Raw genomic sequence first — 71,150 nt, 5'->3', positions numbered from 1 at the left:
TGGTATTGCTTATGAATGTTCATTGCAAATGTTATTCATAACCAACCAATCCAGTGACACATTCTGCACAAAGCTTTTCGGACAAATGTCGGTCTACTGTGGTCAACATAAGCCCACTCACTGAATCCCTTTTGAAATGGCACCATGTTCTGTCCTCTACCTCAGTGTGCTCATCCTAAACCAATCTATTGATTTAATTGCAGAGTATTGAGAATAGGGTGAGCTATTCTAATGTTCAGTATAAACTGCAATAACGTAGCTTAAAAAAAGTCAGTTACATTTATAAAGTGGCTTCAAAACAAGAACACAATTATTTTCCTAAAAGCTTCAGAAGTAAAAACGAAATTGTTGCACATCCTGCAGGTCTACAGATATATCCAGGCAGTAGGACTGAGACCCCAGTCTGTGTGCCCCCCGCTTACTTCCCTTCCTAGTCAAATCTGCAGGGATGGGTAGACATGACCCAAAACACTGGCAACCGTAGTTAACTAATACCAGAGGGGGGCCAGATTAAGTGCCAAATTTAGAAAATTAACCAGGATACCCCACATCTTGGGGACTACTGAGGATATAAACTGAAAACTGTTCTTTACGTATAATGACAAGTAGTAAGAACATTTCCAATCCCCTCGAGAGAATTGTCAGTTTACTTTTGAAGCCCTGTGCGCCTGCATTCATCACTCAGCCAATCAAACATAAAACTAATGACACATTGACATTAAAAATTATATACATACTTACAAAACGGGAACAACAAGTTATATCCTTTCATTCATACAAGACCCGCAGACAGTTTTGTGCACACCAAAAACACCTGGAGAATTAGTTTTCTATAAGGAAAACAGGAAAACTGACTTAGTGAGCAACTTTCTCCATCCAGTGTTCAGTCTCTCCAGTGTGAAGCTGGAAAAGGAAGTAGGGTATGGGGCTGGAAGCTGACAGTGATGTGATGCAGGGTAGACAACTTGGCTGTTCTGGTCACTGTGGGGCTAAGCAGCACCATGTAGTCTACTACAGCATGGTGTGTCCACAGCTCACATCTAGGGCTTTGGTTTCCTTTCAATGCAAACACCAAGATTCTCCTCCCCTAGCAAACAGTCTAACAAAAGCAAACAGCATGGGAAGGGATTCCCACATTAGCTAAAGCAAAGTGATGGGGGGGGGTCATACAGTTGAGGTGGCTTTCATGCCTTCACTCTTGTTTAGAGTCTCATGTTCCCTTGTTCATTTTGGGGAGTGGTCCTGGAGGGGGTTGAAGGGAGAGTTACTGGAGGAAGGAGACTCAGAGATGCCCTCCATCTTAGATGGCGAGCCAGTGGAAGAACCCACACTGCTAAGGCTGCCGTCCAGCACGTCCGGCGGAGAGAGACTGGCGAGAAGAAAATACCCATTTCAGCAAGCACATTGTGATAATGTTCATCATATGGAGGTGCAAGGTCTAGCCTAATGGCAGAGAGGGAACTGAAACTGTTCAACTTGTGAAACAAATAGTCTTGTCGAGAGACAATTGGCAGCCAATTCTAAACAGTTGTAAAAAATGTGTTTGCAGGGGTAACTCACCAGGAGGTGAAGTCTGGCAGTTGGACTTGGGGCACAAGTACATCAGAGGACAGAATTGTGGTGGTCCCCTGGAAGAGCCTCTTTGGCTGGCTTTCAGTCTCCATCATCTCACCTACTGAAGACAAAGACGGTTCTCTATTGATGACCTAACATCCATAGGACATAACACCAACTCACAAAATGCCCACTCAACTTAAGTTCCAAAAGTTAAAGGATGTTGATGTATGCATGTACAGTGCATTCGGAAAGGTATTCAGACCTTGACTTTTTCCACATTTTGTTAAGTTGCAGCCTTATTCTACAATTGATTTAATTGTCCCCCCCAATCTACATACAATACCCCATAATGATAAAGAAAAAACAAATTTAGAAATGGCATCACATTCACATAAGTATTGAGACCCTTTGCTCAGTACTTTGTTGGAAGCGCCTTCGGCAGCAATTACAGCCTCATCTTTTCGGTGTGAAGCTTCAAGCTTGGCAAGCCTGTATTTTTGGACTTCCTCCCATTCTTCTATGCAGATCCTCTCAAGCTCTGTCAGGTTGGCTGGGGAACATCGCTACACAGCTATTTTCAGGTCTCTCCAGAGATGTTCGATCAGGTTCAAGCCCGGTCTCTGGCTGGACCACTCAAGGACAGTCAGACCAGTCCCAAAGCCACTCCTGCGTTACCATGGCTATGTGCTTAGTATCGTTATCCTGTTGGAAGATGAACCGTGAACCAAGTCTTAGGTCTTGACCATGTTTTCGTCAAGGATCTCTGTACTTTGCTCCGTTAATCTTTCCCTCGATCCTGACTAGTCTCCCAGTCCCTGCCGCTGAAAAACATCCACAGCATGAGGCTGCTACCACCATAGGGATGGTGCAAGGTTTCCTCCAGACGTGACGCTTGGCATTCAGGCCAAAGAATTCAATCTTTGTTTCGATCAGACCAGAGAACCATGTTTGGAGAGGTTCTCAGCTCTAGGTAGAGTCTCTGTGGTTCCAAACTTCTTCCATTTAAGAATGATGGAGGCCATTGTGTTCTTGGGGAACTGCAACGCCACGGAGTTGTTTTTTGGTACCCTTCCCCAGATCTGTGACTAGACACAATCCTGTTCTTTCGGAGCTCTAGGGACAGTTCCTTCGACCTCATGGCTTGGTTTGTGCGTTGACATACCTGTCCAAGGTCCCAAAGTTGACAGTGCGTGTGCCTTTCCAAATCATGTCCAATCAATAGAATTTACCACAGGTGGACTCCAATCAAGTTGTAGAAACATCTCAAGGATGATCAATGGAAACAGGATGCACCGGAGCTCAATTTTGAGTCTCATAGCAAAGGGTCTTTTATCGGTCGACCGATTAATCAGAATGGCCGATTAATTAGGGTCGATTTCAAGTTCATAACAATCGAAATTCTTATTTTCAATGACGGCCTAGGAACGATAGGTTAACTGCCTCATTCAGGGGGCAGAACGACATATTGTCAGCTCGGGAGATCCAATCTTGCAACATTACAGTTAACTAGTCCAATGCAATAACGACCTGCCTCTCTCTTTGCACTCCACAAGGAGACTGCCTGTTACGCGAATGCAGTAAGCCAAGGTAAATTGCTAGCTAGCATTAAACTTATCATAATCACAAGTTAACTACACATGGTTGATGATATTACTAGATATTATCTAGCGTGTCCTGAGTTGCATATAATCTGACTGAGCATACAAGTATCTGACTGAGCGGTGGTAGGCAGAAGCAGGCACGTAAACATTCATTCAAACAGCACTTTCGTGCGTTTTGCCAGCCGCTCTTCGTTGTGAGTCAAGCATTGTGCAGTTTATGACTTCAAGCCTATCAACTCCCGAGATGAGGCTGGTGTAACCGAAGTGAAATGGCTAGCTAGTTAGCTCGTGCTAATAGCGTTTCAAAGTCACTCGCTCTGAGCCTTCTAGTAGTTGTTCCCCTTGCTCTGCATGGGTAACGCTGCTTCGATGGTGGCTGTTGTCGTTGTGTTGCTGGTTCGAGCCCAGGGAGGAGCGAGGAGAGGGACGGAAGCTATACTGTTACACTGGCAATACTAAAGTGCCTATAAGAACATCCAATAGTCAAAGGTTAATGAAATACAAATGGTAGAGGGAAATAGTCATATAATAACTACAACCTAAAACTTCTTACCTGGGAATATTGAAGACTCATGTTAAAAGGAACCACCAGCTTTCATATGTTCTGGGCAAGGAACTTAAACATTAGCTTTCTTACATGGCACATATTGCACTTTCACCTCCAACACTTTGTTTTTGCATTATTTAAACCAAATTGAACACGTTTCATTATTTATTTAAGGCTAAATTGATTTTATTGATGTATTATATTAAGTTAAAATAAGTGTTCATTCAGTATTGTTGTAATTGTCATTACATTTTTTTTTAAATAAAAAAAAATAAATGGCTGATTTATTGGAGGACAAAAACAGCCGATTAATCAGTATCGGTGTTGAAAAATCAATCGGTCGACCTCTAGTCTGAATATTCTATTTTTTTAATACATTTGCAAAAAAAATGCTAAACTTGTTTTCAGTTTGTCTTTATGGGGTATTGTGCGTAGATGTAAAACATATTTTAAATCAATTTTGAAGGCCGTAACATCACAATAGGTGGAAAAGGGGAATACTCTCCAAATGCATTGTATGCCTGCATGAGACATACCAAGTATACAAAACATTAAGAATCCCTACCTGATACTGAGTTGGGCGCAATTTCATTGATTGAAGCCACAATATTAAAGCTAGAAAAGGAACAGGTGTTCTTAATGTTTTGTACACTCCATATATGTATGTGGCATTAACAATGCCTTTCGACCTGTGAAAGAATACATAAGGGTTGACCCACCTTTACGTTTGATGGGCCCCAGGATGCTGGGCCTGATGCAGTGAATGGGGCTTTGGCTCCGCCGGCTGGAGACAAGAGAAGACCGCCAACCAGGCAACATTTATAGCAGTGACTCATTAATCAAACTGATGAATAGTGTAATGACAATGTGGGGTATGACTATGAATGGCAGTTGTCAGTGATAAGAGCTAGCCCTCGTCAGAGCACTCACCTGAAGCGTCGCGTTGGGCTAGGTATAGGGCTGGGGGATAGGCCATGGCTGCTCACCAGGATTTGCAATGAAGGGGAGAAGCACTGCTGCTCATTGGAGATGAAAATATTATGATTAGCCAGGACCCTGCCAGAAATACATTTCTGGTTCCATCTGCCAGGCATCAGTACTAGAGCTGCATTGGATGCACATACCTTTTTCCCTATCCCTCTAGTAGGGGATGGGGCAGGGGACACGGGCATAAAGTCGATCCGCTTTGGAGACGACGATGCAGATTTCTCAAAGTCATTGTCGCTCTGTGGGGGGAGGGGTTGCACAAGGAAGATCGAATTGTTACATTTATGCAGATTATATTATATGGTGGTTGGAGGAGTATTATACTACCAACTGATTATGTTCTTCAGAGAACATTGGCTGTAGCATGTTATTGGTCACACCCCCTACAAGGTGGTAAGCTTTCACTGGCCCAGGGCAAGTGGGGAGGTAGCCCATCAAACAAAATGCACAAACAGTACTATTCTTAATTTAGTGCACTACTTTAGTTGACCGGGGCCCATAGGGTTCTGGTCAAAAGTAGTTAACTACGTAGGCAATAGGATGCCATTTGGGATGAAGCCAAATGTATCAAATCAAATGTTATTTGTCACATACACATGGTTAGCAGATGTTAATGAGAGTGTAGCGAAATGCTTGTGCTTCTAGTTCCGACAATGCAGTAATAACCAACGAGTAATCTAGCTAACAATTCCCAAAACTACTACCTTATACACATAAGTGTAAAGGGATAAAGCTTATGTACATAAAGATATATGAATGAGTGATGGTACAGAGCGGCATAGGCAAGATGCAGTAGATGGTATCGAGTACAGTATATACATATGAGATGAGTATGTAAACAGTGGCATAGTTTAAAGTGGCTAGTGATACATGTATTACATAAAGATGCAGTAGATGATATTGAGTACAGTATATACGTATACATATGAGATAAATAATGTAGGGTATGTAAACATTATATTACGTAGCATTGTTTAAAGTGGCTAGTGATATATTTTACATCAATTCCCATTATTAAAGTGGCTGGAGTTGAATCAGTGTGTTGGCAGCAGCCACTCAATGTTAGTGGTGGCTGTAACAGTCTGATGGCCTTGAGACTGTTTTTCAGTCTCTCTGTCCCAGCTTTGATGCACCTGTACTGACCTCGCCTTCTGGACGATAGCGGGGTGAACAGGCAGTGGCTCGGGTGGTTGTTGTCCTTGATGATCTTTATGGCCTTCCTGTGACATCAGGTGGTGTAGGTGTCCTGGAGGGCAGGTAGTTTGCCCCCGGTGATGCGTTGTGCAGACCTCACAACCCTCTGGAGAGCCTTACGGTTGTGGGCGGAACAGTTGCCGTACCAGGCGGTGATACAGCCCGACAGGATGCTCTCGATTGTGCATCTGTAGAAGTTTGTGAGTGCTTTTGGTGACAAGCCGAATTTCTTCAGCCTCCTGAAGAATGCTGTCTGTGTGGGTGGACCAATTCAGTTTGTCTGTGATGTGTACGCCGAGGAACTTAACTTACTACCCTCTCCACTACTGTCCCGTCGATGTGGATAGGGGGGTGTTCCCTCTGCTGTTTCCTGAAGTCCACAATAATCTCCTTTGTTTTGTTGACGTTGAATGTGAGGTTATTTTCCTGACACCACACTCCGAGGGCCCTCACCTCCTTCCTGTAGGCCGTCTCGTCGTTGTTGGTGATCAAGCCTACCACTGTTGTGTCGTCCGCAAACTTGATGATTGAGTTGGAGGCGTGCTTGGCCATGTAGTCGTGGGTGAACAGGGAGTACAGGAGAGGGCTCAGAACGCACCCTTGTGGGGCCCCAGTGTTGAGGATCAGCGGGGTGGAGATGTTGTTGCCTACCCTCACCACCTGGGGGCGGCCCGTCAGGAAGTCCAGTACCCAGTTGCACAGGGCGGGGCTCGAGACCCAGGCTCTCGATCTTGATGACGAGCTTGGAGGGTACTATGGTGTTAAATGCTGAGCTGTAGTCGTTGAACAGCATTCTCACATAGGTATTCCTCTTGTCCAGATGGGTTAGGGCAGTGTGCAGTGTGGTTGAGATTGCGTCGTCTGTGGACCTATTTGGGCGGTAAGCAAATTGGAGTGAGTCTAGAGTGTCAGGTAGGGTGGAGGTGATATAGTCCTTGACTAGTCTCTCAATCATGATGACAGAAGTGAGTGCTACGGGGCGGTAGTCGTTTAACTCAGTTACCTTAGCTTTCTTGGGAACAGGAACAATGGTGGCCCTCTTGAAGCATGTGGGAACAGCAGACTGGGATAGGGATTGATTGAATATGTCCGTAAACACACCAGCCAGGTGGTCTGCGCATGCTCTGAGGGTGCGGCTGGGGATGCCGTCTGGGCCTGCAGCCTTGCCAGGGTTAACACGTTTAAATGTTTTACTTACCTCGGCTGCAGTGAAGGAGAGTCCGCATGTTTTGGTTGCGGGCCGTGTCTGTGGCACTGTATTGTCCTCAAAGCGGGCAACAAAAATTATTTTGTCTCCCTGGGAGCAAGGCATCCTGGTCCGTGACTGGGCTGGTTTTCTTTTTGTAATCCATGATTGACTGTAGATCCTGGCACATACCTTGTGTCTGAGCCGTTGAATTGCGATTCTACTTTGTCTCTATACTGACGCTTAGCTTGTTTGTTTGCCTTGCGGAGGGAATAGCTACACTGTTTGTATTCGATCATGTTTCCGGTCACCTTGCTCTGATTAAAAGCAGTGGTTCGCGCTTTCAGTTTCACGCGAATGCTGCCATCAATCCACGGTTTCTGGTTTGGGAATGTTTTAATCGTTGCTATGGGAACGACATCTTCAACGCACTTTCTAATGAACTCGCTCACCGAATCAGCGTATTCATCAATGTTGTTGTTTGACGCAATACGAAACATATCCCAGTCCACGTGATGGAAGCAGTCTTGGAGCGTGGAATCAGATTGGTCAGACCAGTGTATCTTACATGCTAGTGCTCTGCCTAAATACATGAATGCTGAAGTGGTGAGAGCCTCAAATGGTGGAGTGCATATGCCTACTGTTTGTGGATGAGGAAATCTCCTTGTTACCATGGGAGCATCATCATTTCTCACCAGGCTCAGACTCTCCTCCCAGGACTGGCTCATCTGCATGGCTGCTTGAACCTCCCTATGGTAGACAAGAAATGCATCTAAACAAACCACAACCTTTTTTCCTGAAAGGGTTGAGCCAATGACAATCAACCAGTTATTGACAAAGTATACAATATCATATGACAGATTGGTACATAAATAAATAGCTTAATGTCTTGAAGGCCAATAAACTGAATTCCATCACCAACTAGCTAGCCTCAATGTAGGAATCTTACCGTTCATGGGCAGTCTCTCTGTTCATCAAATCTACACCTTCCTCCTGTAAGAAGCATAGACAGGAGGTTGGCGAGTGATATTATGGTGTCTTACCTACAGTTCTAACAGGCTGACAGACAAGTCCAGTCAACAGTTGTTGGAGATTATTACAAAATCAGACTGCTCTGAGACCATGAGTTCTGAAATAGTGCACTACGTAGGGAATAGGGTGCCATTTAGACATTGAAATGACAAACCAAATCTAAACTATTGAAATGTATTTAGTCTCTTCACTCTTGTCTAGCTTGTCATCAGTCATTAAAAGCATCAAATTCCAAAAACAATGGATAGAAGACCGTTTTGCACATTTTGACAGCGAGGAAATATAACACATTTTAAGTGTAGCCCCTGGCCGCATGTTTTGCAGTCACATACACTCCCTTTGGATAAGGGGCTGACATGCAGAGCAGCTAAAATAATAGCTTGGGCTAATGAGCGTGCAATGCAGTCGTACTTGCCTGTTTGAGCTGATGAAGCCTAGTGCTGGGGACGCGAATGGGCGATGAAGGGACCTGCGAGATGGACTTCAATGAATCACCCAGACTATAAGATATTACTTAGTAAGAGTACAAGCATATTATTTTGATTATACTCTTCATTTCCATACTATATTAGGGCGGTTGACAACAGTGGTGCTGTTTCTCCTGCTGCATAGAATCTCACTCTGGAACACCTGGGAATGTTCACTAGAAAAGGACAGACACATTAACACCACCACGTTGGTGTCCAAAATGGCACCCTATATAGTGCACTACTTTTGACCAAAGTAGTGCAATGTAAGGAATAGGGTGCCATAGGGCTCTGGTCAAAAGTTGAGCACTATATTGGAAATAGGATGCCAATTGGGACATATACATTGACTACAATGCACTGACTGTCAGAGTATTATACTACCAACTCAGTCTGATCTCGAGAGACTGGTGGCCTTGTTAACTCTGCTGGTTTTCTGTTGCATGACTGAATTGTCCACACGCCTCACAGCAGAGAAGGTAGTTGAATGATGACTAGATCGTAAGTCTTAAGGTATGTTACGTGCAGAGTGATACAAGTGAGAAGACATTTTCTAAAAACCTTAGGCCATTTATCATTGGGGCACTGTTGGAACGTCTCAGTTGTCCATCACTCTGAACTAGTGAAGATGGGATTTCGAGGTCCAATTCCATCTTCTCTTGATTGCTCATCCTGGTGTCCTCTTTTAGCTGATTCAAGATGTCTTCAGAAACGCCTGCGACGTTCCAGGCCACCCATGCGAAGCTACATGGTGACGCAAAGCAACGTTCTATGTAGGCAACTACTCCAATGCTGATTGATGGATCTGAAAAACACCGACATGAATAGGGCAAACATAGCCCACCTGTGGAGTTAACCAGCAACAAGTTTCATGTTTGTTTAGGCTTGTGCAATTTTCTATTGGTTTAACTTCCAGCAAGTGACACTCGATAACCGGAAGAATATTCACTTTGGCTAAGGCAACTTCTAGTATTTGTTGCTGCTAGCTAGCAAGCGAATCAGAGCTCACACAGAACCCTGGCCTGTGTTAGTTAGCCTAGCTAACTACAGCTAATGCCAAATTACTTGCTAGCTATAGTACTTGCTAATTAGACTAGCTAGTGAGTTAACCATGCCTTAGCTAACGTTTCCCCATACCGACAGAGTTTGGGAAACCCTCTTCACCGCACTTCGATACAAAGTGATTTTCGTAGCAGGTCAGGAGAGCATTTTCGCTAGATAACCGTTTCTCTAGCGATAATCTCAGTCTCAATCAGTATCAACCTGTTACGGGGGGTACTATTTCGATATCAAAGTGCGTGAAAACAGTGGTTCCCAGTTAACGTTAGCTAGTCTCGAGGAGCAAGTAAGTGAAATGTAGCCAACTGTTTAGAAGGACAGGTTAACGTTAGCCAAATGAATCCATATCGACAATTTAAACGATACAATCCAAAAGGACTATTTAGTTTGTATAACGACGTCTCGTTACCAGCTTGTATATAGAACGGCAAAAGCTATTTAACGTGAGTTAGCGGAAAGATAATGGGATATCAAACCAACTGGCTAACGTTAGTTAACGGTAACGTCGTTAACTAAATCAAATGGTGATGTGATGATGAAGCTATGCTAGTTTGAAAGTTACATTACCATGTTCAGAGGTTCATCAACCTACATAACTTGTATAGTTCTCCCTCAGCCATATATCGAGCATTTCCCTTCACAATACTTTGGAAAAAGTGTCGCTAGCTGCTATAGTCGATGACCAATTTTGTTAATCAATCTGCTACTGGAACAGCCGAGAACGCTCCACCAGTACCAAATTTCCCGCCCCTTTTGGTGCTTTCAGGCTGACCGACTGCAGAATGATCCAATAAAAAGTATTTAATGTGCCCGTTTGAAAAGCAGACAACTGGCCAATGGCTGCAGCGATTGTGAGTTATTTCCTGCAGACGTCATACAGTCCAACAGCCCAATTTTCTATTTATATGAATTTACGGTGTTGCTCAATTGTTATGACGGGTCACCCCTCCAGACACTTGATCTATGTAATGTGTGCCACATTTAGCACGTTTGAAGAAACGTTTGTTACATATTGTTGACGATAGAAGGGCAGCCATGGCCTTACTGCATAATCTTCTGGAAGACTAGGCTTGGGCCTATGTAATAAATATACAGTGGATAAAATTGTACGTAAATGTTCAATCAATTACATTCTAGAAATATGTAATAACTACTACTTGTGAAATGAAAAATCATTATGACAATCTTTATGGAACATAATGCACCCTCCAAGTCCTATTTTGTGAGATAATTTGTTAAATGCTGGGAAATAAAATAAACTCGAATACACTCTTGTGGTGTGTGTGCGTGTGTGTGTGCGTGTGGCTCTAGTAGTCTGAAACATCCTTCTGAACACTTCCTTCTGCAACTGGATCCTGGACTTCCTGATGGGCCACCCCCAGGTAAGGTAGGCAACAATGTATCCACCACGTTGGCCCTCAACACAGGGCCCCTCAGGGGTGAGTGATTAGACCCCTTGGGTACTCCCTGTTTCACCCATGACTGCATGGCCACGCACGACTACAACAGCATAATTAAGTTTGCCGACAACACAGAAGTGGAAGGCCTGATCACAGACGACAATGAGACAGCCTATAGGAAGGAAGTCAGATACCTGGCAGTGTGGTGCCAGGACAACAACCTCTCTCTCAACGTGAGCAAGACAAAGGAGCTGATTGTGGACTACAGGAAAAGGAGGGCAGAGCACGCCCCAATTCACATCGACAGGGCTGTAGTGGAGAAAGCTGAGAGCTTCAAGTTCCTTGGTGTCCACATCACTCAGGACATATCATGGTTCAAACACAATGCCTCTTCCCCGTCAGGAGGCTGAAAAGATTTGGCATTGGCCCTCAGAACCTCAAAAAGTTATACAGCTGCACCACAGGAAGCTGCTGACTCATAATAATGGCTGGAATGCAGTGAATGGAATGGTATCAAACACATGGAAACGATGTGTTTGATAACATTCCATATAGTCCATTCCAGACATTACTATGAGCCCGTCCTCCCCAATCAAAGTGCCACCAGCTGCCTGTGAGCTGCACCATCGAGAACTGGTTGCATCACTGCTTGCTTGGTATGGCAATTGCTCGGCATCCGACCGCAAAGGGCTACAAAAGGTAGTGCGTACAGCCCAGTACATGGGGCCGAGCTCTCTGCCATCCAGGACCACTATAACAGGCAGTGACAGAGGAAGGCCCTAATTTTTATTTATTTTTTTAAAACTCCAGCCACCCAAGTCTTTGCTACAGCACGGCAAGCGGTACCGGGACTAAAAGTCTCCTTAACAGCTTCCACCCCCAAGCCATAAGACTGCTGAACAATCAATCAAATGGCTACTATTTGCATTGACCCCCTTATTTTAATCTTATTTATTATTATTTATGGCACTGACTCTCTTGCAAAGGCTCCACGTACACTGGACTCTAATCACACACACACACACACACACGCATATTGAAGCCACACACACATCCACATTCCTTCCTCTCTCTACCGAGACCAGACCATGTTACGTCCCAAATGGCACCAATTCCATATGTAGTGCACTACCCATGTGGCTCTGATCAAAACTAGTGTACCATGGGGCCTCCCGGGTGGCGCAGTGGTTAAGGGCGCTGCAGCACCAGCTGTGCCATCAGAGTCCCTGGGTTCGCGCCCAGGCTCTGTCGTAACCGGCCGCGACCGACGCACAATTGGCCGGGTTAGCGTCGCACCAGCGACTCCTGTGGCGGGCTGGGCGCAGTGTGCGGCTGGTTTCCGGGTCGGATGTATCGGAGGACGCATGACTTTCAACCTTCGTCTCTCCCGAGCCCGTACGGGAGTTGTAGCGATGACAATTGGACACCACGAAATTGGGGAGAAAAAGGGGTAAAAATATATATATATATTTACTAGCATATAAAAATAGAACTGTTTGGCCATTGTTATGTTTGGCTCTCCCTTTTTCCTCCAAACATAACAATTATGTTATGGCCAAACAGTTCTATTTTTGTGAGTTTTCCCCACATTCCCAGCACTCGTCGATTCAGGCGCGGCTGGGAATTTCATTGATAGAGCGTTAGCTCATAGTTTAGGGATCCCCATTGTTCCCGTGGCTGTGCCCTTCCCCATTCACGCCTTAGATAGTCGATCATTGGGGTCAGGGTTGATTAGGGAGGTCACTGCTCCTCTGGGAATGTTGACGCAGGGGGGTCACAAGGAGAGAATTAGTCTCTTCCTTATTGACTCTCCTGCGTTTCCCGTGGTGCTGGGCCTACCCTGCTTAGCTTGTCATAACCCCACTGTTTCTTGGCAACAGAGGGCTCTCACGGGGTGGTTGCGAGAGTGCTCTGGGAGGTGTTTAGGGGTTTCCATTGGTGCTACTACGGTAGAGTCCAGACCAGGTCTCCACCGTGCGCATTCCCCCTGAATATGCTGATTTGGCTCTCGCCTTCTCCAAAAAGAATGCGACTCAATTACCACCGACGAGGCGATTGTGCGATAGATTTCCAGGTAGACGCTGCACTTCCCATGAGTCACGTGTATCCCCTCTCACAGCCTGAGACGGAGGCTATGGAAACATATGTCTCCGAAATCCCTGTGTCAGGGGTACAATCGGTCCTCCACTTCACCTGCCTCCTCGAGTTTCTTTTTTGTGAAGAAGGAGGGAGGTCTGCGCCCGTATATTCACTATCGGGGTCTGAATCAGATCAATGTGAGGTATAGTTACACGCTACCATTCATAGCCACAGCGATTGAGTCAATGCAAGGGGTGCGCTTCTTCACCAAACTAGATCTCAGGAGCGCTTACAACCTGGTGCGTATCCAGGAGGGAGACGAGTGGTAGACGGCTTTCAGTACCACCTCAGGGCACTATGAGTACCTCGTCATGCCGTACGGGTTGATTAATGCGCCATCAGTCTTCCAAGCCTTTGTAGAGGAGATTTTCAGGGACCTGCACTGGCAGTTTATTGATGACATCTTGATATACTCTGCTACATGCGCCGAGCATGTGTCTCTGGTGCGCAGGGTGCTTGGTCGCCTGTTGGAGCATGACCTGTACGTCAAGGCTGAGAAATGCCTGTTCTTCCAACAGACCGTCTCCTTCCTAGGGCATCACATTTCCACTTCAGGGATGGAGAGTGACCGGATCCCTCTTTGGCATTCATAGTGGAGGTGGACGTGTCCGAGGCTAGGATAGGAGCGGTGCTCTCTCAGCGCTCAGGTACGCCACCGAAGCGCCGCCCCTGTGCCTTCTTCTCAAAGAAGCTCAGCCCGGCGGAGCGAAACTATGATGTGGGGGACAGACCTGAGCGCAGGAGCTTCCTGTTTTAGTCTCGGTCTATAGGCAACAAAATGGAGTTGTGGTCAGCTTTTCCGAAAGGAGGGTGGGGGAGGGCCTTATATGAGTTAGAATAACAATGATCTAGGGTTTTACCAGCCCTGGTAGCATAATCGATATATTGAATTTATATATATATTAGAATTTAGGGAGTCGTGTTTTCAGATTAGCCTTGTTAAAATCCCCAGCTACAATGAATGCAGCCTCGGGATATGTGGTTTCCAGTTTACATAGAGTCAAATAAAGTTCGATCAGGGCCATCGATGTGTCTGCTTGGGGGGGAATATGTGCGGCTATGATTATAATCGAAGAGAATTCTCTTGGTAGATCATGCAGTCAACATTTGATTTTGAGGAATTCTAAGTCAGGTGAACAGAAGGACTTGAGTCCCTGAATGTTATTATGATCACACCACGTCTCGTTAATCATAAGGCATACCTCCCCCACCCCTCTTCTTACCAGAAAGATGCTTGTTTCTGTCGGCGCAATGCGTGAAGAAACCAGCTGGCTGTACCGACTCCGATAGCGTGTCTCGAGTGAGCCATGTTTCCGTGAAGCAAAGAACGTTACAGTCTCTGTCTCTCTGGAATGCTACCCTTGCTCGGATTTCATCAACCTTGTTGTCAAGAGACTGGACATTGGCGAGTAGTATGCTCGGGAGCGGTGCGCGATGTGCCTGTCTCCGGAGCCTGACCAGAAGACTGTTCGTCTGCCCCTTTTGCGGCATCGTTGTTTTGGTTGGCCGGCTTTGATCCGATCCATTGTCCTGGGTGGTGGGCAAAACAGAGGATCCACTTCGGGAAAGTCGTATTCCTGGTCGTAAAGATGGTGAGTTGACATTGCTCTTATATCCAGTAGTTCCTCCTGACTGTATGTAATAAAACCTAAGATTACCTGGAGTACCAATGTAAGAAATAACACGTAAAAAAGCAAAATACTGTGTAGTTTCCTAGGAACGCGAAGCGAGGTGGCCATCTCTGTCGGCTCCGGAAGTAGGGTAACAGGGTAACACAGCGATCCTGGTCGTTGTGGGTCATTTCTCTAAGTCCTGTTGTCTCCTCCCTCTGCCCGGTCTCCCTACAGCCCTACAGACTGCGGAGACCTTGTTTACACACGTCTTCCGGCACTACGGGGTGCCTGAGGATATGATGTCTGATCGGTGTCCCCAATTCACGTCTAGGGTCTGGAAGGAGTTCATGGAACATCTGGGGGTCCTGGTCAGCCTTACTTCAGGGTTTCACCCCGAGACTAATGGGCAGGTGGAGAGAGTGAACCAGGATGTGGGCAGGTTTCTGCGGTCTTATTGCCAGGACCGGCCGGGGGATTGGGCGGAGTTCGTGCCCTGGGCCGAGATGGCACAGAACTCGCTTCACCACTCCTCCACTAACCGCTCTCCCTTCCAGTGCGTACTGGGGTACCAGTCGGTTCTGGTGCTTTGGCATCAAAGTCAGACCGAGGTTCCTGCGGTGGACGACTGGTTCAGGCACGCGGAGGAGACATGGGAAGCTGTCCGTGTTCACCTTCAGCAGGCCGCGAGGCGCCAAAAGGAGAACGCAGATTGCCACCGCAGTGAGGCCCCGGTGTTCGCACCAGGGGACCGGGTCTGGCTCTCGACCCGAAACGTGCCCCTCCGCCTGCCCTGCCGGAAGCTGGGTCCGCGGTTTGTGGGGCCATTTAAAGTCCTGGGGAGAGTGAACAAGGTTTGTTATAGGTTACAGCTTCCACCTGATTACCGTATTAACCCCTAGTTCCATGTGTTTCTCAGGACGGTGGTGGCTGGCCCGCTCCAGGAGTCTGAAGTGCGGGAGGTTCCTCCACCCCCTCTGGACATCGGGGGGCCCCGGGGTACTCCGTTCACTCCATACTGGATTCGAGGCGTCGGGTGAGGGGCCTTCAGTATCTTGTGGAGTGGGAGGGGTATGGTCCGGAGGAGAGGTGCTGGGTTCCAGTCAAGGACGTGTTGGACCTTTTAATGATGCAGGAGTTCCACCGTCTTCGTCCGGATCGCCCTGCGTCTCGCCCTCCTGGTCATCCCCGAGGCCGGTGTCGACGGGCTGCTGGAGCCACGCGTCAAGGGGGGGTACTGTCACGACTTCCGCCGAAGTTGGTCCCTCTCCTTGTTCGGGCGGCGTTCACCTTCTAGCCATCGCTGATCCACTTTTCATTGGTTTTGTCTTGTCTTCCATCACACCTGGTTCCAATTCCATCAATTACATGCTGTGTATTTAACCCTCTGTTCTCCCCCTATGTCCTTGACCGTAATTGTTTTCTTGTTGTGCTTGTGCACGGTATGCTGGTATTACCGGGTTTTGTTTGACCCATTTATTGTATTGTTCTGTTGACGGTGGTTTATAGATATTAAACGACACCGTTGTAAATCAGTTTTCGCTCTCCTGCGCCTGTCTTCTCTGCCGCCAGCATGCACCTCTCAACAATTTGGCTACGGTGTATGTAAACTTCCGATTTCAAATGTAGGTAGAGTTATTAAAGTGAATTTGCATTGATAATAACAGAGTAGCAGCATCGTAAAAGAGGGGGGCAATGCAAATAGTCTGGGTAGTCATTTGATTAGCTGTTCAGAAGTCTTGTGGCTTGGGTTAAAAGCTGTTTAGAAGCCTCTTGGAGCTAGACTTGGCACTCTGGTAACCGCTTGCCATGCGGTAGCAGAGAGAACAGTCTATGACTAGGGTGGCTGGAGTCTTTGACAATTTTTCGGGCCTTAATCTGACACCACCTGGCATTGAGGTCCTGGATGGCAGAAAGCTTGGCCCCAGTGATGTACTGGGCCGTACCCACTACCCTCTGTAGTGCCTTGCGGTCGGAGGCCGAGCAGTTGCCATACCAGGCAGTGATGCAACCAGTGATGCGCTCGATGATGCAGCTGTAGAACCTTTTGAGGATCTGAGGACCCATGCCAAATCTTTTCAGTCTCCTGAGGGGGAATAGGTTTTGTCGTGCACTCTTCACCACTTTCTTGGTGTGCTTGGACCATATTCGTTTGATGTGGACGCCAAGGAACTTGAAGCTCTTAACCTGCTCCACTACAGCCCTGTCTTCTTAATAACAGACACAAGCTGTTAGGCCAGGAGACAAGAAGGCCATTACTAGGGTCAGGTGATTACCAACGACAACAAAAAAGTGCTCAAATCTGAGGGAGTCTGAGTAGGCTAGACTTGGGTAGTCCTTTAGAAACATTTCATGGTTCAAAATATAATTCCAAATATATAATAAAACACACTGCTTTGTGTCTTGTACTTGACTATCCACATAATCCATATGAAAAATTATACCACAGATAAATATACAACAAGTGTATGTAGACCTTACCGTGAAATGCTTACTTAAATGTCCTTAACCAACAATGCAGTTCAAGAAAGAGTTAAGAAAATATTTACCAAATATACAAAAGTAAAAAATTATGAAAAGTAACACAATACAATAATAACGACGCTATATACAATGGAGCGGCAGGTAGCCTAGCGTTTAGAGCGTTGGACTAGTAACCGGAAAATTGCAAGATCGAATCCCTGAGCTGACAAGGTAAAAATCGATCGTTCTGCCCCTGACCAAGGCAGTTAACCCGCTGTTCCTAGGTCGCCATTGAGAGTAAGAATTTGTTCTTAACTGACTTGCCTAGTTAAATAAATGTATTGCTGAATGCAAACACATATTTTGTATGGGAATAAAAGTGCTGTTTTGTTGATCCACTAATTCTAATTATTGAAACTAGGCCTACATAAGGCTGTTTGTTGGTGGTGGTGGTAGGGGAGTAAATAGTTTCTGTAGGTAGGTGTGGCGCTATATTTGTCTTCACTTCATTCATTCATAAAGAAATAATAGCATTTTATTTCAGGGAATTGATATAGCGTTCCATGACTCTAATACATTTTTCCTGCAAAGTAAAATGATTTGATATCATGAACATTATTCTTCGTAAAAAATCAATTTTAAAAAAGAGTGCCACGACAGACTGAAATGCTCTCCTCCCCCGACTACGCCATGGGGGATGATGTTGCCGTCACTGCAGCCTTGCTGGTGAGCATACAATGAAATGTAGGACTTTTTTTTTTTTTTACGTTTCGGCGCCATTTTCGATTGGGTTGGAGGTAAGTTTGGATATTTTGGGGGATTATTTTTCTCATATTCATATCTGTTCAACCCATTCAGCAATTTAGTAAATTCTGAGGTTTAATTACTATAAACTTAATTGATTAAAATATACTTTGAGTTTGTAATATACGACTTTCACCATTTTGCGCAATATCTTATTATTGCCGCTGACTTTATAATAAGGTAGAGGTTTTTGCTGATTATGCGTTATTTCACACATGACATAAATCAGTGGCGCTGCATCGATTGGTTTATGATGAACACGGCATTGTTTAATTACCCGTGGCGCGCAAAAGGTTAGGCTACTTTGTTGCGAATAACAAACTTTAGCCTGAAAAGATAATTGGCTACATCGATGCACGTAAAGTGAGCATGCTATTCCTGCAACAACATGAGTACAACTGCATTTCGAAACGTGTTCGTTTTTTTTTTCAAAAGATAGGGAAACATTATCTGAATAGGCTGATAGACTATTAGTACAACACATATATAAGCCTACATAACATTATAAATAGTAGCCTATCATAACAATAATACAATTTTGTTGAAATGGGCCTTTTAAGGATAGGCTATTTTGTGCACATGTTGAACTGCTTTAAGCCATAAAAATGTAGTCTAGTAAGCAGAACCACAGATTAAAAAAGCTATATTATTATTACAATTTTATGTGATGATCAATCAGTATTAGTACAAGTGGATGACTGGACTGTGGATGACTGGAATGGACATGTTGCAAAGGGTGTGCTTCGTCATGTTCTAGGCTGCTGTTATGCGTCATCAGTTGTTGCTTACGCTCAATTCACTATTCATTCAAATTTGAAAAAGCTATTATTTTCAGATTATACACATTTTCTAAACAATTATTTCAAAGTTTGACACAATATTCGCCTGCTGTTATTGTACTGCATTTTAACATTGTCATATATGGGTAGCCTAACTGCTCTTTTTTTACAAGGCAGGAATTGTCACGAACTCAACCTAATCTATTCAAAGTCAACGAGTCCTGTATGTGCCCTGGAGGTTTAGAGTTTAGGAAACGTAAACAGGCATTTACTGGAGGTAAGGAGTCCTTGACAAATGGACTTCAAATAATACTTTAATAATGTATACTTGCCTTCCTTACTTTCTCAAAATGGCCACATTATTAGATCAATTGATGAAAACATTTAATTTTTTAACCATACCTTATGGAGGCACAAGGAAAGGAGGCTGGGCCTCTGCTGTTGCTCTAGTGTCCATTTGGAGGAGCTATCTATACCCAGTGCTTTTTTTATTACCCAATGTTTTTACCGCTATTAATTTATATCAGGAAATGTACTGTTCTTACCAGAGATGAATACGTTAATTTTGCATGAAAAATATCTAGACTTACAGGCCTTCCAATACATACTACTAAACATTATTTTGCTTCTTTGAGTACTCTTGACCTAGCAGGGCCTACATTAAGTCATCTCCTGTGAAAATAGCTGGCTGGAGATCACAATAATCTCTTTCCATATCTTTTGCATAACAGTTGATCCTCGATGGTATCCCAACCAACTTCCTATTTAATGCAACACATTTTACTATGTACACTTCATCTTGTTAAAGTTACCTTTGAACCAGTGAGCTCATATTTCAGGCAGCTGTCGTAGCAGCACGTCATGGTTTGTAGTGATAGTAAAGATGCAGACCAAGAAGAGCTGCTGCTACAGCACCGTGACACTGTCCATCCTCTCGTCTCACAATGAAGTCAGTGGCCCCCAGTTGGCTCATGTTGATTCCCACTGGGGCCACCCAAAACAAAATATATGCACACTATTGTAAGTCGCTTTGGATAAAAGCATCAGTTAAGTGGCATTAATTACATTAAGAGTCTGAATAATTTATTATTCTGAGTGTATTGGAGCATAGTGTCTTGGCTGAGTTGTTTGAACTACAGCACTGGACAGAGCACAATGTTGATGATTGAAGACTTGATCAACACGTCCCCAATGCATTAAAGGACTAGACTGTTGGCTGGGCTGTAGCAGCACGTAAATACTGGAGTTGGCCTTATTCCGGTATCCAGTGTTACTGTTCTGCTGTAGTCAGGCCTGCCTACTACAACAGCCTGCTTTGTGTTTCACACTATAATGAACAACTACATTATTTAATACTGTATCAACATTTTAACTAACCCATGATTAGTTACCCTTTTTAACTAACCCATGATACTTATTACCCATTATTACATGTTTTCTTAAAATTCAATCGTGGAACTGTCTATTTATAAGAACATATTCATTGCCAGTGTGAAAGCATGTTTAGATGACATTCAGTGGTGTAATGTACTTAAGTACAGATACCCAAAAGAAACGACTTAACTATTTATATTTTTGACAACTTTTACTTCACTACATTAAGAAAATAATGTATTTGTAAGTGAGTGTGCCCCTGGCTATCTGTAAATTTAAAAAACAAGACAATTGTTCTCAGATTTGCTTAATATAAGGAATTTGAAATGTTTCATACTTTTACTTTTGATACATAAGTATATTTAAAACCAAATACTTTAAGACTTTAACTCAAGTAGTATTTTACTGGGTAACTTTCACATTTCTGTGAAGGCATCTTGAATCCCGTATGACAGTTGGGGACGTTTTCCACCACTGCATATATTGCTCTTGTAGGTTTTGATTTTGCTGACAACTCCACAGAAGAAGACAGTTGATTTCCAGTGACAACGTTGGGGAGAGCGTCTCTATGACAGCGGTGACGGCTGTATCACAACCGGCTATGATTGGGAGTCCTATAGGGCAGCGCACAATTGCCCAGTGTCGTCCGGGTTTGGCCAGTGTAGGTCATTGTAAATAAGAATTTGTTCTTAACTGACTTGCCTATTTAAATAAAATCATTTATATTTAACTTAATTATTTGGTACCACAAGCAAACCTTTTGGGGTGGAAATCAGGAGTCATCTCAGGGGATGGAGCAGAGTTTAATGGTTGGGAGGGTAAAGAGAAAAACATAGTGATTGCATGAATCAATGTCATACAATAGATGGAAGCTTAAAATACATATTTATAAAAGCAGATATGCATAAATGATCATAATATTGAACCATGTTCAAAGCTTGCAGTTTATATTACAGTACTGTACTACCGATGGAACACTTCCATTTTGGGGGGAATCTATGCAAACATGTTAAAAAATAATTATATGTAATGTATTAGGATACCTGCTCCTTCCTTTGTCCATACCATTGAAACTATTATGTATAAGTAAAGGAATTTGGTCTTCAAGTGACGTACAAACTTTCAAATCAATGTCAAGCTAAATTCAAGTTTTGTGAAATGGAAAATAATTTAAATCTGAAGTAATTTTGACAATATGATGACTAAATGTTTGTTCTACTTCCTGCTACCGTAGCAGAATTTTTCTCAATAAATTACTAATTTACAAAAAAAGAAACACTGGGTATTGATCATTTTAACAGGGCAAGCAAATGTTCTATTTATTGAAAGCGATGACAGCATGCACATGGACTCACACATACCAATATGTCCAAGGCAATGTCACACCTCAGAAATGTTCAATCTTGACACTTTAAAGTGTGTGTGGTTTCTAGAGTGCAGCACAGCATGTGGAGGTTGAGAGAGGTGCTTTGCAAATATGAGGGGCAATGTAAGTGTGTGTGTACACCTCAGGGACCCTGAGCAGAACATGTACATGTGTGAGCAAGAGTTTCCAGTGAGCTGCACCCTTGATTTGATTTTTTGTTGACCAAAAATATATATAAATCAGATATATCAAATTAAAGCAACATAAAAAAGAATGATAGACAACTAGAGGAAGGGCTGTCCTCTTCAGGCCTTGTATTTTTCCTTCCCTGTTTCACTAATGACACAGATGTGCTGGAAAACAAACAGAAAGGAACCAATGAGACCGTTTTACTCAACATCGTTTATCTAGCTGAGAAAATCTGTTCAAAAAGTACTTACATTTAAATCTCTGAAGTACTCGTTGTAGTCTAGCGCATATCCCACCACAAATTTGTCTGGAACCTCAAATCCTATGACTGAAAAATAAACAAATGAAGTAAGCGTGACAGGGTGGAACTATAGTTTTCGTCCATGTTTCTCAGGGGACCCTAATTGGTGTTGAACATGTGAAAGGTATAAAAAACACCCTTTAGTCTTTTTCAGTAAAGAGCATAGAGTTGTATAGTAATCGCAATGTTGTTTCTGTCCCATTATGGTGTCTGAGTGCACAGGCTTCCAAGTAGTTCTACTTCTCTGAGTTGGAAAACAAACTGAAAGGGTGCATTCTGCCCCCTTAGTATGTCGTTTGACCTTAAAACTTACTCCTTTAATAAACTTAGCTTGTTTTTTTTTTGTTTTTTTTTTACATATGTCTTGGACTATTTCCCTTAAATGGGCCTAGAACCTCTATTTAATCAGATGGTTAGATACAGTGCATTCGGAAAGTATTTTTCTACATTTTATGTTACAGCCTCATTCTAAAATTGATTTACCCTCAAATCTACACACAATATCATAATGACAAAGCAAAAACAGGTTTTTAGTCATTTTAGCAAATTTATTTTAAAAAAATAAACAGAAATATCACATTTACTCAGTACTTTGTTGAATCACCTTTGGCAGTGATTATAGCCTCGAGTCTTCTTGGGTATGACGCTACAAGCTTGGCACACCTGTATTTGGGGACTTTCTCACATTCTTCTCTGCAGATCCTCTAAAGCTCTGTCAGGTTGGATGGAGAGCGTCGCTGCACAGATATTTTCAGGTCAGTCCAGAGATGTTCGATCGGGTTCGGTTTCTCGCTGGCCACTCAAGGACATTCAGAGACTTTTAACATTTATTTTTTTAACCTTTATTTAACGAGGCAAGTCAGTTAAGAACAAATTCTTATTTTCAATGACGGCCTAGGAACAGTGGGTTAACTGCCTGTTCAGGGGCAGAACGACAGATTTGTACCTTGTCAGCTCAGGGATTTGAACTTGCAACCTTCCGGTTACTAGTCCAACGCTCTAACCACTAGGCTACCCTGCCGTCCCTAAGCCCATCCTGCGTTGTGTTGGCTGTGTACCTAGGGTCGTTGTCCTGCTGAATGGTCTGAGGTCCTGAGCCACCTTTGCAGGTTTTCATCAAGGATCTCACTGTACTTTGCTCTGTTCATATTTCCCTCAATCCTGACTAGTCTCCCAGTCCCTGCCACTGAAAAACATCCCCACAGCATGATGCAGCCACCACTAATGCTTCACCGTAGGGATGGTGCCAGGTTTCCTCCAGATGTGACGTTTGGCAATCAGGCCAAATAGTTCAATCTTGGTTTCATCAGACCAGAGAATTTTGTTTCTCATGGTCTGAGAGTCCTTTAGCTGGCCCCTTTAACTCCTTTGGCTGGCCCCTTGACCAAAAAGGCTTGATTGGTGAAGCGCTGCAGAGATGGTTGTCCTTCTGGAAGGTTCTCTGATGTCCACAGAGGAACTCAGGAGCTCTGTCAGAGTGACCATCGGGTTCTTGGTCACCTCCCTGACCAAGGCTCTTCTCCCCTGAGTGCTCTGTTTGGCCAGGGAGCCAGCTCTAGGAAGAGTCTTGGTGGTTCCAAACTTCTTCCATTTAAGAATGATGGAGGCCACTGTGTTCTTGGGGACCTTCAATGCAGAAGGTCAACAGAAATGTTGGTACCCTTCCTCAGATCTGTGCCGAGACACAATCCTGTCTCAGAGCTCTTCAGACAATTCCTTCAACCTCATGGCTTGGTTTTTGCTGACATGCACCGTCGACTGTGGGACCTTATATAGACAGCTGTGTACCTTTCCAAATCATGTCCAATCAATAGAATTTACCACAGGTGGACTCCAATCAAGTAGTAGAAACGTAGTAAAAATCAAGTAGTAAAAATCTGTTTTGACTTTGTCATTAAGGGGTATTGTGTGTAGATTGAGGAAATGTTTTTATTTAATCATTTTTAAAACAAGGCCGTAAAGTAACAAAATGTGAAAAAAGGGGTCTGAATACTTTCTGGATGCCCTGTATCGGTCTTCATTATAGTTAATGTATGTGTGACAGCACAATGCCTCAGGCTATTGATTAAGATGATTCACTGAAGCCATTTAGCAGTGTTGAAGTGAACTCACAGTCTGGTGTGTAGCCAACACTCCTTGGTGTCCTCTTCACCAACAAACTGAAAGCACAAACCAGGAAGTTGGTCATGTGACTGATGGTGTTAGAGAATTAAAATACAAAGGAAAACATGACAGTTGGAGGTTTCCATATAACTTCTTTGTAAGCAGAAGTAAGTTGCACTGTACGGTGCCTTTGCTTGATTCTACATTTACATCACAGATGTATGGACAAATATTTAACTTTTTATAACACTGCAATGTAAGATAGAGACTTGGGGATTACTTTACCTTGCAACTTTTACCATTTTTGGGTTGTACTGTTTGAGAAGTTGCAGCAAGGTCTTCATGGTCTTTCCTGTGTCAATAATGTCCTAAAAATATGACAAAACAGTGGGTGTCACTGCCAAATGTCTATAATGCTGACATAGCAAAAGGTTTAAAACTTAACAATGAGGAAGAAGTAGTCATAACATACCTCCACAATCAGGACATTCTGTGTAAAAACACAACATTTAAAAATAAGAGGCAGAGACGACAGAGTAACTGTTAGCTTATATCAAATACAAAAGCTACTCCAGAACCCATTTAGAAATGTGACCTTGGGTGTATCCTGTTGAACCATGCAGCCATTATAGTTATGCCTTCTTGTACTTTAGACTGCATGAGAACCCCTTCAAAACTTTTGTCAAAGTAAAAAAAACACACAAAAAAAACATTTTTTTTAACGTGTGGCCTTATTTTTCACTTTCTATGCTTATAGTTGATCCTCCAAAGTTTGTATTTTTGTTTCGTTAAAGAGAAAATTGGTAAACACATTTTACTGAGTCATGGGATTCTGATGTAATATGAGTTGTTTTGGAGCATTTCTAACATGCTTTAGACCCATTTTCATAATGCATTGTAGTCTGTGGCAACTAATGACTCAGCAAAAGGTGTCAACCAAAATACCCCCCAAAAGAAAAACTATTTGGCGGAGCGACTACAAGCAGAGGAAGAGTGAAAATAAGGTCATATGTAAAAATGGGTGAACTTTCGCTTTAAAGAAGGTTACACATTTGTCTGACTGCAAACAGTGGAGGCTAAACTAGATAACTGAGGAATGATCCCATGTTTGACAGACAGATCTATAGAAAAGGTCCGTTGAAAATGTTTCTTTACCTTCCCTGTCAGTGTGGACAGGTCATCCCCTCCAATGACTTTGATTTCACCTGTAGATTGGTCATTCTGTGTAGACATGTAATAAACAGGTGAACAGGGATAGGGGACTTTGTCCAGACAGGTCTTCTGTTATTGAAATCTCTAGTATCGAGCAGTAAGAATCCATAAACAAAGAGCTGCTTTTTAATGTATTATATCAAACAGCTGAATGTGTGTGTGTGTGTGTGGGGGGTAGTGCAAGAGATTAAGGTAGTGCATGTTGACATTTGGCTCAAAGGTCAAATGAAAGCTGTTGTGAAACCAATGGACTGAATAAAACATTATGTCCTTTCCATTATGCCGTTTTTGGCAATGCCTGTAATAAATAAATTAAATAACATAAACGCTAAATACTTCTAACATCTATAATAAAATAGTAATAACTCATGAACTACATTCCAAATGGCTCCTATTCCCTTTATAGTGCACTACTTTTGACCAGGGCCCCTGCAGGGCGTGCACTTAAAAGGGAATATGGTGCCATTTGGGACATAAATTTGAAGAACAGAGCGAAGAGTGAGCCTTACGCAGTAGCTCTTGAGGCGGATGAAGTCCACTGTCATAGGAATGGAGCGGTCGCTGTTACGGTTTAGGGCCTTGATGTAGTCCAACAGGTCTGCAAAGAACTTGTAACCCCCCTTGAGCACGCAGAGGGCCACAATATGGTGCCCCCCCATGTCCTTCATAATCTCCCTGGCTAGCCTCTCTGTCCTGTAGACAGGGAGAGAGAGGGTGGTCAGTCAGCACGGGTTCCTGTTTCCTATGCCTGTTTGAATAAGGGGCTACACTCTTAGAAAAAAAGGTGCTATCTAGAAACTATAAGGGTTCTTTGACTGTCTCAATGGAAGAACCCTTTTAGGTTCCAGGTAGAACCCTTTACACAGAGGGTTCTACATGAAACCTAGAAGAGTTCTGCCTGGAACCAAAATGAGTTATCCTATGGGAACAGCTAAAGAACCCTTTCGCAACTAAACTGAACTGCCAGCCTCACGTGGATGTGATCAGTTAATTCATTTGATTATAAAAAAGTTTGTGGCTCTAAATCTAAATCCTTGTGTAAACAAGTAACATAGGCTGAATGAGTAAAACAACTAACATAGCAGTAAAATAATTAACATAGCAGTAAAATAATTAACATAGTAGTAAAATAATTAACATAGCAGTAAAATAATTAACATATCAGTAAAATAATTAACATAGCAGTAAAATAATTAACATAGCAGTAAAATAATTAACATAGTAGTAAAATAGCGAACATTACAAAATTAAAAAATGCAATTGAAGCTTCATTGCAACATCTATGGATCTGCCCCTTTTCCCCCAATTTCGACTAAAATGACAGACCCAAATCTAACGGCCTGTACATCTGGACCTGAAGCAAGGAGATGCATATTCTTGATATCATTTGAAAGGAAACACTTTGAAGTTTGTGGAAATGTGAAATGAATGTAGGAGAATAAAACACATTTGATCTGGTAAAAGATAATACAAAGAAAAAAACAAGCGTATATATTTTTTTTGTACCATGTTGGAATCGGCTAAACTTTGATCATTGAGATAGGAAATGAAAGAGACTTTATTTCCCAGAGGAAAGACAGATGGACATCTGTGTATTAGATGAAAGAGGGGTTGAGGTCATGAGGTGAGGACAGATTCTCTTAAGAGAGTAATAAATGTTAGGAATCCTGTTACCCTCTTTATTAGCTTCCTGTAGAGCCCAAAAAATTAAGGGTTGGAGAGAAAGGGGAGTGTCTTAAGTGGGATGTATATAACTGATGTGAGAAACGTTTTGCGGTCTGATTACAGCTGTACAGAACCTTTGGGATAGAATTAAATTTAGTTAATGCTTCTCTAGTGTCCGTGGGTTATTTAGGTGCTGCGAGCAGGGTTCACCACGGTTTGTAGTCAAACCATAGAGTCCACATCAGTGGAACAGGAGCCGGCACAACAAACAAGGTAGGCTAGTTCCTAGATCTGTTTCCACTCATGTTGGGGAGATGAGAATCGTTGGCTGAACTAATTATGGGATATGGACCTGGAGAGCCTGAGTTTAATTATATAAGTCCAGTGTGTAACAACCGGTCGTAGCTTTATAGTAAATGGTAAGGCCCAGCAGGTAAACTCATACAGGCTGGTTGGTACCTGTAGGGTAAGTCCTAGGGGGTAACTCCCCAGTAGGTTGGTTCCTGCTAGCACTATAAAGTCAATAGTAAATCCCAGTGGATTAATACCTGTGATTACTATTAATATAGGGTGAGTCCCGGAAGGTAAAGTCCTAGGGGGTAAATACCAGCCGGTTGGTTGCCTGCATAGCTATAACCGGGTGAGAGCCTAATTGTACTCTACCAATTCGGCTAGAATATGGGAAAAATTTAGCAAATTAGAAAAAAAAATTGGACCACAGTTTCCTGCTGACGGAGAATTCAAATCAAATAAAATAATTCTGGGAGGAAATTATGAATTGGCACGAGGACATGAAACGCTGAACCCATAAAGTGTGACACCAGTACTTTACTACAGAAGGCCTGGGAACGGGAGTGGATTGTTCAAATTTGCGCTTCTGCTTTGATGACGGGTGTGAACCCTGTGATCAAAATGGTAATTGCGGGGGTAGTTGATTTAATTCAAGACAATGTTTTAAGAGTGGAATATGACTCCACTCACCTCGTAGACGTGCGAGGGGTTAATAGGGCCATAGAGAAAATCAATAACTATGGTTTCAATGACCAGGATAAAACTAAGAAACGTAGTGAAAAAACATCAAAGCGTAAGGAGATAGCTCCCTGTTTTAGTCCCACATCTATTGGGCATTGGAAGAATGAGTGTAAGGTGAGACTGGAACATAGTGCATTAGCAGGAAATGCAGCTATACAAGAGTTTGCATCTTTTTCAAAAGAGCAACAACTAATCGTTTTGAGGTTAGCAAGAATGGAACTTTCACCTAGCGGCGTATAGTTTCTGTTCGATTAATAAATGGTTCATAGAGATTACAATTTCTATGTGATGGAAGACGTATTAAAACAATTGTTAAAAGGGTGTCAGTTGTATGTTCTGTGTTGGTACAATACGTGGAGGATTTGTTATTAGCGTCAAAAGACGAAGAAACTCATATACGAGACCCCACCACAGACCCCACCAGAGGTAGACAATTTAGCGGAACAGAGTCATAAAGCATGTATGACAAAGCACAACATGTTACTAGTGCAAGATGGACAAGATGGGAGTTAAAGTAAAATGGGGAAAATCTACAATTTCATAAGATTGGTGCTTTGAATCCTGCGTTGTTAATGCCGTTGCCTAGGGAGGGTGAATCTCTTACATGTGACCCAGATTACTCCAAAACCTAGGCCTGATTTGCAAGAGACAGAATTGGAATCAGGAAAAGTATAGTATCCAGATGGCTCTAGTTACGTGAACACAGAAGGGAATAGAGTAAAGGAGTTTGCTGTGTGTGTTAAGCATTTGGAGAAATTCATCATTTGGGTACATTGTGGTCACCAGCATGTTAGCAGCGACAGGAACACCAATAGAAATGGTCTGGAGGTAGAGGTATTATTAGAATCATGTCAGTTAACCAGTAAGTTAGCAGTGGTGAAATGTGAAGCTCATACAAGTCGTACAGATAAAATCGCCATAGGTAGTCATAAAGCAGACGAAATGGCTGAGGCGGCTGCCTTGGTGAGAGAAAGTGTTATGGAACCACATGTATATATTGCGGATTCCTTACAATGAGACATTGGCTAAATTTGCCACAAGAAAACGTATTTTGGGTTGAAGATTCTAGGCGAAATGCCAAGGGAATGGATTCTAAAGGTAACACATTTAAATTATATGACCAAACACTCATTGCAAATTCAGAAGGCTTAGAATGTCTAATGATTTAGACAAATCCTATGTGGTTTTATTTTTAAATACATTTACGTTTGATGTCGTCTTATTCTGGAATGGGATTCTAGAATGGACGAAAAGGTGGAAGGGTCACGCGTAGGTAGCATAGGGGTGCCAAACCTAAAATGAACTTTACATTTTTTTGATATGGTATGATGGATATGGGGAATCACGAGGAAAAGGAGACCCGTGAATCATTACATTTACATTTAAGTCATTTAGCAGACGCTCTTATCCAGAGCGACTTACAACCTGGTGGTCCCGGGCTCCCCCAGGAACACCATATCGATACCGAACTTAGCGTGGACACCCATTCGACATAGTGTGCTGCAGCCCAGAGCTCCTCAGCTCACTTGATCCACCAACCTCAGCCTCCCAGTGTCTTGAATTACAGGCACATGCCACCGCACCCGGCGATCAATCATTAGACTTGGTGGAGAGATACTATCGCTGTGTAGGGGATTTATTTGAAGGAGTCTTTTCAATTCAGTTAAAATGAGTTTGCAGGAGGATGAAATGTTTGGAATAGGTATTTAAATGGTTTCCGAAGGACAGGGAAAGAAAGGGAGAGAACATTTTAATGGTGACGAAAGCCCTGAATATAAAAAATTCCTAATGAAGAATGATCAACTTCATAAGGAATTAAATAAAATTCATGAGAAACACCATTCTCTATCCAAATTGTACCATTACTTTAGGAGATTATTATTATTTTTGTAGGGAGTTATAAAGAGTTGTAATTCTAAATGGTTTATTTTTTATTTAACATGTGTTTTTTTAAATCACGTATTTGAAAGGGGTAAACGACCAGTTCCCCGAGGTCCTGGTTTTTAGGGTACTTATACAGTGGTACTGTGTTCAGGCTGCATATAGAAAGTGGTCCTGGTTTTTAGGGTACTTATACAGTGGTACTGTGTTCAGGCTGCATATAGAAAGTGGTCCTGGTTTTTAGGGTACTTATACAGTGGTACTGTGTTCAGGCTGCATATAGAAAGTGGTCCTGGTTTTTAGGGTACTTATACAGTGGTACTGTGTTCAGGCTGCATATAGAAAGTGGTCCTGGTTTTTAGGGTACTTATACAGTGGTACTGTGTTCAGGCTGCATATAGAAAGTGGTCCTGGTTTTTAGGGTACTTATACAGTGGTACTGTGTTCAGGCTGCATATAGAAAGTGGTCCTGGTTTTTAGGGTACTTATACAGTGGTACTGTGTTCAGGCTGCATATAGAAAGTGGTCCTGGTTTTTAGGGTACTTATACAGTGGTACTGTGTTCAGGCTGCATATAGAAAGTGGTCCTGGTTTTTAGGGTACTTATACAGTGGTACTGTGTTCAGGCTGCATATAGAAAGTGGTCCTGGTTTTTAGGGTACTTATACAGTGGTACTGTGTTCAGGCTGCATATAGAAAGTGGTCCTGGTTTTTAGGGTACTTATACAGTGGTACTGTGTTCAGGCTGCATATAGAAAGTGGTCCTGGTTTTTAGGGTACTTATACAGTGGTACTGTGTTCAGGCTGCATATAGAAAGTGGTCCTGGTTTTTAGGGTACTTATACAGTGGTACTGTGTTCAGGCTGCATATAGAAAGTGGTCCTGGTTTTTAGGGTACTTATACAGTGGTACTGTGTTCAGGCTGCATATAGAAAGTGGTCCTGGTTTTTAGGGTACTTATACAGTGGTACTGTGTTCAGGCTGCATATAGAAAGTGGTCCTGGTTTTTAGGGTACTTATACAGTGGTACTGTGTTCAGGCTGCATATAGAAAGTGGTCCTGGTTTTTAGGGTACTTATACAGTGGTACTGTGTTCAGGCTGCATATAGAAAGTGGTCCTGGTTTTTAGGGTACTTATACAGTGGTACTGTGTTCAGGCTGCATATAGAAAGTGGTCCTGGTTTTTAGGGTACTTACACAGTGGTACTGTGTTCAGGCTGCATATAGAAAGTGGTCCTGGTTTTTAGGGTACTTATACAGTGGTACTGTGTTCAGGCTGCATATAGAAAGTGGTCCTGGTTTTTAGGGTACTTATACAGTGGTACTGTGTTCAGGCTGCATATAGAAAGTGGTCCTGGTTTTTAGGGTACTTACACAGTGGTACTGTGTTCAGGCTGCATATAGAAAGTGGTCCTGGTTTTTAGGGTACTTATACAGTGGTACTGTGTTCAGGCTGCATATAGAAAGTGGTCCTGGTTTTTAGGGTACTTATACAGTGGTACTGTGTTCAGGCTGCATATAGAAAGTGGTCCTGGTTTTTAGGGTACTTACACAGTGGTACTGTGTTCAGGCTGCATATAGAAAGTGGTCCTGGTTTTTAGGGTACTTATACAGTGGTACTGTGTTCAGGCTGCATATAGAAAGTGGTCCTGGTTTTTAGGGTACTTATACAGTGGTACTGTGTTCAGGCTGCATATAGAAAGTGGTCCTGGTTTTTAGGGTACTTATACAGTGGTACTGTGTTCAGGCTGCATATAGAAAGTGGTCCTGGTTTTTAGGGTACTTATACAGTGGTACTGTGTTCAGGCTGCATATAGAAAGTGGTCCTGGTTTTTAGGGTACTTACACAGTGGTACTGTGTTCAGGCTGCATATAGAAAGTGGTCCTGGTTTTTAGGGTACTTATACAGTGGTACTGTGTTCAGGCTGCATATAGAAAGTGGTCCTGGTTTTTAGGGTACTTATACAGTGGTACTGTGTTCAGGCTGCATATAGAAAGTGGTCCTGGTTTTTAGGGTACTTATACAGTGGTACTGTGTTCAGGCTGCATATAGAAAGTGGTCCTGGTTTTTAGGGTACTTATACAGTGGTACTGTGTTCAGGCTGCATGTAGAAAGGAACATACATGTTAATAAGGGATGACAGTAACTTCAAATAGACTGTGATATGTATTGCTATCTTCATGAACTTGTAACTTTGAACATGTTTTTTTCAGCAATAACATTATGCGACTAAGGCATGTTATGAGAGACAGTGACTTTTACCACTCCTATCTGAATCCGAGCCAAAACCAGGGCTGGGGTGCTGAGAGAGCTTGTGGAGTGAGACCAGGGCTGGGGTGCTGAGAGAGCTTGTGGAGTGAGACCAGGGCTGGGGTGCTGAGAGAGCTTGTGGAGTGAGACCAGGGCCGGGGTGCTGAGAGAGCTTGTGGAGTGAGACCAGGGCCGGAGTGCTGAGAGAGCTTGTGGAGTGAGACCAGGGCTGGGGTGCTGAGAGAGCTTGTGGAGTGAGACCAGGGCTGGGGTGCTGAGAGAGCTTGTGGAGTGAGACCAGGGCCGGAGTGCTGAGAGAGCTTGTGGAGTGAGACCAGGGCTGGGGTGCTGAGAGAGCTTGTGGAGTGAGACCAGGGCTGGGGTGCTGAGAGAGCTTGTGGAGTGAGACCAGGGCCGGAGTGCTGAGAGAGCTTGTGGAGTGAGACCAGGGCTGGGGTGCTGAGAGAGCTTGTGGAGTGAGACCAGGGCTTGGGTGCTGAGAGAGCTTGTGGAGTGAGACCAGGGCTGGGGTGCTGAGAGAGCTTGTGGAGTGAGACCAGGGCTGGGGTGCTGAGAGAGCTTGTGGAGTGAAACCAGGGCTGGGGTGCTGAGAGAGCTTGTGGAGTGAGACCAGGGCCGGAGTGCTGAGAGAGCTTGTGGAGTGAGACCAGGGCTGGGGTGCTGAGAGAGCTTGTGGAGTGAGACCAGGGCCGGGGTGCTGAGAGAGCTTGTGGAGTGAGACCAGGGCCGGAGTGCTGAGAGAGCTTGTGGAGTGAGACCAGGGCTGGGGTGCTGAGAGAGCTTGTGGAGTGAGACCAGGGCTTGGGTGCTGAGAGAGCTTGTGGAGTGAGACCAGGGCCGGAGTGCTGAGAGAGCTTGTGGAGTGAGACCAGGGCCGGAGTGCTGAGAGAGCTTGTGGAGTGAGACCAGGGCCGGGGTGCTGAGAGAGCTTGTGGAGTGAGACCAGGGCTTGGGTGCTGAGAGAGCTTGTGGAGTGAGACCAGGGCCGGAGTGCTGAGAGAGCTTGTGGAGTGAGACCAGGGCTGGGGTGCTGAGAGAGCTTGTGGAGTGAGACCAGGGCTGGGGTGCTGAGAGAGCTTGTGGAGTGGGACCAGGGCTGGGGTGCTGAGAGAGCTTGTGGAGTGAGACCAGGGCCGGGGTGCTGAGAGAGCTTGTGGAGTGAGACCAGAGCTGGGGTGCTGAGAGAGCTTGTGGAGTGAGACCAGGGCCGGGTGCTGAGAGAGCTTGTGGAGTGAGACCAGGGCCGGAGTGCTGAGAGAGCTTGTGGAGTGAGACCAGGGCTGGGGTGCTGAGAGAGCTTGTGGAGTGAGACCAGGGCCGGGGTGCTGAGAGAGCTTGTGGAGTGAGACCAGGGCTGGGGTGCTGAGAGAGCTTGTGGAGTGGGACCAGGGCTGGGGTGCTGAGAGAGCTTGTGGAGTGAGACCAGGACCGGGGTGCTGAGAGAGCTTGTGGAGTGAGACCAGGACCGGGGTGCTGAGAGAGCTTGTGGAGTGAGACCAGGGCTTGGGTGCTGAGAGAGCTTGTGGAGTGAGACCAGGGCCGGGTGCTGAGAGAGCTTGTGGAGTGAGAGCAGAGCTGGGGTGCTGAGAGAGCTTGTGGAGTGAGACCAGGGCCGGGGTGCTGAGAGAGCTTGTGGAGTGAGACCAGGGCTGGGGTGCTGAGAGAGCTTGTGGAGTGAGACCAGGGCCGGGGTGCTGAGAGAGCTTGTGGAGTGAGACCAGGGCTGGGGTGCTGAGAGAGCTTGTGGAGTGGGACCAGGGCTGGGGTGCTGAGAGAGCTTGTGGAGTGGGACCAGGGCTGGGGTGCTGAGAGAGCTTGTGGAGTGAGACCAGGGCCGGGGTGCTGAGAGAGCTTGTGGAGTGAGACCAGGGCTGGGGTGCTGAGAGAGCTTGTGGAGTGGGACCAGGGCTGGGGTGCTGAGAGAGCTTGTGGAGTGAGACCAGGGCTGGGGTGCTGAGAGAGCTTGTGGAGTGAGACCAGGGCTGGGGTGCTGAGAGAGCTTGTGGAGTGGGACCAGGGCTGGGGTGCTGAGAGAGCTTGTGGAGTGGGACCAGGGCTGGGGTGCTGAGAGAGCTTGTGGAGTGGGACCAGGGCTGGGGTGCTGAGAGAGCTTGTGGAGTGAGACCAGGGCTGGGGTGCTGAGAGAGCTTGTGGAGTGAGACCAGGGCTGGGGTGCTGAGAGAGCTTGTGGAGTGGGACCAGGGCTGGGGTGCTGAGAGAGCTTGTGGAGTGGGACCAGGGCTGGGGTGCTGAGAGAGCTTGTGGAGTGGGACCAGGGCTGGGGTGCTGAGAGAGCTTGTGGAGTGAGACCAGGGCTGGGGTGCTGAGAGAGCTTGTGGAGTGGGACCAGGGCTGGGGTGCTGAGAGAGCTTGTGGAGTGAGACCAGGGCTGGGGTGCTGAGAGAGCTTGTGGAGTGGGACCAGGGCTGGGGTGCTGAGAGAGCTTGTGGAGTGAGACCAGGGCTGGGGTGCTGAGAGAGCTTGTGGAGTGGGACCAGGGCTGGGGTGCTGAGAGAGCTTGTGGAGTGGGACCAGGGCTGGGGTGCTGAGAGAGCTTGTGGAGTGGGACCAGGGCTGGGGTGCTGAGAGAGCTTGTGGAGTGGGACCAGGGCTGGGGTGCTGAGAGAGCTTGTGGAGTGAGACCAGGGCTGGGGTGCTGAGAGAGCTTGTGGAGAGACCAGGGCTGGGGTGCTGAGAGCTTGTGGAGTGGGACCAGGGCTGGGGTGCTGAGAGAGCTTGTGGAGTGGGACCAGGGCTGGGGTGCTGAGAGAGCTTGTGGGCTGGGGTGCTGAGTGGGACCAGGGCTGGGGTGCTGAGAGAGCTTGTGGAGTGAGACCAGGGCTGGGGTGCTGAGAGAGCTTGTGGAGTGGGACCAGGGCTGGGGTGCTGAGAGAGCTTGTGGAGTGAGACCAGGGCTGGGGTGCTGAGAGAGCTTGTGGAGTGGGACCAGGGCTGGGGTGCTGAGAGAGCTTGTGGAGTGAGACCAGGGCTGGGGTGCTGAGAGAGCTTGTGGAGTGGGACCAGGGCTGGGGTGCTGAGAGAGCTTGTGGAGTGAGCGTGGAGAGAGAACAAGCTCAGGTGGGAGAAACGGAAGTATCTACTTGGATATTAACATCGGGACATTATCAAGGGCCATGAAATGTGACAGGCAAAAGTTACATGTGCCATTGGGGAAATGAACTGTAAACGATATCTGAAGAAGACACGTAAGAATGATAAGTGCCGGGTGAAGGACGGGGGGGTATACGCCCTGCTAACTATTTAAACTGAAAATGCATTGAGATACTGATCTTTCTTTACCAGGCCACCCATGACAGGAAAACAGGGAAAAGAGGGGGCTGTAATGAGAAGAGTTATGACCGGCAATAAAAGGTTGTTTATAAATGGGATGAACTGTGCTAAGTTGGCAAACTGGAATTTGAGCCCTCGACTCAAATTAAGAACTGAGGTCAGTCATTCTACATTCGTGTTGGATAATTTATCAAATGTTTTAGTTGTGATTGGGATACAGCGAGATAATTGCTAAAGCACGATGAGGGGTGGATGCGCTGCTAACATTTATGTGGCCGAGAGTCTCCAGAAACGTATCTAAGTGTCATCTTGAGGGGAGGTGGTTTGTTTGGGAGACTGACTGGATGATAGTTTGGGACGAACATGAACATATATATATATTTTTTACCCTGTATTAAGAGTTTTTTATGTTACATCGCATCAATGAGTGGTGCTAAGTTATTAAACATGTACTTCGTTTCTCTTTTCAAGTCAATATGTTTTTAGGTTTGGTGGAACATGAGGGTGTTCATTGTTCCAGAGGAGGGAATGATGTGTATTGACTAACTGATGTGAGAATGTGTTAGTAGGTTTATAACTGTAGAAAATGCATTAGGAGTATTGTGTGTTATGGGTTAGATGTAATGATAGAGGAGTATCATTCCCAGAGACTGAATATAGAGCTAACTGTACACAATATGGGGATTTAATTGAACGTTACACATACCCAGATCATGGTGAAAGTAGCAGAGCTAGTGTTTTCATTTCAGACACTTTTGTCAACTTTCAGTAATGAGTTTGTCACAGAAGGCATACAACTTAAAAGAATAACAACTGATCCCTGTATACAGGAGGCCACATCGCCAGAAGGAACATTTGCTGTGATAATAGCATCACATCTCCTGCAGAGTGTGATTAAGAGACATGTGACTCAAGAGTTTTTGTACGGTTGGATACTCTTCCAACGCCCCCATTTCTGACAGCTAGTAAACATTTGACATACCTCCCAGTAGATTGGGACCGAACCACAGTAAATGGTAAGTGTCAGAAGGTGGCTACTTATCAACTGTTGGGGCCCAGAGTCTACACATTAACAAAGGTGTTTACAAACGGGTGGGGGGGTAGATCGGCCTTGGGATGAGAGATGTGTACCTAACTTGAGCACAGGGATGTATTATCCGCCGGAACCAACTGTAGCAGAATACAGGAGGTCAGTGGAGACGTTGGTGGCTAGAGACTAAGGGATAAATTTGGAAACAGGTAGGGGGTATCTGAAAGGTTCAGTCCAAGATTTATCAGTAAAACACGAAGACAATAGGAGAGCAGGAGACAAATTCCGAGCAATAGCTAGTCTCACAGCTCCCTGTAGGGACAGTAACAGAAGCAGTAGTAGAAGCGTAGAATGCTATATTGATAGCATGGAATGGGACTACTGCGCAAATGAGGGGTATTGTGAGACTATAGTCATGGGCCATGTTGGAAGTAGCAATGGTTACTTTAGTAGCAGTGTTGGGATATCAGTTTATGACGACTCATGTAACATGGATTGGTTACTGGTAACTGGGGGACCGATGGGAGGACTGGGGATGCGGTTATTCAAATATCAAGTATGTTCTCAGGAAATAAACCATGTGTTGCAGTGTGCATATCCTCAGGTGGAAGCAGAGATATAACCAAGGGCACGGGCTGAATTCTGGAGATTGAATGTACATTAAGAGACACCAGGCGGGGTGTTGGAACAGCATTGGTTTGAGAGACACTACTCCATACTAGAGGTCGACCGATTAATCAGATTATTAAAATAAAAAATAAATAAAAATATATGTATTTTTATACCTTTTATTTAAAGTGGCAAGTCAGTTAAGAACACATTCTTATTTGCAATGACGGTCTAGAAACTGTGGGTTAACTGCCTCGCTCATGGGCAAAACTACAGATTGTCACCTTATCAGCTCAGGGGTTTCAATCTTGCAACCGCACAGTTAACTAGTCCAACGCTCTAACCATTGCACTCCACGAGTAGCCCGCTTATTACGCGAATGTAGTAGAAGCCAAGGTAAATTGCTAGCTAGCATTAAACTTATCATATAAAAAACAATCAATCATAATCATGAGTTATAACTACGAATCAAGTTTAGCAGGCAATATTAACCAGGTGAAACTGTGTAATTTATCTTGCGTTCATTGCACGCAGAGTCAGGGTATATGCAACAGTTTGGGCTGCCCGGCTCATTGCAAACTAAGTTGCCAGAATTTTACGTAATTATGACATACATTGAAGGTTGTGCAATGTAACAAGAATATTTAGACTTAGGGATGCCACCCATTAGATAAAATAGCAGAACGGTTCCGTATTTCACTGAAATAATAAACGTTCTGTTTTCGAAATGATAGTTTCCGGATTCGATCATATTAATGACCAAAGGCTCGTATTTCTGTGTGCTATTATGTTATAATTAAGTCTGATTTGATAGAGCAGTCTGACTGAGCAGCAGCAGGCCCGTAATCATTCATTCAAACAGCACTTTCGTGCGTTTTGCCAGCAGCTCTTCGCAAGCACATCGCTGTTTATGACTTCAAGCCTATCAGCCTAATGGCTGGTGTAACCAATGTGAAATGGCTAGCTAGTTAGCTGGGTGTGCGCTAATACTGTTTCAAACGTCACTCGCTTTTAGCTTTTGTGGAGCGGCTTTTGAGGAGCGATGAGTAACGATGCTTCGAGTGTGGCTGTTGTCGATGTGTTCCTGGTTTGAGCCCAGGTAGGGGCGAGGAGGGGGACGGAAGCTATACTGTTACACTGGCAATACTATAGTGCCTATAAGAACATCCAATAGTCAAAGGTATATGAAATACAAATGGTATAGAGAGAAATAGTCCTATAAATACTATATTAACTACAACCTAAAACCTCTTTGCTTGGAATATTGAAGTCTCATGATAAAAGGAACCACCAACTTTCATATGTTCTCATGTTCTGAGCAAGGAACTTAAACATTAGCTTTTTTACATGGCACATATTACTTTCTTCTCAAACACTTTGTTTTTGCATTATTTAAACCAAATTGAACATGTTTCATGAATTATTTGAGGCTAAATTGATTTTATTGATGTTTTATATTAAGTTAAAATAAGTGTTAATTCAGTATCGTTGTAATTGTCATTATTAACTTTTATTTATTTTTTTAAATCGGTATCTGCTTTTTTGGTCCTCCAATAATCGGTATCAGTGTTGAAAAATCATAATCGGTCGACCTCTACTCCGTACAGTACCTGCAGTGGTTAAATCGTCATGTCTCTCCGTTTTTATTTTATTTTTTTATTTCACCTTTATTTAACCAGGTAGGCTAGTTGAGAACAAGTTCTCATTTGCAACTGCGACCTGGCCAAGATAAAGCATAGCAGTGTGAACAGACAACACAGAGTTACACATGGAGTAAACAATTAGCAAGTCAATAACACAGTAGAAAAAAATGGGCAGTCTATATACAATGTGTGCAAAAGGCATGAGGAGGTAGGCGAATAATACAATTTTGCAGATTAACACTGGAGGGGGTGCATAGTTTTCATGTGAAGTGAGATCCAACTGCATAATGGGTGAGTGAAGACACCATGACACAGGAAGCAGAGCGAGAGAGAGACTAGATTCCACTGTAAGACATACTGATGGTTGGGTCTGGGAACTACTATAAACATCAAAGTAGGATTGGGGTTTAGCTGCTTTATGGGTTAATGCATCATATGAGAGGAGAGGATAGAGGGGTACTGTGAACAAAATGTTGAAGGCATTGATTTGAAAGCAGATACAGTGCTGAGTTACCTCAAGAGGATGGAACATGGATTAGGGATAGACACTTGCATATCAGGTGAAATGGAGAAGATGGGGAACAAAGTGAAAATGACATGACTTGGGAACACCTCTCAGAACCTGGGGCCTAAAGGGGAAGACTGGGTGAAAGCATGAGGAAGCTTTTTAGAGCTTTCATTTTTGTGGAACCCAGCAGGAAATTATCCTGGAGGCATAGAGTCAAGTGAAGAGAGAGTGGGAATTCAGACTTTGGTTTTCATACATATACAAATATGCGTAGCTTATCACATTGTTAATACTGTTATGTTTTATGTTGGTTTTCTTTGCTTTCCAAGTTTTGTGCTATCACTCTCTTAGGAACAGAAGGGGAAAGTGGAGAAACTAAAACCTGCTCCATCTGCCATTGAAGGAGACCGCAGATTCAGCTGGAATGGCATTTTGTTGTGTGACCATAGTTCGGAGGCCATAAGTTTCTGAATTTGTACACCTTGCAGTGAATGTTTGTTCATTTGTTTGTTTAATTCATGTTTTATAATCATGTTAGTTTTTTCTATTCATGTTTTATTATTGTTTATCCATTTAAGTAATTTCCAAGTTTATGTAAAGTGAACATTAGGACGCTGTTGTTCAAGAGGAAGGACTATTGGAATCGGCTAAACTTTGATCATTGAGATAGTAAATGAATGATAGGAAATGAAAGAGACTGGGTTTTATATCTCTGAGGAAAGACAGATGGACATCTGTGTATTAGATGAATGAGGGGTTGAGGTCATGAGGTGAGGACAGATTCTCTTAAGAGAGTAATAAATGTTAGGAATCCTGTTACCCTCTTTATTAGCTTCCTGTAGAGCCAAAAAATGTAAGGATTGGAGAGAAAGGGGAGTGTCTTAAGTGGGATGTATATAACTGTGATGTGAGAAACGTTTTGCGGTCTGATTACAGCTGTACAGAACCTTTGGGATGGAATTAAACTTAGTTAATGCTTTTCTAGTGTCCGTGGGTTATTTACTCTGAAAAATAAGAACCTAACAACCATCATCTTTGAAATGCAAGATTAAGGCCATAATGTATTATTCCAGCCAAAGGCTCAATTTAGATTTTGGCCACTAGGTGGCAGCAGTGTATGTGCAAAGTTTTAGATTGATCCAATGAACCATTGCATTTATGTTCAAAATTGTGTGGTGTCAAGACTTTCCAAATGTACCTAATTGGTTTATAAATACATTTTCAAGTTTATAACTGTGCACTCTCCTCAAACAATAGCATGGTATTATTTCACTGTAATAGCTACCTTAAATTGGACAGTGCAGTTAGATTAACAATAATTTAAGCTTTCTGCCAATATCAGATATGTCTACGTCCTGGGAAATGTTCTTGATACTTACAACCTCATGATAATCACATTAGCTCAACCATCCCGCGGGGGACCCACCGATCCTGTAGAGGATTTATTAAGACCACACTGCTAGTAACAACCCACCTGTCAAGGATGAGTCCATGTGGGATGTAGACCCGATCTAGGTCATCAGCGTAGTGCTTTGGGATGCAGAAGAGGTCCAGGTCATATCCCTGCTCATCATCGCTGATCTGGAACACAGATCACATGCTGACAATCTACCGGCTCAATACCATGCTTGTGATGTGGAACTGCTATGACGCAGCAGGGAAATGGTTAAAGAAAGCACATGGGTGTTATCTAAACGGGAGGCAGTGGGAATAGAGGTGAAGACACTAAAGGTTGTTCACTTTACAACGATCACAATGCACCCTCCCCTCTGTCTGGTATCACTGGTGCAACTGACTTCTGGCATAGCAAATCACACCCACACTCGCTGCTGCAGCTGCAGACTCCACTCAATACTGACCGAGGCAGGTGAGAGCAAAACGCACATTGCCAGCCCCAATTCTAGGAAAGAGGAATCAGTCCACTCCAATCATGCAGTCATCTAACACACCCCTCCAGATTCTATTAAAGACTCCACTGTTTGTCCCTGGCATCGACTTTGAACTAATACAAGATTACTCTGCGAAGAAGTATCTCAATTTATATAAACACTGCCTCTTTTCAGAGATGCCATACTAATTCTGGAAGCGATATACCCCATATGTTTTCAAATCTAATTTCCTACTGAGGGGTCAACAGCCCTGCACTTGAATCCAGAGAGCGGGATGTGTGTCCCAAATGGCACCCTATTCCCTATATAGTGCAGTACTTTTATATGGAATAGGGTGCCATTTGGGATGCACAAGAGCTTCATCAGAGTCATGTGACAGCAGAGTGGCCACCAGACCAGGCCCAGAGGTGCCCGGGGATTGGGGTGTGATCACGGGTCTCTTGCCTGCCCTGGCCCCTGGCTGACATTTACACACTCTGTAAGACCATATAAAAGGGTTACTTATTATAACAATGTAGTTACATGTAGGCCGAAGCTACATGGACTGTGGATAATCCCGAGACATGTCCTCACATTTTCTGACCTGGGACAACTGTGTTCTCCTTCCCATGCCAGTCCAACTGAAATATATTCCTATGTACTCATGTGATTTGGCTCAGAACAGATGAAGTTCACGTGCAGAGAAATAAGGACTGATAATGAGCCATGCAGGTACTAGGCAGTTGTCTGGGGACTACAGATCCTACAGCAGTCTTCCTCCCACCTGCTGTCTACTACAGGTGCTGCTGTACTGGGCTCAGCTGGTGGGAGAACAGGAGAACAGTTCCCTCAAACTATCTTATAGCTCCACCAACAGCACATCACATCGTACTATGTAGCACTATAGTCACAAATGTGCAATCGAGTCATTATTAAACCAAAAATATCCCTTCAAAAGATGACATAACAACCAAGCTATGAATCATAAGTTGACCTGAATTTAAGCTTGTACTAGTGTAGAGAAATGTACTTTGTTACCTTGTGAAAGCAATATGTGTTGTTATGATACAATAATTCCTATCTAAAGATGGAATGAGGCATTCCTCCCCACAGTGGCCCTCTCTTACCTATCTCTTTTAAACAAGGGCCAACTTATCAGCAGTAGGGGTGAATGTAACACTGTAGTTTCTCCAGTTTCTCCTACAGACTAACTGACTCCCCAAGCAATGTCTGCTGCATTCAGCATGTTGTCTGTGTCATCAATCGATAACAAGTTTGATAGCAAATAGAAATGCTATACTGACATAGGCAATCAAATGTGTTATTCTGTTGGAAATGGCTACAAAAGCTAAATGTGTTCTTCTGCAATTTACATATTTTTGTACTTCTGTAAATATATGGTGAAATATAATGGTGAAATGCATACCAGTGAAATGAGGACATCATGCTGGTTGCAGTACAGCAGTAAGCCCCAAAAGCCTGTAGGCTGTGATTTTCCAAAAATAAACTATTCTGGGTGACAGGACTGAACCAAAAAAATGTATTGGTTGGAGAGACAAGCAATAACCCGTGGCATGCATATATATTCGTTTCGAATTATATATAGATTATATATAGATTATATAACTTGCATTTTGTTCGTATTTTACAGAAAACTACTCTAGTGCTATTGGTCAATTGAATATGTATCCGTATATTCGTCCTACTGTATGAATCAAGATTAGTGGTATGGTAAGTATAACATGTGCCATGCGTGTTAGCACGCGTGCGATGCCCCAGGCCGCGCTTAGTTATGTAGCTAGACAGCTATTTTGTTGTTGAGATGAACATGAGTGATTTAAGGTGAGCGTGCGATGACAAGTTTGAAGCATTAAAAAGGAACACATAAAGGACATCGTAATAATTCGGAAAATGTACATTTACAGGGGCGAATGGCGCGTATTTCCGCAAAAAAAATAAGTAGTTACGACCCATTCCTCTTTGACACGAAATAGCAGTCATGCTGAGTTCGCAATATGAACGAACACCCGTTTGAATCCGCGTTGCAAGACTTACCACAACACAGGGGCTGCTTGACGCCATGTCCGTATCGTCGTTTCGATCACGACCCGCTTTTTCTCCGGCAAAATTCTTGTTTTTGCTCGTCTCTGTCACCTAAAATGAGTTTCACCTCTCTAACAGCAGACCACCTAGCAACCTACGTACAGTAGATCTTCCGCAAAACCTCTGCAGGACGTGCGGAGCTGGTTGTAGGACTGAATAACGAATCAAATGAGGGGAAATCCTGATGCACCGCCCATTTTGGATAGAATCTGTCATCGCCATGAAATCATGTAGACGAAACGCAATGCGGGGCACTGCACGATATTCCCATCACTATGAATATGGAAAATGGCAACGTCAATTACCAAGCAGTTTCTTCAAACCATGCACCTGTAATGTAGCATTCTAGCTACCCAATTGATCAGTATGTTGTTGATCAACATGCCCATTCTAAATCAACAGTACCGTTTTAAATAGAAATGCTCAAAAAAATATATACATTTTCAACCTGCTTTTCTGTGCAGCGGACTGTATTCCGTTTTTATTGCCAACAATAAACTTACTTCAAACGATCTATAGCCTGGATAGGGATCAAGGTTGAACTAAACACAGACTACCATTTAGACCTCTAGCCGGTTGAACCCAGAAGACGTTTTTGCCTGGGGAATTGCTGAAGGGCCTTCTTGCTCTGGTCAACATCCAGGTATCTGTGACATTCTTCATCCTATTAACTGACCATAACAAAACTCCTCCAATCCCAAAGCGTCCATCAACAACCACTATTTGCGAGGCATCTGTATATTGATCTGGCAGTTTTAAAGTTTTTTTTTTTTTTTTAAATCATATTTGGAAGCTTTCGAAATAACATGTCTGGTACAATATTCAAATCATAAAAGGAAAAAGGAATACTGCCACCTTCTGGACAACATCAAAATGTTTTTTTTTCTTGCTTTCTTATGTTGGACAAAAACATTTCAGCAGTATAAGTGTAATACAAAATGTATATTGTAGCCTGTAATTGTAACCCTTCGCGAATACAATTGTGGATGCTGAGAAAATGAGAATAGCACAAAAAGTCAATATTCTTTCCTTATAAAGAAGTCTGCATGGGCATGTTGGAGCAATACAGAACATGAATAAACAATCTAAAGTGCTGCATGCTAGCAGATTAACTTTAATCCTGATTGACTATAAAAGAAAGCCACAAATATTCAATAGTATTCATGATTATGATACAGTTGTCAAACACACTTTTTTTTAGAGAAGTAAAAAAGGAATTTCTTGAGAGAAGATTACAGCTACAACAAAGTAAATCAAATTCCATGATTAGGAAGAGACTGGGGGGAAATCTACAATATTACAAGGCAGCCTCCTTGAAGAAGAGCTAGAGGAAGAATAATATTGTTTGTATAGAACTAGAATGCTGTGGGGCACATGGGAAGCAAGATACAATGAATGTTGATAACTTTGTTGAGTCATGTCTTCTTTAAGAGCAATACAACATGTATTACAGGAAGAACACGACTCTCATGCTTCATCTTCCACCCAGCAGCAGTGTTTTTCTCTTAGTACTCCAGTCCCTCCGTGCCATTTCTCATCCATGAAACTTAACAATACCAAAGAGGTTTGTGAAGAAGCCAGGTGCTGACATGTTCACATCTGGCAGGGGTGTGTGTGTCTGATGTTTGAAGAAACTGAAATGGTGAATGAGGGGGCTGGCAGTCGCCCCCTACTTTAGAAGAAGAACTCAATAGAAAAATATCTTTGCTCCATCTTGGATATCCCCTCTTCTTATCCTGCAATCCTTAACCATCACCTGTGAAGGGAGTACATTGACATCAGCCGTATACCAAATACTTGACAGCTGCTGGCCTATTGGTACTTATCACCATTTGATCCAGGCAGGTGTGACAGTGCCATACCTAGTTGCCATTGATTTGTGGCGGAGGCAGAGGCAGTGTTCCCCCGTGATCAATGGCCGCCCTCTCTCTGTTGCGACTCTCCCTCTCCTCATCCTCCTCATCCCGCTCCTCATTCCCACTGTGATTCTTACAGTACAGCCTGGAGAAGAGACAATGGTGTAATGTCAACTTATATCTTTACGAAGGTTACATAGAATTACAGACAGGACAGGAATATTAACTTGAGGATTATTATTGAGGTCTGTCAGGAGCAAATAAATTATACTTTATTTAAGTAGTTGCAATGTAATTAATCACCAACAGCAAAGTGTTTATTTTAGGAACCAGAAGAAAACTATCCATAGGTGAGGACTTGACACCTGAAAATGAGAAAGCAGAGGGGGTTCTCACTTGTAGATGCCACGAGCCATGTTCTCTATGTACTTGGCCTTGTCCTGCAGGCCGCAGTGATAATGATAGGTCTTCACACAGGCTTTGATCTCACAGCCAATAGTGGCTCCCAACTGGGTACACAGGGTACATTTCTGGAAGAGACCATCAATATACATTTACATTTTGTCATTTAGCTCTTATCTAGAGCAACTTACAGTCAGTGCATTCAACTAAGGAAGGTACATCCCTAGAACTATAATACTTATTTAATAGGATCTCTATGGTATTACCAATCAGATTGATGTACCAACAATAGGTCTCTGATATAGCATTGGCGACTTTCAAGGATCTTCCCCCATATTCAGTAGAAATGCATTAAAATTCTCTGCAAATAAAATGTTATTAGTTGCTAGTGCTAGTAAGCTACTTGTCCCACTGAGCAACCCTTGTGTCTTCACATTACCATACTACAGTGCTATCTGCAAGGTTCTCACCATTCTCTTCCCCCTCTTGATTTCCTGAATGACTGTTTTGATGTCAAAGTTCCCAAATTCAGCCCGTGAGGAGGTAGTGAGTTGGACGGTTCCCGATGAGAACAGCTGCCAGGTAGGAGTGACAACCAGGTCAGATGACAAACATGGCAAATCAGAGTATAACAGAAAATACCTTTAAAATGGATTGTGCTTTTCTGATCCATACATCTTCCAGAATGTAATTCTTGGACAAACAATAGTATATAGACCATCTTCAGCAGAATTTTTTTTTTCTTCTGATGAACAATGATTGTTACTGCTTAGTACAGACTGACAAGTGATGAGATCATTCTTACCATGCACTTGTAATGTGCAGCAACCTTTTTTGCATTATCTGCATGTAACACGCCCCTCATCTCGTTCTCCTCCTCTCCGGAGTGGCAGAAGCCACAGCGCTGTCCACCATCCCCAGAGCCCCTCAGAGGGGACCTGTCCCTCTGAAAGACAGACACACACCTCAGGATACATGTTCAGGGCAAATGTTGTGTGTGTGTGTGTGTGTGTGTGTGTGTGTGTGTGTGTGTGTGTGTGTGTGTGTGTGTGTGTGTGGTCTTACATGCGAGGAGCTCTCATCATCTACTCCTTGAGAGGAGGTCGAGCGTGTGTCCTCTGATTGGCCACGGGATCCAACTTTGATTCGCTCTTTCTCTAATCTCCCACGCCCCCTACTCCGTGGAGGGGAGGAGTCTGAGTCATTGGCAACACCTCCTTGTTCCTGTTCATCTGAAAAATATCAAATTGGATACATCAATACACCGGCAATTCACCCTCAGCAACAGTATAGAGAGTTAATCCCAGTGTTCTACTTTAAAAGTGTCAAAATAAAAGCCATCCCTTGTGTGCTGAGCATCACATAGAAGATAAGTTAGATACCTTCACTGGCATCCTGGGAGGCATCCCGGTGTTTGCGACAATACACACTACATCCAAAGACAGAAATATTAGGATCATTTTTAACAGAAATGTCAAGCTAAATGTTTTAATAAGGTTATGTACACAGGGCACTTACAGGTAGCTCCCTTGTGAGGGATTCTCTTTGACCTGGGCCTTGTCCCATACTGCGCAGTAGTAGTGATACGTCCGCCGGCATGTCTTCACATCACAGCCAACAGTGGCACCAGGCCGATGGCAGGACCAACACATCTGAAGGGGAGAAGAAGAACCAGACTTCCCATCTCACTAGCTGAACCCGAGTCCTAAAAGGCACACCATTCCCTATTTTTATTTTATTTTTTACCTTTATTTAACCAGGCAAGTCAGTTAAGAAAACATTCTTATTTTCAATGACGGCCTAGGAACAGTGGGTTAACTGCCTGTTCAGGGGCAAAACGACAGATTGCCAGCTCGGGGGTTTGAACTCGCAACCTTCCGGTTACTAGTCCAAAGCTCTAACCACTAGGCTACCCTGCCGCCCCTATATTGTGCACGAGTTGACCAGAGTTGCCGTAGTGCATTAATAGGGATTAGGGTGCCACCTAGAACACATTCCAAATGTGAGGACATGCGGGAATATCTTGCCATGGAGACTCACAAGTTTATTCCCCCTCTTGATCTCCTTTCTCACGTCCTGGACAGAAAACCCCCCGATGTTCTCGTTGCAGTCTGAGTGAGATGTAACCAGGGCGGAGGAGAAAAGCTGCACAGGGCAATGACAAAATCATTCAACAGAAAACTTGGGACAACACATGCAATAACTATGTTCTACTTCTCAGAGAGCAGAACTAGGGCTGGCACTACTACCATGTAACTGACAGTTATGGATGAAGACTTAAAAGAAAATAAGTCATAACCGTTTTTAAATAGTTTTTTTAACAGCGGACTGAAGACGGGATGGCTGGGTATTCATGCAGTCGAGTCCGTTTCAGTGGTGACATGGACTCATAATGTGATGAAACTTTTTGCTCCTTGCTGAAACAAGCAAGTTGTAGTTGCAATGAGTCTTTGGTTGCCTAGGCAACACCACCCTCCCTGCAGCAGCAGCACACATAGAAATATCATTAATAGAACAGGCTTGGAATCGCTAACCCTGGCAATTTGACTGGTAAACTCATGGGTACGCTCACAATGGCTGTCTGGTATTTATATATAAATTCCATGGTAATGTAATATGTTCATTCAAATTATATTAACTGATGTGGCTCATTTTTGTAATCACAGCACTTACTGATTGGTACTTCCTGTTTTGCTCCTCGCAATGGCTGCCAGTCCACCCATTATGCCATCATTGACTTGAATGGGGACGCCTGTTCTATTCATTCTATTTCTATGGCAGCACATGCAGTCTGAAGAGGAGAGAATGTGAGTCATTTTTTGGGGGGCCGCGGCCTGGCCAATTTCCATCAACCAAAATGCCATGACCGTCAAAGCCCTAAGAAGAATAAGGTTTCACAACTGAGACACAATGACACTCCCTGTTAATCGGAATTATAAGCTACAATACAGAAACATATCTGATTGTAGGGCCGGGATGATACCAGTATTGCAATATCTTTTTATATATATTATATATATTATTATCTTTTCCATGGCAAAAATGAAAACACGAATCAGACCTGTTTCTACCTGATAAAAACCTGATAAAAACCCGCTGTATGTCAAATATTGTTTGGAAGCTTGGAAAATAAACAGGTGTAACTCAGGATGACAACAATGTTTGTTTCCAACATTAGGGCTGTTTTCCTAAAGAAGTTCAATCCGCTTCGAGTTTAGTTTCCTTGCCACGATAATAATGAGTATCGTGATACTGGTATCATCCCGGCCTTATATGATTGCTTTTGTAACAGTATTGCTTACATCCCTCTCTTTGCCCCATCCTGGGCTCAAACCAGGGACACTCTGAACACAATGACAACTGACACCCACGAAGCATCGTAACCAGTCACTCCACAAAGCCGGGTCCCTTTTAACCTGGAACATGGATATCAATCCTGTCATATTGTGGAGTGACACTTAAATATGGTTTTATATGATAGTTAAATTGGTTGGCATTGAGAAACCCTTATGGATGGCCAATGCGTACAGTAGTCAGCGCTATACCACCGACTGGGGGGTCTTCTCACCATGCACTTATGGTGGGCTGCCACCTTCTGGTTGTCTGACACTAGCAGCTGTCCACACTCCTTGTCCCGGTTCGTCCTGCAGAAGGCACATTTTCGCAGCTTGGCTGCTGCTCCCTTCCTCTGTGCCGACATGGTCGGTCTCTCTCACAAACTCTCTCGTCGTCTCCTGTATCGTCTCTGTAACAGTCAGTGAGCTCTTCTGTTCGTGAGAGGGACAGAAAGAATGAGAGGTAATCACCTGACAGCAGCATCAAGTTGACCTTGTTAGTAAACCTCACTAGATACTATAGATTACACTAGACAGGTAAGGTACAGATTTATTGCTGTCAGCGAATCATTTAAAAAAAATGTATTTTATTCAAATGTAACATTTATTTTACTAGGCAAGACAGTTAAGTTAAACAAATGTTTATTTGCAGTGATGACCTACTGGGGAACAGTGGGTTAACTGCCTTGTCCATGGGCAGAACAACATATTTTTACTTTGTCAGCTCAGAGATTCAATTCAGCAACCTTTCGGTTACTGGCCCAATGCTCTAACCACTAGGCTCCCTGCCAGAAAATGATATCTGAAGGTATTAAAAAAAAACTGTTAAGGCCCTCCAAGTTCCTAAAATCTAGACCTACATATGAAACCATACCGTTGCTGGAGGTGGCCTACTGTGTTTCATGGATACAGTGCTAACATGTTGTGTAATCATCAGTGAAACAAAAGGTGAATTTGATTGAGACTTGGAGACTAATAAAGTAGGGGTGGGCCTGTGGAACATTTCTCCTGTTTTTGGGATGTTAAGCCCCTTGGCTACTGCCAATTCCATTGTTGGTGTAGGTGTGGTGTATCTGTGTGTACATGCATGTGTTGGAAGAACAGAAAAGTCAAGTCAATTGCTGAAAGACAGTAGAATACATTTTATGATCTAGAAGTGTAGAGGACAAAACCTACAATATTGTCAAATCAACAATAGTCTATTAAAAATAAATTACAATAACTCATAGAATTCATTAGATTAAGATATAATATTTTAATAGGAAATGGAGACATTACATACAAACACTGAAAAGTGAGAGGCCCTGATCACAAAAATCTGAAATACACCATAAAAATTAAAGGTAAAAGTTGTATTTCACAGTAACATTCAATCTCTATAACCTCATGTTCTCCTAATAACGAAACTGAGTGTTTTTAATCACAATGGCATGCACCGCAACGCCTTGGTTTTAAACACAGCTGCCATGATAGCTCAGGAAGAGGATCTCACAGCGACGGGCGGCAACAACGCAGCACAACGTGCATGCTCACCAGCCAAGTAAACAACGAAGGATATATAGCTACTAAACTATCAATGAAATCTTCAAGAATTACACACGAAACACGGTGACAGGTAGTGCTACGAACAGTTTAGATTAATGATCGGGTTGGTCTGTTTTTTGGGGGGAACATCGCGAACACAATCTTGTCAAAATACTATTTATTTCAGTGTAAGTTTTGAAATAAAAAGGGGTGTGTGTGCCTCTTCCAAACTGTATAAGAACACTACTATTTGGGTACACTGCTCATCGAAAGACGAACACTGTAGGCCCTCGTCGTAGGACAGAAAGGCCCGAACCAGTAAAACAAGGATAGTCCTTTCATTTGTGATCATAGCTAACCTTTTAAACATACTTTATTCTAGTATATTTCTGTTCAGGGTGTAGAGGCGCGGGTAGGTTTTGAGTGCTTTCTACGCAGAGCGCCATACGTGATGTATTCACATTCAGCAGTGAACACGGACTTCAGCGAGCTTGTCCGTCAGCAATTCCCATCGACCTAAAACCTAACAATAGTTACCTGATTAAAAAAAAGACCGATCATTCCTTTAGTACAGTGCCGAAAGATATTTAGATCTTACCAGTCTCTGTGGGATTTTGTCACGTTGCTGTGCTGGATAGAAGGGGTGAAAGTGTGTTCAAGAGTGTGTGTGTGTAGTTTCCCCCTTTTTTTAATCAGTGATCGCTTGTGTTAGGTTTCAGCACTGCGTAGCATTCGAGTGACGTTGCGCACTGCAAAAAAAAACTTAAACACGCCCCCACGCTATGCACGCACATTTTCCCCTTGAAAATTATGTACCAAGCACTGATGCCATTGAAACAAATTAGGGAGTGGTCGAAATGTACACCATTGTTACACGGAGAAAAATGGGGGAGGGTCATGCATTTTCAATTTCAGTCAGGGGGAACATCTGTACAGGGGGAGGGTTTATTATTATTTTATTTAGTCCAGGGGAAGGTCATGTAATTTGCAATCCATTAACGAACCTGGTTTGTGGTAATCTAAGAGCTGACCATACCATTATAGGTTCAGCGGTGTCTTCGAAATATTTTTGCTATTTCCACAATTAAAAATGATCTGCGCAGTGCTGGCGGTGGCGCGAAAGGGCCGGGTTTTGATGAATAAACCAGTTGTGGGTGTGTAGAGGCTTGGCCCCTCACTGGTTAATCAGAACGTGCTCCATGACTATAAATGTTGTTCCTTCAAATCAGGATTCTCCAACTGGCGTGCGCTGGCCAAATGTTGTGTTTTTATTTGGCCCCCCAAGTTCTCTTTGCATTTTTTTTTTATAATTGTATTTCTTATTTGACATAAAAGAAACACCAGGAAATCAGCTCCAAGTGATTTTAATTTATTTGAGAAATCTGTTCCCAAGTATTCCCATGCTTAATAGAGAAATGTGATCGTAATTATGTTCCAGCCCCCCGACCATCCACACCAAAACAATCATCCCACGGCTGAATATAGTAAACACAGTACCAGTCAAAAGTTTGGACACACCCACTCCTTCAAGGGTTTTTCTTTATTTTTACTATTTTCTACATTGTAGAATAATCAATAAGACATCAAAACTATGAAATAACACATGTGGAATAAAGTAGTAACCCAAAAAGTGTTGGGGAAAAATCTAAACCTATTTTATATTTGAGATTCTTCAAAGTAGCCACCATTTGCCTTGATGACAGCTTTGCACACTCTTGGCATTCTCTCAACTAGCTTCACCTGTGATGCTTTTCCAACCGTCTTGAAGGAGTTCCCACATATGCTGAGCAATTGTTGGCTACATTTCCTTCACTCTGCGGTCCAACTCATCCCAAACCATCTCAATTGGGTTGAAGTCGGGTGATTGTGGGGCCAGGTCATCTGATGCAGCACTCCATCACTCTCCTTCTTGGTCAAATAGCCCTAACACAGCCTGGAGGTTTTGGATCATTGTACTGTTGAAAAACAAATGATAGTCCCACTAAGCGCAAACCAGATGGGATGGTGTATCACTGCAGAATGCTGTGGTAGCCATGCTGGTTAAGTGTAACTTGAATTCTAAATAAATCACAGATGGTGTCACCAGCAAAGCACCCCAACACCGTCACATCTCTTCCTCTATGCTTCAAAGTGGGAACCACACATTCGGAGATCATCTGTTCATCTACTTTGCGTCTCACAAAGACATGGCTGTTGGCACCAAAAATCTCAAATTCGGACTCATCAGACCAAAGGACAGATTTCCACTGGTCTAATATCCATTGCTCATGTTTCTTTGCCCAAGCATGTCTCCTCTTCTTATTGGTGTACTTTAGTAGTGGTTTCTTTGCAGCAATTTGACCATGAAGGCCTGTTCACGCAATCTCCTCTGCGTGAACAGAGGATGTTGAGATGTGTCTGTTACTTGAACTCTGTGAAGTATTTATTTGGGCTGCAATTTCTGAGGCTGGTAACTCTAATGAACTGATCCTCTGCAGCACGGGTAACTCTGGGTCTTCTTTTCCTGTGGCAGTCCTCATGAGAGCCAGTTTCATCCTAGCGCTTGATGGTTTTTACGATTGCACTTGAAGAAACTTTCAAAGTCTTTAAATTTTCTGCATTGACCTTCATGTCTTAAAAGTTCATTTGTGGAATTTCTTTCCTTCTTAATGCGTTTGAGCCAATCAGTTGTGTTGTGACAAGGTAGGAGGGGTATAGAGAAGATAGCCCTATCTGGTAAAGTCCATATTATGGCAAGAACAGCTCAAATAAGCAAAGATAAACTACAGTCCATCATTAATTTAAAACCTCTACAGGATCGGTGTCCCCTCTGCAGGACGGTTGAGCTAACGTAGGCTAATGTGATTAGCATGAGGTTGTAAGTAACAAGAACAATTCCCAGGACATGATATGGGCAGAAAGCTTAAATTCTTGTTAATCTAACTGCACTGTCCAATTTACAGTAGCTATTACAGTGAAAAAATACCATGCTATTGTTTAAGGAGAGTGCACAGTTATGAACTTGAAAATATATTAATAAACCAATTAGGCACATTTGGGCAGTCTTGATACAAAATTTGGAACAGATATGCAATGGTTCATTGAATCAGTCTAAAATGTTGCACATACACTGCTGCCATCTAGTGGCCAAAATCTAAATTGCGCCTGGCCTGGAATAATACATTATGTACGTTACCGCTAAAACCAGCTTTTGGTTGATTTTAAATATCCCTACCAGCGCTGCCTGAAATTAGCACGTTGGAAAATGTTTTTAAGGACACACCTCAAATATACTGAACAACAAAAATAAACGCAAGTATATTACTCGCTAATCTCCTACCCCACATTATGATAATCAAAGCAACTGTTTGACTGTGGTCAAATAGTTTTTTGTGTAGTGTGTCGAACAGATTGTGGCATCGGTTCAAATCTCACAAGTTTTTACCCCCCTTGAAATGCAGAATTACATTTATTGTGTTAGTGTTTTGAGAAGTGCAGCCTAAACCTTGTAAATTACGATTACATAATGAGAAGCTTCTTGTTGGGAGTCCCTCTTGCAAACAACACATAGGCTACTGGCACTGTTACATAAATAATTGTCATTACTAGAGGCTATATTATACTTAACAAAAATATAAACGCAACATGTAAAGTCTTGGTCCCATGTTTCATGTGCTGAAATGAAAGATCCCAGAAATGTTCCATGTGCACAAAAAGCTTATTTCTCTCAAATGTTGTGCACACATTTGTTTACATCCCTGTTAGTGAGCATTTCTCATTTGCCAAGATAATCCATCCACCTGACAGGTATGGCACATCAAGAAGCTGATTAAACAGCATGATCATCACACAGGTGCACCTTGTGCTAGGCCTTTAAAAGGCCACTCTAAAATGTGCAGTTTTGTCACACAACACAATGCCACAACACTGCAAGAACACTGCAAGCCATCTGGACAGCTGATGAAATCGAGGAGTATTTCTGTCTGTAATAAAGGCCTTTCGTGGGGATAAACTAATTCTGATTGGCTGGGCCTGGCTCCCCAGTGGGTGAGCCTGTGCCCTCCCAAGCTCACCCATGACAGCGCCCCTGCCCAATCATGTGAAATCCATAGGTTAGGGCCTAATTCATCTCAATTGATTCATTTCCTTATATGAACTGTAACTCAGTCAAATCGTTAAAATTGTTGCATACTGCCTTTATATTTTTGTTCAGTATATTTCCAACCTTCCTATCTGGGCGCAAGCGAGCTGAGACAGGTAAATTGCCCATCCTTGTGCAACAGTTTGAAAATAGCAGAGCGCCAACTTTACAGGTTGAAATTGCAAACAAACGGCCGTTTGACACTAGTGCAGCCTTATCGCCAACTGAAAATAGAGCCCTGAATGTCATATTGCTCAGTGTTTGAGAATGAGTTACTTATTAAATCTCGATGTGTGCCCAATGCTGCCCCTCATCCATGATTCTCTGCTGGGCGTCCAATATCAAGTATGTCTAGTGTGGTCTCAATCAAATGATCCATAGCCTATACTATAGGCTATAGGTCTAGGCTATACCAAGAGCATGCTCAGAAAAGCACAGAGCAAAGTTATATTTTTAATAAAATGTACTTCCTTCCCTTATATTTTGCACTGCTGAGATGATGTATATTAAACACGGCTAGACTGCATTACACACTGCAATGGATAGGCTATCAGAAATATTAAGCCCTGGCCAAAAAAAGGCAATATATGTGTGTGAGGACTATGCCTACCTGTTCAGTTTGAGAGGGAGAGCACGAAGATGAGAAGGAGGACCTAAGGTAAACTTGCTACTGCTATAATTGATTTGAATAAAAAACAATATATTTCATTGCCCATAATGAAGCTATTTATATGGCTCACAATAAGCCATATTTGAGTAATTTACATACCGGAACACCTATGTGGAACACCTATGTGAGAATGCTGTTCATTGACTACAGCTCAGCGTTCAACACCATAGTGCCCACGAAGCTCCTCACTAAGCTAAGGACCCTGGGACTAAACACCTCTCTCCAACTGGATCCTGAACTTTCTGACTGGCCCAGGTGGTAAGGGTAGGCAACAACACATCCACCAAGCTGATCCTCAACACTGGGGCCCCTCAGGGGTGTGTACTTAGCCCCCGACTGTACTCCCTGCTCACCTACTACTGCGTGGCCAAACACAACTCCAACACCATCATTAAGCTTGCTGATGACACAACAGTGGTAGGCCTGATCACCGACAACAATGAGAGAGCATATAGGAAGGAGGTCACAGACCTGGCAGTGTGGTTCCAGGACAACAACCTCTCCCTCAATGTAAGCAAGACAAAGGAGCTGATCGTGGACTACAGGAAAAGGCGGACCTAACAGGGCCCCATTAACATTGACAAGGCTGTAGTGGAGCGAGTCGAGAGTTTCAACTTCCATCGTGTCCACACCAATGAACTACCATGGTCCAAACACACTAAGACAGTCGTGAACAGGGCACGACAACACCTTTTCCCCCTCAGGAGATGGAAAAATTTGGCATGGGTCCCCAGATCCTCAAAAAGTTCTACAGCTGCAGCATCGAGAGCATCATGACCGGTTGCATCACCACTTTGTATGGCAACTGCTCGGAATCTGACCATAAGGCACTACAGAGGGTAATGCATACGGCCCAGTACATCACTGGGGCCAAGCTTCCTGCCATCCAGGACCTATATACTAGGCGGTGTCAGAGGAAAGCCCAAACAATTGTTAGAGACTCCAGTCACCCAAGTCATAGACTGTTTTCTCTGCTACTGCACGGCAAGCGGTACCGGAGCGCCAAGTCTAGGACCAAAAGTATCCTTAACAGCTTCTACCCCCAAGCCATAAGACTGCTGAACAATTAATCAAATGGCCACCAGACTATTTACATTTACCCCCCCCATTTGTGTTGTACACTGCTGCTATTCGCTGTTTATTGTCTATGCAGTCACTTCACCCCTGCCTACATGTACAAATTACCTCGACTAAACTGTACCCCCGCACAGTGACTCGGTACCGGTACACCCTGTACATAGCCTCGTTATTGTTATTTTATTGTGTTAATTTAAGTTATTTTTTACTTTAGTTTATTTGTTAAATATTTTCTTAACTCTTCTTGACTCTTCACTGTTGGTTAAGGGCTTGTAAGTAAGCATTTCACTGTAAGGGGTGGCAGGGTAGCCTAATGGTTAGAGCGTTGGACTAGTACCTGGAAGGTTGCAAGTTCAAACCCCTGAGCTGACAAGGTACAAATCTGTCATTCTGCCCCTGAACAGGCAGTTAACCCACTGTTCCTAGGCCATCATTGAAAATAAGAATTTGTTCTTAACTGACTTGCTTAGTAAAATAAAAGGTCTACACTTGTATTTGGTATGTGACAAATAAAGTTTGATTTCATTTGAAAGCTCATACAATATCCGATCATTACATTTCTCTAAAACAGGCTATAGGCTACATGCGCATGTGCACCACCAAGTCAGAACAAGAGGGGAAAAGGGACCAAATTATTAGCTTGAGGCACATGGGCTACTAACTTCTTACTACTCAACATACACTTAGTGTTGAAGTCGGATGTTTACATATACTTAGGTTGGAGTCATTAAAATGTGTTTTTCAACCACCAGGACATCTTCTTTGTGCATGACCCAAGTAATCTTCCCAACAATTGTTTACAGACAGGTTATTTCACTTATAATTAATTCACTGTATTACAATTCCAGTGGGTCAGAAGTTTACATACAGTAAGTTGACTGTGCCTTTAAACAGCTTGGAAAATTCCATAAAACGATGACATGGCTTTAGAAGCTTCTGATAGGCTAATTGATATAATTTGAGTCAATTGGAGGTGTACCTGTGGATGTATTTCATGGCCTACCTTCAAACTCAGTGCCTCTTTGGTTGACATCATGGGAAAATTAATTAAATCAGGCAAGACCTAAGAAAAACATTGTAGACTTCCACAAGTCTGGTTCATCTTTGGGAGCAATTTCCAAATGCCTGAAGGTACCACGTTCATCTGAATAACAGTAAAGGACCTTGTGAAGATGCTGGAGGAAACAGGTACAAAAGTATCTACATCCACAGTAAAACGAGTCCTCTATTGACACAACCTGCATGGCAGCTCAGCAAGGAAGAAGCCACTGCTCCGAAACCGCCATAAAAAAGCCAGACTACGGTTTTGCAACTGCACATGGGGACAAAGATCGTACTTTTTGGAGAAATGTCTTCTGGTCTGATGAAACAAAAATAGAACTGTTTGACCATAATGACCATTGCTATTCCAACTGTGAAGCACGGGGGTGTCAGCATCATGTTGTGGGGGTGCTTTGCTGCAGGAAGGACTGGTGCACTTCACAAAATAGATTGAATCATGAGGAGGAAAATGATGTGGATATCTTGAAGCAACATCTCAAGACATCAGTCAGGTAGTTAAAGCTTGGTCACAAATGGTTCTTCCAAATGGACAATGACCCCAAGCATACTTCCAAAGCTGTGGCAAAATGACTGTAAGTCGCTTTGGATAAAAGCGTCTGCTAAATGGCATATATTATTATTATTATTATTAAAATGGCTTAAGGACAACAAAGTCAAGGTATTGGAGTGGCCATCACAAAGCTCTGACCTCAATCCCATAGAAAATATGTGGGCAGAACTGAAAAGGCGTGTGCGAGCAAGGAGGCCTACAAACCTGACTCAGTTACACCAGCTCTGTCAGGAGGAATGGGCCAAAATTCACCCAACTTATTGTGTGAATCTTGTGGAAGGCTACCTGAAACGTTTGACCAAAGTTAAACAATTTAAAGGCAATGCTACCGAATACTAATTGAGTGTTTGTAAACTTCTGACCCACTGGGAATGTGATGATAGAAATAAAAGCTGAAATAAATAATTCTCTCTACTATTATTCTGATATTTCACATTCTTAAAATAAAGTGGTGATCCTAACTGACCTAAGACAGGGGATTTTTACCAGGATTAAATGTCAGGAATTGTGAAAAACTGAGTTGAAATGAATATGGCTAATGTATATGTAAACTTCCGATTTCAACTGTAGTATTACTTTCTTAGCTACAGTATACATATCTCCCTGGCATATTATGTCATTTTTTCAGCAGCATACAATACATTTTTGGACTCACCTTGTGCTCACTTCCTTCTAAATCACTCAGTGTTGAATTTGAGATTTCCAACTTGTTGGGTAATGTTTTTGTCTAATGGCCGATTAGCACCGATACGTTTTTATTTATCATTTCTAATCATTATTTATCTTCATATGTCAATGATTGAAAAGGATTTTACTAGTAGATTGTCGACTTGATTCATGATGATGACTGCTTGCTAAGATTTTGGAAGTATGACGTTGACATGATCAGTCCAATCAAAGCTACTGTAGATATATCGTGATTTGACATCATTTTGCCTGTGGCCAATGATCTTGAGACTTCTTGGATGGGCACTTCTAATGTATCTATCTCTATGTCAATACCCAAAGGGCTCGAATTCAGAGTGGTCAGGCGGATGGGTACAGGGCCAGGACGGGACGAGACGAGGAAAGAGAGACTGGGGAAAACCAGGGGCTGACACAAAAACACTGGTTGGCTTGACAACAAGACGAACTGACAACAGACAAACAGAGAACACAGGTATGAATACATTGGGGATAATGGGGATAATGTGTGACACCTAGAGGGGGATGGAGACAATCACAAAGACAGGTGAAACAGATCAGGATGTGACAACCATTTAAGAAAGAAATTGTGAAGCATTTGTGACACGCTACAGGCTTGCAGGAGCGCTCAGCATTTCAACGCATATCACCAACATCCCTTCAACTACATGCCTATACATTTTTCATTTTGGATGTATAAAATTACATTTAAAAATAATAATTACTTAGAATTAAGTAATAACTAAATGAAACATTTATTTTTAGGCTACACCTTTTTAATTCAATTTTAGAAACACAAGTTTGGCCATTGCATTGAGATTTGCATGCCTAGTTTGTTAATTTAGCCTAGCAGATGCTCTTATATCCCCATGCGCTAATCAGTCAACATAAATCTATTTTGTAACAACAATATCATGGAATAAATTAGAATCAATTCGAAAATGGATGTTTCCCAAATGAAATAAAGTTACAAGTGCATATAGGCCTACCCGATGATATGCAACTGCTGTGTTAAAATATGAATGGATTTTTCTCGAATTCATTCATGATCAGATACTTCAATTGTAACTGGTTCTGTTGCGCTCCATTTTTCCAGTTGATAGACAACTTTAGCACCATTCCAAACTTAGACTATCCTCTTTTTCAACAATTGCCTGTATAGAAATCAAAACCTCTCTGGTGCTGCAGCATGCGCTCATTAGTTGTCATGCATGCTCTGTTGTGGTATTAAAATATTCTACTTGTCTCCAGTGATGTAAAAGGATGTAGAATTGGATGAAATGCATTTATAAAAGGCTTATTTCTTGGGGATCGCAAGTAAGATGATGGATTCATACAGTGCTTTTATTATAATGGAGATCCTTTCACCCCTACCCTTGTCTGCAGTGGAATGTGAATCCACAATCTCATGGCTACTTGCCATGTAATGCTTACAAAACGAGGAACATTTTCTAAAAGTGCATATCTAAAGGCTCTGGTCTGTCCTTAGGGTAAAGTGTAGGCATGTTCTCTCCTATCCACTTTGTTTTAATTATTAATTTGGGTATATGGAAGGGTCACTTGTTTTTTTTTTCAAGCATTCATGGAGGGTAGGGTAAAAATATATTGTACTGAACTGGAGGGCCATCCCATTTTCATTTCAGAAAGGTCAAATTTCTCCAAGTATTCCTCACTATAAATAACTTACAGTCCCGGGTGCTGAAAAATATATATTTTTGCCCTCACTACAGATGCTATATCGGTCCGCTAATAGAGCACTATTAAATGACTAGTGCACTACTTTTGCCCCCAATAAGTATTTGTAAGAATATGAGTTATTTAAACAGCATACATGTACAAATGGACAACCTGGTTTCTGCATCTTAGAAAATGTCAGTACTCTTAGATAGATGGATATGTTTTGCCAATACTGTTTTGTCATTACGTAGGCCTATAATAGCTGCAAAGACACTTTATTTTCAGGTGTGAATGGGTCTTTAGTATTTGATACCACTTACTTTAAGCTTTTCAAATAAGGTTCCAAATTTATTGCAACTGGTACATAAATGCTTGCTATGGCTGGTTACGTCTCGTCTATGACACCAGGCTGTGCTATAATGTATCCTCAAATACATACATTTGTTCCTGTAATCGGAAGAAATTCTACTTTTTGATACATTTAACCATATCAATGCAACTTTGTTGCATTTATTTTGGTTCGGGTACTTGGGGGCGTGTCGTTCCATCGTTTCGGTTTGATTGGTTTAAATAGTATGTCATAACATACCCGCCCCTCTTCCCTAGAACTAGGAGATAGGGAAGTTGTCTGACAATAATTAGCCAGCAGAAATACTTTTTAGGTCACGAGAAAATAGATATGAAGTTCTTAAATAGGTGTGGTGTATAGGTGTAGTATAAGTTACCTTTAAATATCCTACACTTCCCACAGGATATAAAAAAACTCGAAGTCGCCTTCTAAGCTTGGTGAGTGTCAAAAAATTCTAGCGTGCTAACGTTAGCTTGCTTGCTAAACTCGCTAGCTAGCAATTCAGCTGCGAGTTTGCTAATCGCTCGTTCCTTTAATTTGTGTATTAATCTATATTCCACTGACAGCTAGCTGCCTAACGTTAGCTATCCTGACTGTTAGCTTGCAAGAAAGCCAACTAACAGCTAACGTTAGCAACTGTCTGACAATTGTAGAGTAGCTAGCCAAAAGAAGAGTAGCCAGCTATCCAACATCAGCACAAACGAATCCTCAATAAACCAATTGGCACGGTCTATTGAGTGACACACCGGATATTACTTTGGATAAGCATTTATGACCCATATAATAGTTTCCCTGTGGCTATAGTCGGGAACTAGCCCAGTAACGTTACTGCAGACACCTGCATTCTAACTCAATATCTACCTGCATTAGATTTGACCCAGTTGATTGCTAGAATCTGATCTGTTTTCTATTATGTGACCACGAGTTATGTAACTGACAATGTGGCCTACAGGGATGCATAGTGTCATTGGCAGGATAGGAATTGATCTGTTAGTTACAATGGAGTTCAGTTAAGTGTAACAACATCACTTAAAATGTGAATCTTTCAGTGAAGGAAAAGGCCAAGTTGCAGAGCTGTTGCTGTCATGATGATCTGTCAGACCTGTAGTTTCTTAATATCAAAGCAGTGTATTGATGTAATAGCTCATCATTTATCAATTTTATCCAAAGGGAAAGCAGTGCCTTCTACGCTACAACCAGACTCATCTCCTTGTCACTATGCCGTTTCCCTTTGGGAAGTCTCAGAAGAACCCTGCGGAGATTGTGAAGAGTCTGAAGGAGAACGTAGCTTACTTGGAAAAGCTGGATGCGGCAGAAAGCAAAAAATGTGAAAAGGTCAGGCGATACACGTGGACTGCTGTTTTGAGAGCACAGTAGGAATTGTCTTTGGGCATTTGTTGGTTAAAGTTGGTATTTCACATATGAGCATCCAGACTGCAACTTCATATAGCAATGTTGTGAGTCATTGGATGTGTCCGAAAAGGCCCTACATAATGTGCTACTTTTGACCAGAGACTCGTATGGGTTCTGGTTAAAAGTAATTCACTATATTATACTATATTATAGGGCATAGAGTGCCCTTTCTGGCTTAATTAACTAAGTGCTGTTCCCTCATATTTTCTTGTCTCCAGGTTGCAGAGGAGGTGTCTAAGAACCTATCATCTCTGAAAGAGGTGCTGTGTGGTTCAGGGGACAAGGAGCCCCAAACGGAGGCTGTGGCCCAACTTGCCCAGGAGCTGTACAACACCAACCTCCTCATTGCTCTCATTGCAAACCTGCAGAGGATTGATTTTGAGGTAGGGAAATGTTCTAGCCATTTGTTTTATACTGGGGGTGAAATTGATTGTTCATGCTAGAGTAGTAGATAGTTAAAATCAATACAGAAGAGGGAGGAGCATAAAGACAATGCGATCACACACACACACACCACTGTTTGATTGTAGCGTTTGAGAGGTCCACTCACAGAATATTTCTGCTCCACAGTGCTTTAGTCCTACACCCAAATGCAGAGGGACTTGGGGAGCCACAAGATTCTGTGTGTGGACCTCATACCTTTATCAGCTTTTTTTGGGGGGGATGTGCATATCACCCTCCTTCATTGATTGTAATGTTTCTCATGTAATGTTTCTCATGTAATGTTTCTCATGGTTGTCCTCCAGGGAAAGAAGGATGTGGTGCATCTGTTCAGTAACATTGTGCGGCGCCAGATTGGCACCCGTACGCCCACGGTTGAGTATATCTCCTCACACCCACAGATCCTCTTCATGCTGCTGAAAGGGTGAGTCTCAAAGCTGCCCATCTGCCATCTGTTAGATCAGCTAGATGAGCAAGAAGCATGGATTTATATATTTTTTGTTAAAACGAGTCTCATTAAGTGACATTGTAGGCTCTTAACACACTTGTTTGTTCATTTACAGACCCCCATGCATACAGCCTCAACATATACTATATGAATCATTCTTAATCCCCAACAAAACACACCCGCACAGTAGTGTTGAATTGTGGCATGAATCCCAACTTTGCAGGTACGAGAGTGCAGAGGTGGCTCTGAACTGTGGGGTGATGTTAAGGGAGAGCCTGCGTCATGAGCCCCTGGCCCGCACAATTCTCTTCTCGGAGGACTTCTACTGCTTCTTCCGCTATGTAGAGTTCTCCACCTTCGACATCGCCTCAGACGCTTTCGCTTCGTTCAAGGTAAATTGCTGCTGTTCTCATGGCTTTATGTCCTGTGTGTTTAGCGCTTAATATAAAGCGAGCCTTGTCTGAGCCAGAATGGCCCATAGGGCAGGAACGTATCTCCTGTTTCTGTAGTGTGAAGCAGCTTGATGTACTTTGTACATCCCCTGTGCTTAGTATGTTATGTAATATCCTGTTCTTTTCTCTCAAATGTGTTGCTAGGATCTTCTCACGAGACACAAGATTATGTGTGCAGATTTTCTGGAGACCAATTATGACCGGGTGTTTACAGAATATGAGAAGCTACTGCATTCCGAGAATTATGTCACCAAACGGCAGTCCCTAAAGGTACTTTCTGTTATCATTGTCACCAAACCCAACATTTTAAGTTAGTTTTGACCTCACGTGATTCATTGATGAATTTCTTCTGTAACAGAAATACAGTGCATTTGAAAGTATTCAGACCTCTTCACTTTTTTCATGTTACAGCCTTATTCTAAAATGGATGAAATAGTTTTCCCCCTCATCAATCTACACACAATACACCATAAAGACAAAAAAAGTATGTTTGCAAGTGGAAAAAAAAGGCAATATTTAATTTACGTAAGTATTCAGACCTTTACTCAGTACTTTGTTGAAGCACCATTGGCAGCGATTACATAGTCGATTCTCCTTATGTATTACGCTACAAGCTTGGCACACCTGTATTTGGAGAGTTTCTCCCATTCTATGCAGATCCTCTCACGCTCTGTTAGATTGCATGGCGAGTGTCGCTGCACATCTATTTTCAGGTCTCTCCAGAGATGTTCGATCAGGTTTAAGTCCGGGCTCTGGCTGGGCCACTCAAGGACATTCAGAGACTTTTCCAGAAGCCACTCCTGCATTGTGTTGGCTGTGTGCTTAGGGTCATTGTCCTGTTGGAAGGTGAACCTTCGCCCCAGTCTGAGGTCCTGAGTACTCTGGAGCAAGTTTTCATCAAGGATCTCCCTGTACTTTGCTCTGTTCATCTTTCCCTCGATCTTGATTAGTCTCCCAGTCTCTGCTGCTGACAAACATCTCCACAGCATGATGCTGCCACCACCATGCTTCACTGTAGCGATGGTGCCTGGTTTCCTCCAGACGTGACACTTGGCATTCAGGCCAAAGGGTTCAATCTTGGTTTAATCAGACCAGAGAATTTGTTTTTTCAAGATCTGAGAGTCCTTTAGATGCCTTTTGGCAAACTCCAAGCAGGTTGTCATGTGCATTTTACTGAGGAGTGGCTTCCATCTGCCCCCTCTACCATAAAGGCATGATTGGTTAGTGCTGCAGAGATGGCTGTCCTTCTGGAAGGTTCTCCAATCTCCACAGAGGAACTCTGGAGCTCTAGCAGAGTGAACATCAGGTTATTGGTCATCTCCCTGACCAAGGCCCTTCTCCGATTGCTCAGTTTGCCGGGCGGCCAGCTCTAGGAAGAGTCTTGGTGGTTTCCGAACTTCTTCCATTTAAGAATGATGGAGGCCGCTATGTTCTTGGTGATCTTGAATGCTGCAGAAATGTTTTGGTACCCTTCCCCATATCTGTGCCTCGACACAATCCTGTCTCTCAGCTCTACGGACAATTCCTTCAACCTCATGGCTTGGTTTTTGCTCTGATATTCACTGTCAACTGTGGGGCTTTTATATAGACCGGTGTGTGCCTTTCCAAGTCCTGTCCAATCAAATTTAGAAACATCTCAAGGATGATCAATGGAAACAGGATGCACCGTAGATAAATTTAGCGTCTCATTGTTTTGAATAATTACAAGGTGTTTAATTAATAAGGTCTCATAGGTTTGAATAATAAATAAGGTGTTTCTGTTTAAATTTTTTTTTAATACATTTGCAAGAATTCTAAAAACCTGTTCACTTTTATGTGGTGGGGAAAAAAATTGAATACATTTTAGAATACGGCTGTAACAAAATGTGGAAAAAGTGAAGGTCTGAATACTTTTAGAATGCACTGCATCTTCCTAACTTATCCTAAAAACAATTATGACCCTTTTCCTATTACTAAACAAAGTGTTTTGCAGCTCCTGGGAGAGCTTCTTCTGGACAGACACAACTTCACTGTGATGACCAAGTACATCAGCCGGGCTGAGAACTTGAAGCTGATGATGAACATGCTGAGAGACAACAGCCGCAACATCCAGTTTGAGGCCTTCCATGTCTTCAAGGTGTGTAGACATGTTGTGTTCATGGAGGGTGCAGGCTTAGGGTGCAGATTCTGTCCTCATTCTCGGCCTGTCCTATTTTCTACCGTTTTGGGTTACTTCATCTAAAATACATGTTATTAACATTTACATCCCCTAATCTACAATTCTGTCTTTATAGAGGATGCATAAATATTCATGCCTTTAAATACTTAATTATAACTTAATACGGTTGTAGTATTGTATTTTGTTAAGAAATTAGCATATACGGAGTGTAGAAAATATTAACACCTTCCTTGAGTTGCACCCCACATTTGCCCTCAGAAAAGCCTCAATTTGTCAGGGCATGGACTCTACAAGGTGTTGAAACTGTTCCAAAGGGATGCTGGACCATGTTGACTTCAATGCAGTTGTCAAGTTGGCTGGATGTCCTTTGGGTGGTGGACCATTCTTGATACACACAGGAAACTGTTGAGCGTAGAAAAACCCAGCAGTGTTTTTTCTTGACACAAACCAGTGCACCTGGCACCTACTACCATACCCCGTTCAAAGGCACTTAAATATTTTGTCTTGCCCATTCACCCTCTGAATGGCACACATACAAAATCCATGTCTTAATTGTCTAAAAATCCTTCTTTGGGGGGGGGATCACGTGACCTTTGAACGAGATGGCCGCGTGAACTAAGAGCTTCGCACAAGTAGTTTCCAATTCCTAATCTTACCTCCACTTCAAGTTTAAACTCCTTTAGCTATAGTAAAAAAGTCATGGTGGCTACAAAAGGCGACACTACAGGTGACATTTTTACCGGGACTTGAGCATTAGCGACGGAAAAAGCCTCCAAGACGAAGCTTCAGAAAAAGCTAGCGCCATTAGCCAGGAGCAAGAGGACCCGTTCCCCCCCCGAGGCCCAACGATTGCCAACCTCGCATTCTGTCGAAGACATCATTTCTGAATTGAGATCCCAACGTACAGAACTCAACATTAAATTTGATGCCATTAACTCTCAGCTCAGTGCGATAGGGGGCAAGGTGACAATCCTGGAAAACGCTTTGCCTGACATCAACAACAAGATAACCATAAACGCGGTGCTGGAGGAGGCAGAGGGGCGAATCCTATCCATGGAAAACTTATTGACAGATGCCATGGAAACAATAGCATGTGCTAAAAAGAAAATAGAGCATCTGGAAGAGAAAACAGAGGACCTGGAAAACAGGGGGCGAAGGAATAAGGGAAACATGCCACTGATCCGCTACCTGCAAGACAAACTTCCCGAGTGACTCCATCTGTCCACCGACAGGCCCATAGAACTCGAGAGCTCACTGAGCACTGAGGTCCCCACCAGCCAGACAACCTCCGCGCCGAATCACTATACGTTCCTTGTCGGTGAATCTCAGGAAACGAGTCCTACAGGCAGCGAAAATCAACACCATCACAGTGGGAAACGTCAAACTCACTTTACACCAGGACCTGTCAGCTGGAATATGCCGACAGCGCCGTGAGTTTGACGAGGTGAAGAAATACTCCATTGACCGAGGCATCTTCAGGGGATTCAAATACCCAAACGAGCTCAGGATTCTTCACCAAGAAGCCCTGCGACACTTCAAAACTCCTGAAGAGGCAAAATGTTTTTTGAAAGACAATCCTGGTCAATGAGAAACAGACCAATGACTAAATGTGATTAATGCTATTACTAAAGGAGGTAAGACAACATATAGCCGATATCCAAAGATCCACCCGCCCCGCTAAATGTCATTATAGCCGTCCAATCTATATTTATTTTCCTTTAGCTGAGAGGGATATGCTCTATAGCCTAACCTAGGCCTACTAACGTTTCAGCCTACTTTTATTTCCCCCTTTCTTTTGTCGCTGTTATTATGTCCCTTGGGGAGGTATATGTAGGCTGGGCTATTGATTTTATTTTCTCCCTCATTTAATGTGGTCTGGACGGGGGGGGGGCTGCGTTGTCATTTACTCAATGCGGGGCGGAGAGGGTGAAGCATTTCTTTGGTAGGGAGACGCTGTGCGTTACTAACTGTTCCCGTTTTTTCGGAACAGAATTGAGACTGAGTGGGGGGGAAATAGATCCAACGGGGATGTGCTGAGTTGTTTGGGAACTCGGCTGGGGTGTTCAGAGATTGTTATTTTATGTACACCATTTATTTTCCTTTTATGTGAACGCAGCTGTAACTATTATCCACTTTTACTAAAGTTTTATGACTAGTACCTTAAATCTATTGACATGGAACTGCCATCCATGGTCTAGGTCATGCAATAAAACGGAGAAAGATACTATGTGCTCTAAAAAACACCTCTGTGATGCCGAACATGCCAAACACCACAGAGCTTGGGTGGGACAGCTATTTCTCATCTTTCAAATCAAACAGTAGAGGTACAGCCATAATTATCCATAAGAATGTTCCATTCGTAATTGACAAAAACATATCTGATCCGGAGGGGAGATTTATTTTCATAACTGGGTCACTGTATGGTCAACCATTTACTATCTTAAATATATATGCCCCTAACACAGATACTCCTGCTTTCATGTCAAAAATGATAACCCTGTTCAATGAGCATTGTCTCCTTTGGCCCTGGTGGCCGGAGATTTTAATTGTACCCTTAACCCAACCCTAGACAAATCATCTCAAGTCCCCACCACAAATCCTAGATCTGCAAAGATGTTGAACTATCTTACTAAAGAAATGGGACTGATAGATATCTGGAGAGAGACTAATAGCTCATCTATGGACTATACATACTACTCTAATGTCCATAACACCTACTCCCGTATAAATGACATTTTTATCCCAAAGAGTTGAATAAATTTATCCACGTGTACAATCGGACCCATAGCACTTTCAGATCATGCCTTTGTCCACCTCCGCTTTGACCTCTGCAAAAACAGCCCGAGGTCAAAGAGCTGGAAATTCAACACCACCTTGTTATCAAATGAAGCGTTCCATACATTGGGAACTACATGGATAGACCACTACACACAAGACAACAAAGATTCTCCTGTTTCTCCAGCCACAATGTGGGACGCTGCTAAAGCCACACTAAGAGGTTATCTAATTGCATATGCTTCCTTTAAGAAAAGGAAGCACACAGGCTAGATCTCGAGAGGGAGCTGGAATGCTGTGAAAAAGTACATAAACAATCCCCAGACAGCACCTCCTGGAGTCAACTTAAAGCAGCCAAAGCCAAACTAAATTTGGACTACACTCGGGATAATTTGTTTTGTCTTCTTTACTAAACAGAAATACCATGAGTATAGCAATAGGCCTAGTAGATTGCTGGCTTACCAATTTAAAAAAAGAGCAGTCTGAGAGCGTACAATCATGGCTATCCGAACAGCAGAGGACGAGGTCATATATGACCCAAAAAATATCAATTTAACTTTTCATGATTTTTACTGCAAACTATATACCTCTGAGAGAAAACACATGGAGGCAGAACTCCACACTTTCCTAGAGGGAATCTCGCTACCTAAACTATCAGAGACAGACCAAGAAGATCTCAACTCTCCCTTCACTCCTGAGGATATCCTGGAGGCAATTACCTCCATGCCACCTAATAAGTCCCCAGGCCCAGATGGATTCCACAGAGAGTTCTACAAAGCTTTTTGGCCCCAGCTCAGCCCTATCTTTATGCCAATGCTGGAGGATTTTTGCAAAACGGCGTTCTCCCAGACTCAATGCACACAGCTCGCATTAGTGTTGCTCAAAAAAGACAAGGACCCTCTATCCTGCTCGTCCTTCAGGCCCATAAGCTTGTTGGAGTTAGAATACAAAATAATTACCAAATTACTCGCCAAAAGACTAAACTCTTCTTCCCAAAATAATACAAGCGGACCAAACTATTAGTGAGCGATACTCTTCTGATAACATTCACCGTCTTTTTGATATTATTGATCAAGTAAACGCACAGAAGACCCCTGTCCTGCTGGCTTCACTGTAGAAGGCGTTTGACCGGAGCTCTATGAAGACACTGTGTCCTTTCCAATGGAAGACACAGGGGTTTCAATACCTTGGGGTCTTCATAACACCAGATCTAAATAGCCTTTTTCAAGGAAAATTATTTGCATTTACATTTACATTTAAGTAATTTAGCAGACGCTCTTATCCAGAGCGACTTACACTCCCACTCCTGGATTGAATCAAAAACGATCTCCAAACCTGGATCTCCCACCCAATTAGCTTAGTAGAAAGAATTAATGTCATCCGTATGAACGTCCTCCCTAGACTGAACTACTTAATTCAGATGCGCCCATGCTATCTCCCAGTTTCCTTCTTCAAAACAACTAACCAAAGCATCATCAAATGTATATGGGGCAAAAAAAAACCTAGGATCAAGTTTTCCACTCTATCGAAACCAGAATCTAAGGGTGGTCTTGCCCTTCCCTCCCTTCAATTGTACTACTGGTCTGCCCAAATCCGCAACATGCTAACATGGATCACAAACAGACAAGTCAACGGGGATTCAGATAGAAGCCCAATCCTGTGGTTCATTGCCCCTAAGCTCAATTATATAAATTAATAACTTTAGTGAAGTGGGCAACATAGCCAAAACCTTTGTGATTTACAGCACCCTACTAGCGTGGAGGGACTGTAAGAAATACCTGGGAATTTCCTCCCAAATATGTTCTCACTCGCCTATGGTAGGCAACCCAGACTTGCCAAAAGCCCTGAGGGATGCCAACTTTAATCTTTGGCATTTATATTAGACATGTAATTTCCTCATTTACTTCCAAGAGGAGGTTTAGAACTCAGTTGAACGAAGTTGAAACCCTTCTTGTCACAGCACAATCCATTAAAGGCAAAATGTCATATCTATAGACTCCTTTCTGAGAAAGGAGGCTCCTCCTTTACTCATTTGAAAATAATTTGGGGAAAGGACCTTGGTCTGACTATCAGTGATGAGTTATGGGCGGAGGTTTGTGACGGGGTATACTGCTCCTCTACTAATATAAAAATGAAAGAATCTATTTACACTTTTGTACAAATTTTATTACACTCCTTTGAGACTCCATAGAATGAAAACGGACATGTCTCCTAACTGTAAAAGATGTACCTCTGAAAGTGGAACCTATATGCATGTATTTTGGAACTGTAGAGAGATTGCCAGAACCTGGCAATCTATACATACTGCTGCACAGAAAATACTAGATGTACAGTTTGATATGACCCCATGTATCTATCTTCTTAATGCCGGGCAGAAAATTTGCTTATGACTATTACATACTTTGCTAAGAAATGTAGACTTATATTGTGGGCCTCTAATACCTCTCCTAAATTTAACATGTGGATTGACCAGATTGTTGACTTTCTCACTCTTGAAATGCTCACTTATGACCTCTACAAGAGACAGCCCAAGTTTGATAGACACTGGTCTCCACTACTCAACTATATTTCAAATTGGACAGAGTGAATGGGCAGATTAGGGAAAAGAGCAGATACATTGTGTAAGGTGCTGTAAAATCTAAAAACAAATTATTTGCTTGTCGTCTCAGTGAAGGCTAGAAATAGCTAATAAGAACCTTGATAGTGCTGCTGCAAGTTTTATGTATGTATGTATGTATGTATGTATGTATGTATGTATGTATGTATGTATGTATGTATGTATGTATGTATGTATGTATGTATGTATGTATGTATGTATGTATGTATGTATGTATGTATGTATGTATGTATGTATGTATGTATGTTATCAGCTGATGTACAAAGGG

The 71,150-nt window shown here is 43.0% G+C and overlaps 4 protein-coding genes across 7 annotated transcripts in view; 1 reads left to right on the top strand and 3 right to left on the bottom strand.

The window, feature by feature from the left end:
• pabir2 (PABIR family member 2) overlaps nt 1–10,412 on the bottom strand; it is a 10,892-nt gene extending 480 nt beyond the window's left edge. Inside the window, exons 1-11 of one of the 4 annotated variants that reach the window (XM_035743980.2) lie at nt 10,198–10,412; nt 9,133–9,376; nt 8,669–8,747; nt 8,520–8,573; nt 8,022–8,065; nt 7,768–7,822; nt 4,830–4,931; nt 4,636–4,721; nt 4,425–4,489; nt 1,561–1,675; nt 1–1,369 (exon numbers count right to left, since the gene is read on the bottom strand). The exon at nt 1–1,369 is cut by the window's left edge and continues 480 nt beyond it. In XM_035743980.2, coding sequence (XP_035599873.1) covers nt 1,225–1,369; nt 1,561–1,675; nt 4,425–4,489; nt 4,636–4,721; nt 4,830–4,931; nt 7,768–7,822; nt 8,022–8,065; nt 8,520–8,573; nt 8,669–8,747; nt 9,133–9,242 — 855 coding nt within the window. In that variant the 5' untranslated portion in view covers nt 9,243–9,376; nt 10,198–10,412 and the 3' untranslated portion in view covers nt 1–1,224. Of the gene's footprint in view, nt 1,370–1,560; nt 1,676–4,424; nt 4,490–4,635; nt 4,722–4,829; nt 4,932–7,767; nt 7,823–8,021; nt 8,066–8,519; nt 8,586–8,668; nt 8,748–9,132; nt 9,377–10,197 lie in introns of all 4 variants that reach the window. The other 3 variants (XM_035743981.2, XM_035743979.2, XM_035743978.2) reach the window with 3 other exon arrangements.
• Nucleotides 10,413–21,484: 11,072 nt separating this feature from the next.
• hprt1 (hypoxanthine phosphoribosyltransferase 1) lies at nt 21,485–43,412 on the bottom strand. Its single transcript, XM_035743977.2, has 9 exons — nt 43,225–43,412; nt 40,776–40,882; nt 25,880–26,063; nt 25,314–25,379; nt 24,631–24,648; nt 24,444–24,526; nt 24,168–24,214; nt 22,006–22,082; nt 21,485–21,918 (listed from the first exon to the last, which is right to left on the bottom strand). Exons 1-9 carry the CDS (start codon nt 43,249–43,251, stop codon nt 21,871–21,873), a joined length of 657 nt encoding a protein of 218 aa, XP_035599870.1. The 5' UTR covers nt 43,252–43,412; the 3' UTR covers nt 21,485–21,870.
• A 946-nt stretch (nt 43,413–44,358) lies between these two features.
• phf6 (PHD finger protein 6) lies at nt 44,359–51,155 on the bottom strand. The gene is made up of 11 exons (XM_035743976.2): nt 50,988–51,155; nt 49,099–49,297; nt 47,571–47,675; nt 47,049–47,182; nt 46,913–46,959; nt 46,596–46,762; nt 46,336–46,476; nt 46,001–46,105; nt 45,525–45,658; nt 45,135–45,273; nt 44,359–45,028 (listed from the first exon to the last, which is right to left on the bottom strand). The coding sequence occupies exons 2-10, from the start codon at nt 49,228–49,230 to the stop codon at nt 45,135–45,137; spliced, it is 1,104 nt and encodes a 367-aa protein (XP_035599869.1). The 5' UTR covers nt 49,231–49,297; nt 50,988–51,155; the 3' UTR covers nt 44,359–45,028.
• Nucleotides 51,156–60,829: 9,674 nt separating this feature from the next.
• The window catches only part of cab39l1 (calcium binding protein 39, like 1), a 17,168-nt gene continuing 6,847 nt past the window's right edge, over nt 60,830–71,150 (top strand). Inside the window, exons 1-7 of the mRNA XM_035743975.2 lie at nt 60,830–61,015; nt 61,749–61,913; nt 62,210–62,374; nt 62,738–62,856; nt 63,104–63,272; nt 63,477–63,602; nt 65,305–65,448. Of these exons, the coding sequence (XP_035599868.1) occupies nt 61,797–61,913; nt 62,210–62,374; nt 62,738–62,856; nt 63,104–63,272; nt 63,477–63,602; nt 65,305–65,448 (840 nt within the window). The 5' untranslated portion in view covers nt 60,830–61,015; nt 61,749–61,796. The remainder of the gene's footprint in view (nt 61,016–61,748; nt 61,914–62,209; nt 62,375–62,737; nt 62,857–63,103; nt 63,273–63,476; nt 63,603–65,304; nt 65,449–71,150) is intronic.

The sequence above is a fragment of the Oncorhynchus keta genome, chromosome 30, assembly GCF_023373465.1.
Source record: "Oncorhynchus keta strain PuntledgeMale-10-30-2019 chromosome 30, Oket_V2, whole genome shotgun sequence".
In the NCBI taxonomy this organism is placed as follows: domain Eukaryota; kingdom Metazoa; phylum Chordata; class Actinopteri; order Salmoniformes; family Salmonidae; genus Oncorhynchus; species Oncorhynchus keta.
The sequence above is the reverse complement of the archived record's forward strand: the minus strand, read 5'-3'. Positions and strand labels throughout refer to the sequence as shown.

What these genes read in the sequence shown, in the direction of transcription:
- hprt1 (XM_035743977.2), bottom strand. Translation starts at nt 43,251, where the DNA reads ATGGCGTCAAGCAGCCCCTGTGTTGTG. An exon ending in CATGGACTCATCCTTGACAG is followed by an intron (nt 26,064 to 40,775) that starts GTGGGTTGTTAC and finishes CCCTGTCTACAG; the next exon opens with GACAGAGAGGCTAGCCAGGG. An exon ending in TGTTGGCTACACACCAGACT is followed by an intron (nt 22,083 to 24,167) that starts GTGAGTTCACTT and finishes TTTATTTTTCAG; the next exon opens with TCATAGGATTTGAGGTTCCA.
- phf6 (XM_035743976.2), bottom strand. Translation starts at nt 49,230, where the DNA reads ATGTCGGCACAGAGGAAGGGAGCAGCAGCCAAGCTGCGAAAATGTGCC. An exon ending in TCAAGAGGGGGAATAAACTT is followed by an intron (nt 47,183 to 47,570) that starts GTGAGTCTCCAT and finishes TCTCCCCTTCAG; the next exon opens with ATGTGTTGGTCCTGCCATCG. An exon ending in CTCCCAGGATGCCAGTGAAG is followed by an intron (nt 46,763 to 46,912) that starts GTATCTAACTTA and finishes GATATTTTTCAG; the next exon opens with ATGAACAGGAACAAGGAGGT.